Raw genomic sequence first — 72089 nt, forward strand, 5'->3', positions numbered from 1 at the left:
GATTACGCTGTCTCTGTCATCGACTCTGGACTACAAAAGAAAGTTACTTGATTTAGGTGCCAAAGTAAGACAGTTCACAAGCTGAAACCATCTTGGGACTAGGCACTTAAGTCATCCTTTTGAATACAAATAACTCGTTCACTCTTTCAGGCATGGTGGGAAGTGATTGTTAATCTGTTGCATATTAATAATGTAGACTAGTGGGTAAGCCCCTAGTGCAGGAGTCTAGAGACTTGGGTTTCAGTCCTGCATATGTCCCTTGACCTTGGATAAGTTGCTTTACCTTGCTTTTTAATTCTCCATCTTGAAAGAAGAAATTGTATCTCTCCATTTAACACAGTGGAACTGAAATTTCAATGAGGTCCGTAGGTGCTGGCATAAGTTTACTTTGCCCAGTGTAGCGTAGAATATGTATACTAATATTAATAAAACTAATTTAAGTCATTTTTAAAGTGGGTCATTGCATGTGGAGACTTGATTTAAGTCTGTAACTACTGATCTCTGTTATCTACGTTTGCATAGCATAAAAGAATCATAGAAATCAAGGGCTGGAAGGGACCTTGAAAGACCATTGAGTCCAACCGCCTGCTCAGGGCAGGAATACTGTTGAAATCAAATGATCCCAGCAAGGTGTTTGTCAAGTCTCCTCTTGAAGTCTTCCAAGGTTGGGGACTGCACCACCCCCCTGGGAAGTCTATTCTAGATTCTGGTCACCCTTGGAGCAAAGCTTGGAGCAAAATCTGTGAGATACACTCAAATCAAGCCTGGTTGTACCAATCCCTTGTTTCAGTTATTGAATACTCCCCAAAAAAGGAAAAATTGTGTCACCTGATGGATATGTGGAACTCCATTAGGAAGCTGTTTGTCTTCCTGTCTGCCTATATGGTCACCTCTGATTCATCCTCTAACCATGGCTGGTACTCCTGATGAGAGAACTGTTAAAAACAGCAAACTGTAGCTGTTAGTAATTCAAAAAAAAAAAAAGGGCCTTGGACCCCTGCTTTTAGAAGGCCATCAACAAAAAAACAAAAATTGGGCAAAGATATCCCCTTCCAATGCTGCAGGAGGGAATCTTGGTTATCCCTGTTACACACACACATATTTTGCCCGTTTACAGCTTAGGTCTGCCAACCCTTTCATTTAGAATAAGGATCCCATTTTTTAAAGCTAAGTGTTTCAAAGAGGCATTTCAAAATTTTGCTCATTCTTCTCTCCTCCCCTTGGAAATCTCACTGAAACCACTGAAACTGTCTTAGGCTATAGTGACCTGAAAAATGTTTTGCGTTCCTTTATGATGTCAGCCACAGAAGCAGTCCATCATGGTCGAGGATGATCACTCCTATGGGTCAATTAAAAGGTTGTAGATGAGTCCACTGAAGGCTAAGGCAGCCAATCCAAGAGCCACAGACTCTGGCAAATGCTACAGGTGCTGGTTAAAGGGAGGTTTCAACCATGTATTTATCAGTTTTCTTTTCTTTCCTTCCATTTCTGTCATTTTTCTGCCTCCAGGGCAAGACAGCTTTCCTCAAAGTAATATGTATCTTTTCTCACAAAACATTGCCATGTAGCCCTGTCCCAAGCTAGTTTTTTCCCAATCCATAGTGTCAATGCCACACTTCTTAATGTTCATCTTGAGGGTGTCTTTGAAGTGTTTCCTCTGGCCCCCACGTGTCTTTTGTCCTTGGCTGAGTTGGGAGTATAGCAGTTGTTTTGGTAAACATACATCAGGCATGTGCACATAGTGCCCTATGCACTACAGCTGATGTTGAATAATCAGTGCTTCTATACTGGTGGTGTTAACATCAGTGAGGTCACTGAAATTTATGCAATGATTCCCCCACTTTATACCAAGGATCTTCCATAGATAACACTGGTGATGATGTTCCAGGTTTTTTAGGTGGTCCCTGTAGGTCACCCAACCTTCAAAGCTGTAGAGAAGAGTTGGGATTACCACAGACTTATATAGCAGGAGTTTTGTTTGAGTCCTTATGTTGTGATCATTGAATACATGACAATTCAGTCTTCCAGAGGCAAAGCTGTCACTTCGGATCCTATACTGGACAGGAACCTTTTCAATCTCTCCTGCCTCCATGCAAAAACCCAAGTTTCTTCAGCCTTAATTGTGGAACTTCAGTATGCCGATGATTGTGCTGTCATTCTGTCAAGCATACCAGTGCCTAGGACTAACCCTTAACATCAGAAAAATAAAGGTGCTTCACAGCCTGCTCCAGGCCAATCAACCCCTCTGGCAAAAATCCTCATTGATGGCCTGGAGCTGGAGAATGTTGAACATTTTGCAAACCTTAGCTGCCATCTCTCAAAGAAGGCCAACATTGATGAGGAGATCCAGTATTCTATCCAATGTGCCACTTTATGGTGTAATATGCAGATGACAGCTTAGTGAGTGAGTGATTGAAAGCACATGACTGTATGTGACTCTACTTGATCCAGAAAGGAATATTTCAAAGTATTGATTTTATTACATTATTTAGTACTCTTAGGCTGGAAGCAGGCATTGCTTGATGTTTCATTCGTGCCACCATAAAAAAAAAACTTTTTGTTAAGTAGAGCTATAAACAGTCTGCAGGGTTGTGAAATAACAGGAGAAAGACCCATAGAAGCTACCAGATAGCAACATTGCAGAAGAAAGGATAGCTTAGTTGGTGGAACATCTAAATCATTAAAAATGAAAGGGGTGGCAGGGATTGGGGGGGTCATGAAGACCTTTGGGTTGAAAAGATTAGCAGGAATCAAGTAGATTATAATGAGACATGAAGTAAATTGCTCCTGGACAGTTATTTTAAACTTGGATAGAGTAGAAATCAAAGAGTGGAGTCTCAGGGGTGCTGATTAGGCAGACTACCCTGGACCAAGTGCTGTCAGGAACTCTGAGTAGGCAGGCCAGCCTGAACCAAGTGCCACAGCAGGCATACCTGCAGCAAGCCCTATCTAATGAACTCTGCCCCAATTTAAGAGCAGCAAGCATCCTGATTGGCTTTCGGAAGCACCACCTATCCATTTAGCATCAGCTGGGTCCCTGGATGAGCAGGCCAGTCACCAGTTCTGCTGTGGCAAGTGTCCTAGTTTCTGCACTCTGGTTCCCCTGGTTCCTGAACATGGTTTTCAGCTTACTTCTGGACTTTGGCTTGAATTTTCCTGCAGTTCTGTTACATGGCTTCTGACTAGTTTGGCTCTGGGTTTCTTTGGATTTTGCCCTGTGGATTTCTCCCTGGATTGGTATTCAGCATCTGATCTCCAGATCCTTACCCTGGACAGTGTCATGAACTACCCCATTCTACTTATCCATGTGGGCACCAGTGATACTGCCAGGGGAGACCCTGAACACATTAAAAGTGATTACAGGGCTTTAGATGGAAGGGTGAGGGGTCTGGGGATCAAGTTGTGTTCTTGTCAATCCTTCCAGTCAAGAGAAAGGGCCCGGGCTGGAGCAGGTGCATCCTGCAGATCAGCACCTGGCTATGCAGGTGATGTCACCAGCAGGGCTTTGGCTTCTTTGACCATGGGCTATTCTTCCAAGAAGAAGGTTTGCTGTCCAGAGATGGGATCCACCTGATGAAGAGGAGGAAGAGCATCTTCACGGACAGGCCCGCTAACTTAGTGAGGAGGGATTTAAACTAGGTTCACCATGGGATGGAGACCAAGCCCTGATGTAAATGGGGAAGCAAGAGACCTGGAAGAAGAGCAAGCATGAGGGGGCAACATGAGAACTGCTCTCATACTTCCTGAGAAATCAGGGCAATCAATTAGTTACCTCAGGTGCCTGTACACAAATGCACGGAGCCTGAGAAACAAGTAGAAAGAATTGGAAGTCCTTGTACAGTCATGGAACTATAACATGATTGGAATAACAGAGACTTGGTGGAAGCTCGCATGACTGGAGCACTGTCATGGAAGGGTACAAACTGTTCAGGAAGGACAGGTAGGGGAGAAGAGGAGGATGAGCTGCACTTTATGTAAAAGAGCCATATGATTGTTCAGAGCTCCAGTATGAAGTTGGAGATTGGTCTGTTGAGAATCTCTGGGTTAGGATCACAGGGTGATGTTGTGGTGGGGGTCTGCTATAGACCACCAGACCAGGAGGAAGTCGTGGATGAGGCTTTTTTCAAACAGCTAGTAGTTTTTTGATCACAGGCCCTGGTTCTCCTAGGCAGCTTCAGTCATCCGGACATATGCTGGGAGGGCAATATAGTAGTGCATAGACAATCTTGGAAGTTTTTGGAGAGTATTTGGGACAACTTTCTGGTGCAAGTGCTGAAGCACTTTTCTTGACCTGATGCTGAGTTAGTCGGTGAGTGCCACATGTGAGGGGAGCCGGAGCCATGTCTGCACAGGCCACCACATTTGCCATGGCCCACAAGCAGATCTACTACTCGTACAAGTACTTTGACAAGCACTATGTCATGTTATGTTGCCCAGAAAACTTTCAAAGCAAGTACCAAAAATGCATCTGATGACTGATGAGGAATGGAGAAGACTTGGTGTCCAGCAAAGTCTTGGGTGGGTTCACTACATGATCCATGAGCCAGAACCACACATTTTTCCCTTTAGAAGACCACTTCTGAAATAGCAAAAGTGAAATTTTATTTCTGGAAATCTTCTATCAAATCTTCTGGAACTTTATGTATATGAGTGTATATATGCTGGTAGTATTCAGTGAATACCTGAAAAGTGTATGAAGCCTATTACCAATGTGCCCCTTGGGGTTACTAGAAACAATGGCCAAAAACTGAAGGAGAGTAGGTTTAGATTGGACATCAGGAAAAAATTATTTATGGTGAGGGTTGCCACAATATGGAATGGACTTCCAAGTGAGGTGGTGCCTTCCCTTACCTTGGAGGTGTCCAAGAGGAGATTAGACAAACACCTGGGTGGGGTCACTTGATCTCAGCGCTCTTTGCTGTCCAGAGCAGGGGGTCGGATTCAATGATCTAATAGGTCCCTTCTAACCCTAGAAATCTATGAAATCCATACCTGTGCATGAGCTGTATTACTCACAGCAACATATTTCAATCAAATGCAATTCCAAGTAGGCTGCTATGGTGTTCAGATTAATGAAGTTACCTTCCTTTACTCTTAATATAAGCGCCTATTTGTCTTTTCAATGAACTGCTTTGTTTAATAAAGTTTAAATCTTGCATGTTGTTGATCTGATGCTCACAAATGGGGAAGAATTGGTGAGGAATGCAGTAGTGGATGGCAGCTTGGGCAGCGGTGACCATGAGATGACTGAGTTCAGAATCCAGAGGAAAGGAAGGATGGAGAGCAACAGACTAAGGACCCTGGACTTCAGAAACAGCAGGCTTTGACTCGCTTGGGGAACTCATGGGCAGGATTCCCTGTGAAGCCAGACTGAGGTTTCCAGGAGAGCTGGTTGTACTTTAAAGAAGCCTCACTGTGAGTGCAGGAACAAACCATCCTGATGCTCAGGAAGATAGCAAGTATGGCAGAGGATCAATGTGGCTGAGCAGGGAACTCTTCAGTAAACTAAATTACAAAAATGAAGCTTATAAGAAGTGAAAACTTGGACAAATAACTATGGAAGAATATAAGAGTATTGCTTGGGCATGAAGGAATGAAGTCTGGAACGTCAAAGCACAGATGAAGTTGCAGCTAGCAAGGACTGTGAAAAGGTAACAAGAAGGGTTTCTACAAGTATGTCGGTAGCAAGAGGAGGATCAGGGAAAGTATGGGTCTCTTACTGAATGGGGGAGGCAACCTTGTGACACAGGATGCAGAAAAGACCGAAATGCTCAATGCTTTTTTTTTTTTTTTTTGCCTCAGTTTTCACAGGCAAGGTCAGAACCCAGATTAGTGCACCGGGCAGCACAGTTTGGGGAGGAGGTGAGCAGCCTACTTAGAAGAGCTGGACATGTACAAGTTCATGGGGCCAGACGGGATGCACTTGAGGGTACAGAGGGTGTGGCTTATGTGACTACAGAGCCATTGGCCATCATTTTTGAAAACTCATGGCAATCAGGAGAGGTCCTGGATGATTGGAAAAGGGCAAACATACAGCCCATATTTAAGAAAGGGAAAAAGGAGGATCCAGGGAACTACAGAGCAGTCAGCCTCACCTCAGTGCCTGCAAAAATCTTGGAGCAGATCCTCAAGGAATCCATTTCTAAGCACTTGGAGGAGGAGAAGAAGGTGATTAGAAACAGTCAAATCGATTCACCAGGGGCAAATCATACCTGACCAACCTAATTGTCTTCTATGATGAGATGACTGGCTCTGTGGATGCAGGGAGATTGATGGATGTGGTGTACCTTGATTTTAGCAAGGCTTTTGATACAGTTTCCCACAGCATTCTCCCAGGCAAACTAAGGAAGTATGGGACAGATTAATGGACAGTAAGGTGGATAGAAAACCAGGTGGAGCATCGGGCTTAGAGAGTAGTAATCAATAGCTCGATGTCTAGTTGGCAGCTGGTATCAAGTGGAGTGCCCCAGGGGTTGGTCCTGGGGATGCTTTTGTTCAATGTCTTCATCATTGACCTGGAAGATGGCATAGAGTGTGCCCTCAGCAAGTTTGCAGATAACACCAAGCTGGGGGGGAACAGTAGATACGTTGGAGGGTAGGGCTAGGATTCAGAGTGACCTAGAAAAATTGGAGGCCAAAAGGAATCTCGGGAGGTTCATGAGATTCAACAAGGACATGTGAAAAGTCCTGCACTTAGGATGGAACAATCCCATGCTCCACTGCAGGCTGACTGGCTGAATAACAGCTCTGCAGAAAAAGACCTGGAGTTACAGTGGACAGTCAGCTGAATATGAGTCAGCAGTGTGCCCTTGTTGCCAAGAAGGCTAACGGCATGCTGGACTGCATTGGTAGGTGGGTTGTTAGTAGGTCAAGGGAAATGATTCTCTCCCCTCCCCCATTCAGCACTGGTGAGGGTACATCTGGAGTATTGTGCTCAGTTTTGGGCCCCTCACTACAGGATGTGGACAAATTGGAGACAGTCCAGCAGGGGTGGCAAAAATGATGAAGGGGCTGGAGGACATGACTTATGAGGAAAGACTGAGGGAATGGCTTATTTAGTCAAGAGAAGAGGAGACTGAGGGGAGACTTAATAGTAGCCTTCAACTACTGGAGCGGGGCGGGGGGGGGGGGACGGGGGGGAGTTGAAAGAGGATGGAGCTAGACCATTCTCAGTAGTGGCAGATGACCAAACAAGAGCAACTGTCTCAAGTTGCAGCAAGGGAAGTTTAGGTTAGATATTAGGAAGAATTTTCACACTAGGAGTGTAGTAAAACACTGGAACAGGTTATCCAGAGAGGTGGTGGAAGCTCCATCCTTGGAGATTTTTAAAACCTGGCTAGACAAAGCTTTGGTTGGGATGATTTAGTTGGTGATGGTCCTGCTTTGAGCAGGGGTTGGACTAGATGACCTCCTGAGTTCCCTTCCAACTCTAACTTTCTATGATTCTGTGAACTCTTCTTCTGGATCTCTGTCTGGCTTTGGTATATGGCTTCTGTCTTTTGACCCAGCCCCAAGCCCTGCTTTCCTTCAGTAGCTTAAGCATTAGACCAGATCACATACACCAAACCACTGTACTTGCCTATAATCTGCCACTGGATGTTGATGTTACTTTGTCAATCGCCAATTGTTATGTTGTTGTATTTGCCATAGGGCTTAATTTCAGTTGTAATCCATTTTTATTGCATAATTAAGGGCAGTCCAACTTCTATGTGGGCAGGTGCCTCAGTCATATGCCCTGAGTCATATGCCCTGAGTCATATGGCTGCATGCCATTCTGTATGCTACCCCCACACCTACTCCCCCCCGCCACTTCACTGTGCTGGTTGTCCTGCACTGCATGGGGTCATCAAATACCCCCAAGCCCCTAGACATGGGCTTCTTCATTCCTGCATGCCACCTATCCCCATCCTCATGGGCATGGGCAAGAAGTGCAAGCTGAAGGAGGGAGGGGGAGAGACTCCAGCAGTAGCCACAGAAGCTGGAGCAGGGGGGAAGTGGTGCACAGACCAGAAGCCTAGTCTCCTCAGGGGTCTCATATGGCCCATAGGCCACCCATTGGACAGCCTTGGTATAAATTATTAGAAATGTTTGGCCTGTGTTATATTATGCACCAACAAACTTCATGGTACTTTGACTAAGTTACCATTGGAAACATTTTATCTCATTGGATTGGTATCAAGAAGGTGTTTTACAAACCTTCACACAATGGATTTAAAGTCAGAAAACTTTGATAATAGGTCCATTTTAATTACTGGGGCAAACAAATAACAGAAAGGGTGGAGCTTGAAGTTCAAGCACCAATTAGTGTGACTCTTATGATAAAATATGGAGCTAATAATTCCTGAATTTCATATTCAAACTAAGGAAGAATGCTTCTATAAAAAAGATTTTCCCTGAGTTCGTCAGTCCTTCTGGCGGTGTTTCATATTGACTTATAATTGTGGTAATTTCAGTGACTTAAATGTAATTGGGATCATGGCTAAAATCACTGGAAGTTGTCTGGATTGAATTTTATGGAAAGCTATATACTTTTGTCTCCCAGCTGCGAGAATTGAGAATTCCTGCTTTACTAATTATTTTTTTTTTTTCCGTGACTACAAGAAGTCAGTAGAATCAGCTGAAATCTTTTTGTTTGACAAATTTACAGACAATATAAACAGTTCATTTGGGGTTTTTTATTATGATTTTAAGAATTGAAAAAAAATAGTTTTAGACTCGTCTGAGAGTCTTGTCCTGTTCCTTTTTCAATCACTTACCTGCAGGTGAAGAAGGGAGAAGGGAAATCAAACATACTAAACTTGGAAGTTTCCAGTTGTTTGAAAAATGGGAGAAGGAACTTGGAATAATTTTTCCATAGTTTTTCATTTATTACTTCTTTGCAAAAAAGGAAACTCAACTGCCATTTCTTACAGAATCTATTTTCCAGCACAGCTTGGTTTTATTTTGTGGATTGCTTTTAAAAACAAATAATTATAATTTAATAACACCAGAACAATAATAATAATAATAATAAATGAAGCCCTCAACCTGATAATAAAGCTATTGTTAATAAGGATGAGTGATACTGTAATAGAAGAAAAAAAAAATTGAACTCATAAATGCAGTTTTAGCAACTGTTGGGAAGCAGTTGCATAATGGCCTGTCTTATTTTTCTTTTCCTTTTTCTTTTCTTTTTTGGGAGGGTTTCCCATAAACAGGGTCACTTATGGCCTCAAAATAATTTTGGAATTCTGTAAAAACCAAATGAAGTAGTTTAATAAAAATTAAATGAGATGTTACATGTTTTTAGTAATAAAAGACCTGTAAGAATATAAAAGAATTAATTTAATCTGTTTCATAAAATCATTGTTTTAGGAATAAGGATGACAATCCTAATGCGACAGGACTAAGTTTTTCATGTGTTCCATTAAAAAGTGAATGACATATTTCTATATTTGTAAAAGCTAATGGCATCTTAGTTTTTTATCATGGTCTATTGCAAGGACAATACAAGGTTAAATTTGCTGTCAGCTTGACTGACATTTTATGCAAATGTCATGAGTAGTTCACTAGAGATGTGGTGACTCATTTAAAATTATAATTGCATGTGGGAAATATCAAACCAATTAATATTTTATTCTGGAAGCATTTTCCAGAGAAAATAAAGCAGGATGTGAGGGGGGAAATCTCTTGACATGGTTCCCATTTTAGGAGGTATATGTGCCTTTTCTGGGGATTCTTTCACACTGAACTAATTCAACTTCATTTAAAACTGCCCATTTTAATATGAATTTCCCCCAGAGGGCTTAAATGAGAAGTTTAACCTAGAGCTCCATCAAAAGATAATCTCTGTTCCATTTAAGAGTGTATTTTAAATTTTTTTAAAGAAGATAATCATTGAAGCTTGTGACACCAGGAAGAAAAACTCATTACATTAATTACCAGTTTCTAATTTGCTCCATCAGATTTTTATTGTTGAACAGATTACTTTTGGAGTCAAATGCAAACAATGTGCTTCCCCCCTCCCCCTTTTTTTTTTTAAATAAAAAAGAAGATGTTTGTGACTTTGGGTGTATTATTGGGCTAAATGAGAAGACAGCATTACTGGTGTTTACGTGGTGGCTCTGAACGTGTCTGTCTTGTGACTTCTTAACCTGTAAAGTTGGATAATAGCTTTCTCTCTCTCTTTCTCATCTCCCCTCTGTTCATTCAGACTGTAGACTTTTTGACAGGAGCTTTCTCTTGTTATATTTGCTAAATGCCCAGTACAATCAGAATGTCTAGTCAGATGAGGGCTCTAAATGGTACCACAATGCCAATGAGTAGCAAGGGTGTCTTCACAAAGGCTAATCACTTGTATCAGTTCAAATGACAACAAAGTGTACATAGCAGCTACAGGTTAATCAGGGTTAATACAGACTGAAATGAATAGACAGCTCTTACCATAGTAGCAGAGTCTCCTCTTTCTTCAAGCCCAGTTTCCCATACTTATTTTCTGTTCATAAATGCAGGTTTACATGTGCATGAGGATTTAGCACGGGATTCAATCAAAATTGTTCAGCAAAGGGTGGCTTTAAGCATTATGACCAGCAAACTGCATGAAACTCCACTGAGCGTCAGTAAATTACTTTGAGTGATAATCCAAGCAACATGGATTGACTAATCATAGAATCATAAAAAAATTAGGGTTGGAAAGGAAATCAGGAGGTCATCTTGTTCAATCCCCTGCTCAATGCCGGACAATCCCTAACTATATCATCCCAGCCAAGGTATGTCTAACCTGGTCTTAAAAAACCTTTAAGGGGGATAGAGATTCTACAACTTCTCTGGCTACATCTACATGAGATGCTTGCTGAGCTGTAGCTTGTTACTGCTCCACAGTACCATTGTGGGGTATGAACCATGACGTGATGCTACTGCGCGGTAGTAACTAGCTATGGCACAGGCAGTATCACCACGAAGCTGTGCCAGGAGGCTGTTGCGCACTAATGTCGGTTACTGCACAGTCATTTAGTACTTGAACATGCAAGTACTAAATGATTGCGCAGTAACAAGTGTACAGTCAGTGTCCCACATAGATGCAGGATCTGGGTAGCTAGTCACAGTGCTTTACTACCTTCCTAGTAAAAAAGTTCTTCCTAATATCTAACTTAAACTTCTCTTGCTGCAACTTGAGACCATTGTTCCTTGTTCTGTTATCTGCCGCCACTATGAATAATCTAGCTCCATTCTCTTTGTAATCACCTTCACCCCCTCAGTCTTCTCTTCTCCAGACTAAATAAGCCCACTTCCTTCAGGCTCTCCTCAGAAGTCATGTGCCCCAGGCCCCTAAACATTTTTGTTGCCCTTGTAGCATGAACTGAACTAATGTAACTGATGTTAACATAGAGTGTAATAATATTGAAATATAACCATGTTATTCCTGTCCTGTAAGCAACTTGAAAACTCCATTTTGTATCCTTCTGCTTGACATAAGTGAATAAACTCTGCATAGCCTTTATGTATGAGTGTGTGTAAAAGGGTGAATGGTCAGAGAATAGCATAGGGACGGGAGAAGAAGTTTTAACTGTTTATGTAAGCAACAAGGCGCCAAATGTAAGTTACCAGCCAGTAACTAACTAACAAACAGCTGAAAAATCCCTTTGAACCTTGAGGGCACAAGGAGATAACAGAAGGAGGAATTCTTCCAGGAATTCTTAAAGGCTAAGACAAGCTGAAGACAAAATAAAAACAACCGCAAAAACAGAAGCTGACTATAGAAAAACCCCAAAGCACTAAAACAAAGGATGCCAATCCCTATAAAAACCACTTTGAAAATGCTAAGTTGGGTGAGTCTCTTTCTCTACTGCTGTTTCATCGGAGCACAGATGTATCTGTTCACCCCGCTTCAGCTGTTATCTTCAAATCTGCTATCTTCAAATCATCATCATCTACTCAGTAAGCCCGGGTTGGCCACCCTGGCCTGATATCGAGCAACTATTGCTGGTAACTATATCTGGTGTATGCATGGATGAAATAGTTGTTTTGTGTATGTGTATGCCTGTGTGTAATGATGTGTATGATGACTTGTGTGTGTTTGTATGAATGGTGTGCCCGAACCTCTATGTCTAACTCACACAATCAATAAACACAGTACCTTGCCTTATCACCCTTTATAAAGTCTCGCTCATGATTTGAGCAATTGACAATTTGGGTAACACCCTCTGCTGGACTCTCTCCAATTTGTCCACATCCTTTCTGTAGTGTGTGTGTGTGTGCAGGGGGAGGAGGGGATGGGACTGGACACAGCACTCCAGATGTGGCCTCACCATTGCTGAATAGAGGGGAATAATCACTTCCCTTGTTTGTTGGCAACACTCCTAGTAACACAGCCCAGTGTGCTGGTAGCCTTCTTTACAACAAGGGCACACTGTTGGCTCATATTCAGCTTATTATCCACTGTAGCCTCCAGATCCTTTTCTGAAGATCTGGGGCTTAGCCAGTCAGTCCCTGCCTGTTCTAGAACAAACTGTACTTCCTTTCTGGTGACTACTGATACCAGAAAACATTGCCTGCCCCTTGTCTCCCCAAGAGAAAGAGATGTATATTTTATTACTATATATCAAAGGATGGTATCACTTTACTGCTACTGTTGCAGGGAGCTGTGCTTTTCTAAAAGTTCATGCTATATACCATAGAAAATGTTAGAATGGAGACCATCAAATAGGACCACCCAAAGTACCTTGTCTTACAATTTCTGAATATGCCCCTGTCTTCTGTCGTAGCAGTGTAGATATGTAGATAGATGTGGTGGAGTACAGGTTGTGCCTGCCATTTTAAAGGGTCTGAACAGATGGCAAGCAGGCAGCAGATGGGAGCAGATCCAATCAGGCAGTCACATGTTAAGCAGGAGGCCACCTGATTGGGAGAGAGGCTGGTAGCCTGGGTATAAGGCTAGGCCTCAAGATCAGAGCTGGAAGTTACTGCAAAGGGCTGAAGGAATAAAATTACACAGCCAGAGATCTGCTGCTTCAAAAACAGCCTGGAGGTTCAGGGTAGGAACTATGGGTATGGAGAAGGTTCCTGGTCTTGGGGAACACCTGAAACTACACCTGGCTGGGGAGGAAGGTGTGGTGGGGCTGCTTGTGGCAGGGCAATCTCCAGGAAATGCCACATCTGTGCCTCCCTAATGAAAGGCAAGGATGGGGCACTGGAAAGCCTCAGGACCCACTGCCTTGTGGGTGGCCCTGTGGAGGGGAAAGGCTAGTGAAGCATATGCCAACACAAAGACATAGGGCCAACGCCCACTGAGTGGGGCCTGGGGCCTGAGGCTGGGTCCAGGCCCAATGAGTGAGGCCTGAGCCCCATGGGACATCAGGCCCAGCAGCCCAATGAAGTGCAGGGTAGAAGCCCAGTAGGAGAGCTGGGTGTTGAGTCCCTAGTGAAGGGCAGGGTATTGAAGCCCCAGTGTGGGAGCATGGGAAGAAGCCCCACTGAAAGGGCATGAAGCCAAGGCAAGTCTGATGATGCCTGAGGCCAAGTTTGGGCTGGGTGAGGCTGAGTGCAGCCCAGCCAAGGGGCTGGGGAATTATTAGTGCACATGGATGCCATCTGTGAGGTATGGGACACAGTTTAAGGGGAGGTTCAGAGCTGTGTATTCACCCTTGGCATCAGGGCAACTAAATGGACAACCTCCCACCTGGGAACAACTCAAGTGACATCAAAGGCATAGCAGGAGAGGTAGGGGGGTAGACTGCCCTAAACAGGTGAGTGGGCCAACATTCGAATAGGCTTGGGACAGCCTACTTGTTACACTAGGCTATGTGGGCATTAAAAAGCACAGTTGAAAGCCACTTGTGTCTTTGTGGCTTCGTAAGTTAATGCTTCATTGAAGTTGTCACCCAGAAGTATTTATAGAGAATAGACAGCATGAAAGCAGCCAATCCTAATCTTGGCTAGAGCTGTGTTTATAGTAGCTCAACTAAAATATCCTGTTTGCAATTAATGCTGTTCTAGGTTGGTAGAAATACCATAAGAGCCAATTGGTTTAATGCAAGTAATATGAAATCTTTTCAATCACAGAGAATCTCTCTGTGGAAAGAATTTTAAAACAACAAATCTAAATCTACAGTATTATACCAGCTTTGAACAGCTACTTGTCCCAAGTTCCCAGCTTTAAAAATGATTGTGGGGATAAAAGAATGGTGAAACCTAAAAAGACTGCTTTTTATTTTTCTAAACCCTGAAATACCAGTAGTAAAATGTTCAGAGGATAACAGGCCTGTTTCTCTTCACATGTTTTATACTTTCATAATGAATCAGAGTCCCAGCTGATATGACCTCAATAAGTCTACATTGATTTATACCAGCTGAAAATGTGACCTATTAACTTCAATAGATTTGCTCAGGCCTGAAGAGAGCTGGCCCTATTCTGATTTTACACTGCATAGGACCAAAAGTCTAAATCTTATTACCGCCGGGCATCATTAGAAGCTCAGGCAATATGCTGTAGGGCAAATTGAAACAGTTATTGTAGTTAAATGACTCCCAGTATATTTGCTAGTAAAACGATTATGAATGAATCAGCTGGCATAAACATTCTATTCCCCTTATCCAAAAATCTATTAGCCAACAGTTGTATTAGAAGCACTTAGAAAAAAAAAAAAAGAAAAAAAAAAAGATCCTTGGAATTTGAGGGTCTTTGTAGATGTGCTGGAAGAGGCTGCTCCGATGCGCCATAAATACTTGATTAATTGAGTCTGATGGAATATACGAATTAGTGTGTTCCAGCCCAGGAGCAGATTAAGATTTTTTTGGGGCATGGGGGGAGGGGCCCCTTCTCCTCCTCGTGTTCTGCTGCCAAGGGTGGAGCGGGCCTCCGTGCCCCGTGTGGGAGGCTGGGTGGACCCGGCTGGGCTGGGGGTCAGATGGCACGTGCCCACCTGTCCTCCCTACCCCCACCAGGGCCAAGCGGGGCAAGGGCGGAGGTGGGCTGCCCGCTGCAGGCTCAGGGCTCTCCACTCTGCTGAACACAGAGTTGCACCCCTTGCATCTCAGTTCCAGCAGCCCCAAGCAGGATCTCTTGTAGGCTATAATGTTGCCTGACTACAAGAGGAAACCCACTGTTTCCCAAGGGAATTCAGGCATCTGAGGGGCCCTGATTGGCAGGACCTAGGCCCCAAGGGCCTGTGTGTTAATCTACCTATGCTCTAGCCAGCCTCCACGTCTCACATCAGCATCCTCACACTTCAAAATGGCAGCAGGGGTGCTTTAACTAAAGCTCGTTCAATAAGCTTTAGTTAAAGTGCCCCCACTGCCATTTTAAAGCACAAGGATGCTGATATACAAGACACTGCAGTGCTTTCATTAGAGTGGCTCTCAGAGCTGTTCTAATTAAATTGCCCTTCCAACCCTGTGAAGCACCTGTAAGAATGCCCTGAACATGTTTAGCATCTTCCTCTCCTGTGGAGCTGTTTGGGAATGTTACATTGAAAAATATCTCTCTCCCACATAGTGTTGCAGATTTGACAATTTACTACTTTCAATTAGAAAATATTTGAAATATCAATATTTAGTGAAATAGGAACTGTTTCCCACAAAAGTGCTACCATTGGTCTTAACATTTTTGATTATGTTCATAATTTCCATTTCCATTTTAACTTCATTTTCATAAAAAAATCTCTCCCCTTCATTCCTGATGGTGAGCTTGTGTTTCTACAAATCTTTTCCCATCATATTTTTTTTTCCAGTGCATCTCCATGACTGATCTACATCTGAGATCCAAATTTGCCTTCTAAGTGTTTTTGATAGCTTCCCTTTTAATCTGACTCATGGCAGGGGTAGTTAGAAATAAGTTCTTTTTTATTTCTTCATTGTGACCCTCATTACTTTTTTCTTTCCTACACACATTAAACTCATTCTTCTTCACAATCTCAGAATCATAATCTTTTAAATTTCACTAATGAAATGTGGAAGTTAGATAGGCAACTTTTGTAGTCCACCCCCCTACCAGAACAAGGTTTCCCTCTAGATTTCATCTCTTTATACTCTTTCCAGCTTAATTTTAAAACGCTCAAGAACCAGAGCTTTTATTCTTTACAACCCAAGAGATAAGCTTGCTGCATTAGCACTACAAGTCTCATTGCTCACCACTGCATTGTAGGAAGTGTCCAGACAGCAGATGGGATTTTGTTTAATGACTAAGCCCACTCTGGCTTGTTGCCAAGACCTGGCAATCATAACACATTCAACAATAACTAATAGCAGTGCCTGTCTAAATGGCTGTCAGCGAACATTGACAAATGTAAGCTTTAGCTGCTTTAAAAAGGGATAGAAACAGATGTTCAGGAGGGTGTAGCAGCTGCTATGTTGCAACTGTTATGTCTGTACCAGTCTAAGGTGATACAAGTGAGCTAAATCACCCTAACATTGACCCTGAAAGAAGCAGGGTTAAAGCCGGAGTGGTTTTGCTGTTTGTGTCACTACAGAATCAAATAGACTAACAACACATACAGGATTTTGGAAAAGGGATGAGGTCAGGTTTGGGCTCTTGCGGCTCTCCAGAAATTGGCTGAAGCTTTGCCCACTTCTCCCTGAGGCAGCTCTGTGGGACAGTGCAGCCTGACACCTCCTGCCACTCTGGCTTTCCCCGTGAGGAGCGCAATCCAAGCCCACCCTCCTCCCTCCTTCTCTCCCTCTGGGGCCATTGGCTCAGGTGCCAGGCTGCCGGGGTGAGGGCTGCAGCCGTGCTGCTTACCTCAGGGCGTGCTCCCTGCAGGAAAAGCTGGAGTGGCTTGGCGGTGCGGGGGAGAGGGGGCCACTTCCACTCCAGGTTTCTCAGCACCTTCCCCCCCGCTGCCGCTCCCCCTCCCCGGCTCTTGAACTTCAATGGAGGATCAGATGTGGCTCCCAGGGTGCGTAACTCTGGCTACCCCAATATATATCCTTGACAGAAGGGAAGTGTCTGGGTAACAAAGCTTAACCTTGTACCTTGGTTGCTATACCCTTGGCTTGTGATTCTCTTAATTGAAAGATTCCTTGGATACTTGGCTTGGATAGCCTCCTAATCCTGCTTTCTGCCTGACCCTCTAAATACCTGACCCAGCTAGCTTCCTGACCTCATGCTCTGCCTGAAGCTGTGGATCCCTGACTCCAATCCCTGGACAGATCTCCTAGATCCTGGCTTTCTGGCTTCTCCTGACTCCGAGATGACCCCTCAAACTGGCCACCCACCACCTGGCATGACAAGAGGCTGCTCTCCCTAGCAGCCAATTAGGTGGCCCTAACTGTCCAGCTGCTTCATTAGCTGAGGGAGGGCTGCCAGTCAGAGACCCAGGCTGGTATGGCCAACCAGGCAATTAGCTCAGGCTGGGTGCCTATTAGGGCTTCTGACAATTAGGACTCACAACTTATGGCAGAGGTTCCTAACCACTGGGGCCATGGCCCAGTATTGGGCCGCAAAGGGTTGGCTGCCAGGTTGTGGCACGAGTCCCTCACTCAGACCCTTATCTGCCTGACCAGGTGAGTGGCTTCCACCGCCAGCAGGCATGGCTAAAGCTGGGTGGCAGACAGCCCCGAGCCGGAGGCAGCCAGCGTTGTGTGCCTCGCCCCGCTACCATGCTGGTCCATAGTATAAAAAACACTGGGAAACACTGACTTATGTAACATAATTTAGTACATATCCAAATGTAATTACCTTTTTGAATCTGGCCTTTGGACCAGGCTTGCCTACCACAGCTGTAGATGTCTTGGCCTCTAGTGAACCAATGGAGGTTTTCTGTGTAGGGGGCTGGTTTTGGGTATACTCTTAATGGGAGTGGTGAGAAGCAACACCCCATGCAGCTCATGGTGAGCCTATTCTATCCAGGTCCTACAATTATCACTGAGGTCCATATACAGCCATTATATGTTATGCTGCATGGTTCTGCCAGTTATTTCTTCTGCCACCCTCCCCCGCCTCCCCAAAGGAATATGGAGGCAGAACGGGGCCATTCAGAGTGGAGGGAAGAGCTGACTGTTAGAAAATATGTAATAAAACATAGGCAAAGGAGCTAAAAAGGAATGGGATGCCATCTTGCTCTGCATTAAAAAGAGCTGTTCTAGGGAGCCATGCACTTTTAGTCATAGATGCTGTAAAAGGGGGTCAAAATGCAAAATGAACTTAGAGCGCATACAGACTTTTAATTCAAGTGGCAAGCAATAGGTTATCACTGCTTTGACCTTTCTGACTCCTGGATTGTCTCCTAAAACTTATTGGCTATGGAGTGTGCATCCTGACAAAATGCCTTTTCTATCCCTAGATGTGTTCTATAATTATTGTTCAGAGACCTTATTTTTTTGTCAGTGAGTTGTAAATGAGAAAAACGGGCAAGCTTTTAAGGCTGTAAGGAAGTGGCTGTACGATCTGTCCACTTTGCCTACATTTACAGGCACATTATATTTGAATGGTTTAATTTCTTCCAGAGTAGGCTAAGCCATATGGATATGCAATCATATAGCTGGCTGAGGAAAAAATGTAGTAATGTAGTATAGAAAAACCTGCACCCCCTTAAAATTCACTGATGTATAACTGCTATAAACAAAAAATCAGTTTCCAGGATGAAATCTTTTAATACTTCTTTGACATTTAATAACAGAGCAACTGATGGAATGCAGGATTCTTAGAAGCCAAAAAAGGTAGTTTGAAGTATATAGCCATTAGGATATTATGTGTGTATGTCTCTGCATTGAATCTTTCTTTAAGAATTGCCCTGTCTTTGGATATGGGAAGCCATTTTGTATTAAGTGCAGATTTATATGCTCAGCAAATGTATTCTGTCAAAGAAACACTTTTTTCCTGTCATCCAAAAGCTACACGTCCTAAGGGAGGAAGTTTAGACACACGCTGAGCCCACTACCTTGTCTCTCCCATTAGCACCAGGAATAACTAATACCAATTTTATACCAACTTTTTTTTTTTGGTTCATTTTTCTGCTGGACCCTTATTTGCTACCTTCTGAAATTGGTTCGCTAATTTCTACTAGAGCTGTTGCCAAAAGGGGAAATCCTCTCATGCACTAAATTACAGACTGAAAAATATTACCCTTATGAGAATATAGTTACATCTTTTTTTCCCCCCATCTTACAAGCAATACCCTTTTAAAAGAATCTAAACAACTTGCGTTTGCCTCTGATATCAAGCATGAAGCAGATGGTCTGTATGTACAACTCTGCAGTTTTTCAGCAAAGTTCAATAAAATCATAATTCCCTCAAAGCAATGATTTTCCCTTCATCTCATACAGTTTGGTAGTCACTGGCAATTTTGGAAGCAATCTTTGTTTCAGTCATATTGATTTTGAATGGAACCCTGTTGGTTTGTTTCAGAAAATGGGGTTGTTAGATTCAGAACTACAGGTGATCAGAGGATGTCTTATGGGAATTTTCCAGGTTTTGGAACCCATTGGTTCTGCATTGAAACAATAGTAGGCAAAACACTCTTCTGAATATTCCAAACCAATGTGGTATGGGTAACCTCTTGTTGACTATACTGTTATGTGATACATGCAGGTTCAAGTCCCTGGTCATCCAACTGGTGGGCTGCAGGCTGCATGCAACCCATGAGGGGCTAACTACCTAGTTCCTACCTAGCTGCTGCTGCCCGATTCTCTTTGGCTGCAACAGCAGCTGGAGTCTCAGGGCTCCTCTCTCTTCTGGCTTCTGCTGCCAACTCCAGAGGGTGGGACAAGGTAGGGGCAGCAAGGTACAGCCCACAGTACTCGGGGAACTGCACCTATGGATGGAACACCTGGGCAGCTGAAGGTGAGGCGGAGCATTGCACATGGTGCGAGGTAAAGGAGTACAGCACTGGTATGGCCTGTGGAGCATGCAGTTCCCAGCCTGGTAAAGGCTGAGCAGATTTGGTATAGAGTTTTCATTCTGGTTCATTCTTTTAATCCAGGTCAGTCCCTCACCACCTGTCTATAGAGTATGAGCATCCCACCCTTTTATGTTATCTTAGATGTCCCCAATACTATTTTGTCTTCAAAACAGTGTATTCTGGTGAAATTTTATTAAGTCACAACCTTGGACAAACTAAGGGAAGGGTGTTTTGGGGTTTTTTCCTGCTTAAAAAGATTTCTATAACTAGCATAATAGTTACATGCTAAGAGGCAGAGAAAATAGAAAATGAAGGAAACAATAAAATAAGATTTTCATATTTTCCTGGCTCTAATTCTGAAAGCTTCATTTGAGTTTGCTGGAATTAGAGCAATGGTCTGTAGAGATTTCATGGGGTGATCAGGAACCTGTGTTTCTAGTCAGTAATGCGTATCAAAAGCAAAAGAAATCAGAAGAAAAAATGAAAATCATTCAAGAAAAAATTGCCATAGTTGGCAAAGTTGTTATCTACTATAATTCTTTTTTTCCCTAAGTGGCTTAGCAGGCATGAAAGAGAAAACATCTTGTATAGTAGATGCTGCTTAACTCTTTTTTCTTAACGACCAGATTTTAGACCTTATTTTTCAGATAGCTCAGCTCCACTAGAAGCTAGGCTGAGGTTGGCTCAGAAGCTATGCTTGTCTTGAGAGTAATGCCTGTTACTATAGTTAAAGCCCCTGTAGTGCATGCACAACATATTTCAACCAAAACAATTATGCTACCTACCCAAATGATTTAATCTAAGCCAACTAAAGAAGGCATTTTCTGGCATAACTATTCTGGCAAAACTCCTGGTGTGGATGCAGTTTAGTCAGCTGTAGGTATGACTGTTTTTTTTTTACCCTGCTAGTGAACACAGCTATGCTGGGAAAATTTTCTAGGTCAGTGGGGTCCAACTTTTTTTGGTAGACCTGCTACAAGGTAAAACCCTCCTCCTCCCTGAGTGCCACTTCAGTCCCCTTCCTCTGCCTGATCTGTTGCTTTGCTCCCTTCTCCCTGCCCAGTCCATTGTTCTTCTCTCTTCCCTGTCTTATCTGCCACAAAGGAGCTGCGTGTGCCACTTGTGGCTTGCATACCATGGGCTGACCATCTCTGCTACAGGGTAAACTAAACCTGAGATGCTGAAATAGTTTACCGAAGCATTGTTTCTTTGGGTTTAGTGGTGACCAGAATGAAAATAATTTGCTTGCCAATGTTAAAAAAAAAAAAAAAAAAAAAAAAATCTATTTGTGGTAATTTGGTCTTAAAGGATGCCTTTACATGTGCTTTGGGGGTGAGAGGGGTGGTGCTTTAATTAGAGGGCTCCGAGAGCCACTCTATTTAAAGCGCCTGCAGTGTCTCATGTATTCAGTGTCCCATGCTTCAAAATGGCAGTGGGGGTGCTTTAACTAAAGCTTGTTCAATAAGTTTTAGTCAAAGCACCCCTGCCACCATTTTGAAGCACTTGGATGCTGAATACATGAGACACAGAGGCTGCTGGAGCATGCTAATTAGCACGCTCCAGCAGACTCGATTAATCCTCGTAATTACTGTGCATTGCTGAACATCCCTGCATGTCTACAGGCACCCAAAATTCATAAATATTACTTGTCAAACCATGAACTTTTATAACTGCTTTATCACATTGGTTCTTCAATTAAACAGATCAAAGCTAAGTTCCAACTTTATTATCCATGTCTTTGTCATATAAATTTGTTAGCAAGATGTGTCGTTTTTATGGTCCTCCTCTGCTAGTTGCTTTCTAAATCCTAAAAATAAGAAACTTTATTCAGTGAAACAAATGGTTTTAAGACCTAGTTTTGGCACCTTTACTTGAATGGAGCAGATGCTTTCTCCTCATGCATACACAGATACCAGAAATAGGGGCTATAACAGAAACCTCCACTACTGGATTTCATGCATTACTGGATCTGTGAGGATTCTTGATCAGAACAGGTTTGTGCAGGTTTATACAGATTTAGCAACTGGTATTTTTTCTCCCTGATTTAAATAAGAAGAGCCAATTTTTTATAGTTTGCTTATTGCTTTGCAAACATGTCTTAGAAATGGAAGGCTGTCTAATAGATTTGCATCTTTTTAATCAATCAAACCAAACCTTTTTGGTGTAAAGTTGTCTCTGGGCCAGTGGCAGACGGGGGGGAGGGGGGCATGGCCCCTGGGTGCTGGCCTGGGGAGGGGCGCCAGCCAGGTCCTTTAGAGTTCTTATTTGGCGAAGTGACTTTAAGTATTTCTACGAGAAGGATGGGGGGGGGGGGGGGCGCGGGGAGGAGGGAGACACAAATTCAAGCATTAGCCCCCAGGTGCTGGAGACCCACACTGCATTACTGCTCTGGGCTGGTGGGTTCATGCATCATCCATGCTTCTAGTGACAGAGGTGATCTGCCATAAATGCCAGGTAGTGCTGTAGGTATTTAGGATGTATCGATCCTTGCTGTAGAACTTGAGTCCAGCTTGTTGTAGAATATGTTGGCTCTTTCTTCTACTGGAGCATCAGGCTTCTATTCTATTTAAATCGCACTGAGGTTAAGTGAGTATTAAATTTAAAGATACGTTTTGGGTCCTCCCTGAATTTGGATTGTAAAAACTATTATCAGTGATATAAACTAAAGTCAAAAGAGTCCATACACGTAAAAGGTGTCCATTACATCTGACCTGCCTGGCAAGAGTTCATCTGTGAACAACTACCTGTCACAGATGTTCAAAGCAAAATAAACTTTTTTTTTTAAAACAAGGAAATTTAAATACTACCTTTTGCCTATTTCAAATTGCCTCCCACAGGCCACCCAACCAAACAAATGCTGTATTAATGGAACATATGGTTGAAAATGTACATGCATGAAAGTTAAGATATTTTAAGTTATTGTTCCCAATGCCACTATATCATAGCCATGTTGCAAATATTATTAAAGCATAAAAGTTACCAGAGAGTAAAAGAAAATCTTGCATGGTAAAGGGGATTGTAGTGTGGTTATCATAGCGGTGGTAACTGCCTGACTTTCTGGTGTGTGTGAATCCTTTACAATTAACTCTGTCCTTCCTGATTTTCTTCAGTTCAAAATTCTACAAGATGGAATGAGCTGAGCCCCAGGAGCTATGGAAAGGAAGAATGTATGAGTTGTGTGGCAGCTCAGAGTAGCAGATTCTTGTAGGCTGCACAAGTGAGAGCCAGAGCAGAACAAAAACATGAAGAGGCCTGGGTAAAGTAAGGCAAGATTGGATTGAAGAAGGTTCCATGAAGTTGGATTCCAAGTTGGAGCTTTTGGACCCAAAGAGCTTTAATCCAGAAATGACAAGCAACAGCAGATGTTTACAACGAGACCAGAGAAATGAGAGGAAATATCGGCAGAAGAGACATGGAGGATCCTAAGAAATGGTTGTTTTGTCCCTGCCCCTCTCTCAAATGCCCCTCTATTGCTTCCTTTCCAAACTTTGGATTTGTTGCTTGTTTAACCAGCCAGTTGTGGCTGTACTGGAAATGTTAGTGGAAATGATAGAAAAGGAAGTCAATATGATTTTTTTTCTTCCCAGCCTAATTGAAGCCCATAGTATTTTCTGTTCCGGTTAAGGTAAAGGAAGGAGGACCCAACCTGAAGTAATACCTCTGACCTTCAGTTGAATTATGAAACAGGAGTGGAAAGTAGCATAAAATACATATCAGCACTTATATACCATTTGTACTGTTTCTTTTGATTACTGCTGAATGTTTCAAGGTAGGCCCAGCACACAGGTATTTTTGCTGTTCATACCAGTTCACTGTGTAACACATCTATCCTAGACTGTTTCCTCCTATTACAAGGAATTTGGCCTCTAAATGAGAACAGATTCATAGTTGGTCAGTCCCAGGTACATAAAATATATATGACAACTACTAGAAGGCAATGAATGCCTGTTTGGTGTTTGTGAATCTAGTGTGACGGAAGTGGGGAACAAATGATAGGGCAATATTGTCAGCAGTAGCATATTTAATTATTGACATAAGGTTGCTATATCTGGTATATAGTACCCAGATATAGTCCAGATCCCAACAAAATTGGCAGGCAATAACCAGCTTTATAACCAATGTTCTTATTCCCACTTCTGCTATGGAATATCCCATTCATCTTTCTTATACAACTGCTAATTACAAAAATACATCACTGTATGCGAAGCTCAAAAAGAAGACAATTCCTATCATTTTTTTTCTTTACGTTTAACCACCCCTTAGCTTTTACGTTGCAACGTACACTTTGTTCCAGGAGTGTTTTTGGATTAGAATATATACTTTCACTTCCTTTATCATCTGAAAGGTCTCTGATAACCTTTTCTTTTTTGTTTTTAGTATAACATTTAGGAAAAGCCAAGTTACATAAAATTATTTCCTTGAAATTGTCCCCATTTATTAGGAACTTGAAAAGCAAGGATCTCAGTTTCCTTTTAAATAATGAGGGCATTGTAAGTGTTGTGTATACATGTATCCAATCATGTACCGATAGGAAAAAGTCAATTAAAAATAAGTTTTCCAAAGCAAACTTGATTTTGTTCCATTGAATTCCCCTTTTTTCAGCAATATTTTTTCACATGAAAAATGTCAACTATTGCTAATTACTCCACTGGGAAATCATGAATACAGTAGCAATCATATACCTACTGGTTGTGAAATACCTTGGAGATGATATACTATAGGCTTACATGATAACTATTAATAGAAGACCTCCACCTGTCATCTTGTTATCAGGGTGCATACAATATTAATGATTACCTAGTTTAAATTTAGCAATCTCACAAACCTGGGCTCTCAGGACAGCACAGCTTTCCCAGGTTTTGATATTTGTTTGGTTTTGCTCTAGTTTATGATTTGAGGGTAGCTAAAAGAAAGCAGGCATACGAAATGCTGCTTCTTAAAAAAAAAAAAAAAAAAAAAAAAAAAAAAAAGTGATTAAAATTCCTAGATCACTGAGCATTAATTATTTTGCTAGGAGATTATTTGCTAGAATATGGGTCCTCAACACAAGGACCCATTGATATGAGACTTGCCAAAGGCTTTCCAAAATTTGAAGGTCTGAAGTAGTTCACACAACCAAATTTCACTCTACATACAGCAGTGGGAGCAAGGTCATCCACTCCAGTGAAGGCTATGTGAAAAACAATCATCCTTAAGCCCCATGTACAGGAGAGATGACTTCATAGAATCATAGAAAATTAGGGTTGGAAGGAACCTCAGGAGGTCATCTAGTCCAAACCCTGCTCAAAGCAGGACCTTCCCCAGCTTTACCATACCAGCCAAGGCTTTGTCTAGCCAGGTCTTAAAAACTGCCAAGGATGGAGATTCTACAACCTCTCTGGGTAACCTGTTCCAGTGATTTACCACCCTCCTCATGAGAGAGTTTTTCCTAACATCTAACCTAAACTTCCCTTGCTGCAACTTGAGACAGTTGTTCCTTGTTCTGTCATCTGCCACCACTGAGAACAGTTTAGCTTCATCCTCTTTCAAACCCCGCTTCAGGTAGTTGAAAGTTGCTTTTAAATCCCCCCTCAGGCTTCTCTTGTCCAGACTAAATAAGCCCATTTCCCTCAGCCTCTCCTCAGAACTCATGTGCCCCAGCCACCTAACCATTTTCACTCCCCTCTGCTGGACTCTATACAATTTCTCCACACTCTTTCTGTATTGCAGGGCCCAAAACAGAACACAGTACTCCAGATGTGGCCTCACCAGTGCTGAACACAGGGGAATAATCACTTCCCTTGATCTGCTGACCGTGCTCCTACTAACGCAGCCCAGTGTGTCATTAGCCTTCTTAGTAGCAAGGGCACACCATTGGCTCATTCAGTTTACTGTCCACAATAATGCCCAGCTAGTTTTTTGCAGAGCTGCTTCTTAGCCAGTTGGTCCCCAGCCTGTACTGATGCATAGGATGTATTTCATCCTAAGTGCAGGACTTTGCACTTATCTTCATTGAATCTCATGAGGTTTATTTTGTCCCAATCCTCCAATTTGTCGAGGTCTCTCTAAGTCCTAGCCCTACCCTCCAGTGTATCCGTTACTTTCTCCAGCTTGGTGTGATCTGCAAACAGCCATCCAATCTGTACTTTCTTAGCTTGTTTGCGAGAATGTTGTGGGAGACTCTATCAAAAGCCTTGGTAAAGTCAAGGTATACTGTATCCAGTGTTCTCCCCCCAACCACAGGGCCAGTTATGTCATCATAGAAGCATTCAGGTTGGTCAGGCATGGCATGCTGACTGTTCCTGATCACCTTCCTCTCCTCCAAGTGCTTAGAAATAGATTTCTTGAGAACCTGCTCCATGATTTTTCCAGGGACTGAGGTGAGGCTGACTCATCTGTAGCTCCCTGTATCCTTCTTCTTCCCTTTCTTAAAGATAAACACTATATTTGCCCTTTCCAGTAATGTGGGATCTCTCCCAATCAACATGAATTTTCAAAGATAATGGCCAGCAGTTCTGCAGTCACATCGTCCAACTCCCTCAGCACCCTCAAGTGCATTGCATCTGGCCCCATAGACATATACAGGTCAGCTTTTCTAAACAGTCTGTAACTTGTTCTTTTGCCACTGTTGGCTGCTCACCTCCTCCCCAAACTGTGCTTCCAGGTGCAGTAGTCTTGGAGCTGACCTTGCCTATGAAGATTGAGGTGAAAAAGGCATTGAGTACTTCAGCCTTTTCCGCATCATCTGTCACTAGGTTGCCTCCCCCTCGATCTCTCAAAGGTTCAGATCAAGTGTAGTAAGGGATCCACACTTTCCCTGATCTTTCTTTTGTTGCTGATTTTCTCTGGTTCTTGCTATAATATTAGTTGTACAGAAAATCTGAAAAGGGTATACTGGTAGTGGCATCACTTAGTGCTTTACACAGGCAGCTGAACAGACAATTGTGGCCAGTAGCAATTCTGGACAGAATCTGAGAAAACAGTCTCAGCTGGATGAATGAGGTTGAAAGCTGGTAACACCTGGCATTCAGTGAATGATTAGACGCTATTGGCTCTGAAATGTTCCTGAGGGTATGTACTAAGAATGGAATAAACCTGTAGATTTCGGAGGCTTTGCAAACCATCTAAACTGCCTTGCATGCCCATAAAATCAGTTTGAGCTCAAACAATCCTCCCAGCGGCCTGTATCTTGTTTTCTACCTGCCCCATTAGGTGGCTTGTTTTTAAACTAAAAGCCATGCTAGACAAAAGGTATTGATATCTGTTCCCAGAAACTATATATTCTGGCATGTCAGTGTCCTTGGGTTGAAGTAAAGGAGAGGAAGGAGATGTTATCATGAGAATCAGGCATTTACACCTTCCCTTTTCCTTTTTAATATTTGAGTTATTTTTTTCTTTGCTAAATTTCACAAGGTTTTGGTTTTTTTTTTCCCTTTTTGTTGAATTATTTTGTCTCAAGTAGAATCTGAATGCATACATTATGGAATCAAAATTCTAGTGGGTTTGTTATTCAGCAACATGGATCACACCTGAAACACGGGAGTTGACTTATCTGATCAGGCCGTTGGTTAACAGGATGTCTCTTTAAAATTGGACTGCTGATGCGTAGAATAGCCAAGCAAGCAAGCTTTTCCTAATCAATAAAGACAGTCTTTGGCCAATGCTGAAGAATAAAGCCCCAAAAGAACTGTGGTGTTTTATGAGCTATTCTCCTAAGGTGTAATTTTAAGAAACATATGGCAACAATTATATGGGCTTAGTTATTACCACCATTATGCAAATTGTATACATGTGCATCATTTGCTGGTAGAGATGCACTCCCATAACTTACAAAATGCTTTCAATGATTTGAGCATGCCAACTAGGCATGTGTATGTGGGCACATGCGATATAGAAAACCTGGCCTTTTGGGAACCACAGAACTAATTTTCAGGGTCAAGGGTACTTTCTGCCCCAGGCAGAATAAAAATGCTAACCTTTTCCAGTCCCTAGTCATTTATGTACTACAGCCCTAGTATTCTGCTCTTCTAGGCTAATGTAGAATCTACCTACATTGAAGAAGAAATTTGGAGTGTTACTTACATGTTTAGCCATTGGCCATCTGTGCTTCTTGTCACCAGAACTGCAGCTACTTTCTATTGTATATTTTATTCTGAATGCAACCTGAAAATGTTTTTGGCTTTCATCTCTCCCCTAGCCCCAAAGCTTCTCTCAGTGACTTAAATGAGAGAGAAAATTGGACTCAGCAATGCTAAAAATATAACTGTCTATTCCTTGTGCTTTTATTCAGGGCTAGAGTTTATTAGATCCCAGAGCAAAAACAGCAAGGCTTCTTGTTATAGTTCTGCACAAAATTGTGGCAGCATGGGACAGGGCAACCTTTACAGTGCTGAGTTGGGATTATGCAGATGTATTATTTGTTTTGATGTTCACTTTTGCAAGGGGACTTTTGGGTAGATTTTGTTCTGGTGGGGAAGGAGTTAACAGCTGGCTTGTAAAGGGGCTGGGTGTCCCCAGGCTCAACCTACTCTCTGATCTGGGTGGTGCTGGAAGGGCCCCTTTCCTGAGAATTTGGGTCTTTGTAGAAATGGGGGGGAGAAGATATAAGCAGGGTATCAGGAAAGAGCATCTGCATGTGTGCGACTGCCTGCCAGGCTGCAGCCCACTGAAGTCCACTGAAGCCTGCTGGTGTGAAGTCCCAGAAAGCAGATATGAAGGCAGTCTGCTTTGTGGGGACTGCAGATAGAAAGGCTGGAGCAGTGGGAGAGAGACAGTGTGCTAAGGTCCAACAGAGAAACAGACCTGCAGGGATGAAGGGGAGTTTCACTGCAGAGACAACAACACTTCTTGTCTTCCACTGGAACCATGTGGACTGAGAAGTAAGCTTTGGTCAGGGGTGAGTGTGAAGCATTAGGATGTTTTGAACCATTTGGAGAGTCCTGCTGTTCAGTATCAGGTCTGTATACTTGCTGCCCGGACAAGCACCAGCTGGCCCTGATAATCTGGATGGGCCTGGCTACAGGCTGCTTGAGTTCCTTCAGCTTTAGCTGCCTCCTGTTAAAGTGCCTGGGTGTGGCTGCTGCATCTACGCAGCAGCTTTCCCAGTGTTGTGGGTTTGCAGCAAGATGGGCTTCCTTTTGTCTAGCCCTAGTATGCTGGGTTTCTTCTGTGATCCTTGGCTCCCCAGATGAGAGTGGTTTTTGCGTTTAACCTTGTTGTCAGAGTATTCAACCCTCTGGATTCTTGTGATAAATGGTTGTTTATTATTATCTAAGGAACTTTACTGCATGGCCTGAGAGGCCTTTTTTGGTCCTACCTTCTATAGTTTCTACTCTCCAAGGAATCATGGGTGGGTATAGCACAAGGATGGCCAGAGGTTACTCAACCTGGGAACCACATGTGATCTTCCACAGAAGTTCAAGAGCCAGAGAGCAGGGGGTGCTGAGCTCCACGGAGTGGAGGTGACCACCTCCCCCCTGCCACTGCCATGGCAGTGTCAAGCCGCTCCGACTTTCCCCATGAGAAGCGTGCCCCTGTGGTAAACGGTGCATCTGCAGCCCCTGCTCTGGCATCTTGGCACCAGGAGAAGTGGGAGGTTCCCAAGTACCATGCTGGAAAGCCACAGTTTGGCTACATCTGGTATAGTATGTCAACAGTTCAAATACATGTAGGACTACAGTAGATCCCTTCCAAGAATCTTGCAGTTTACACCTATATTGGTTATTCCAAAATGCAGGTAAGCTGTTGAGATTCTGTTATTTGGGGATTCTTCTTATATAAAAAGTAACATGATCCTTGCACATATTAATATTGTATAAAATTAGCAATAGCATTTTGTGGAAAAAACTGGATATTATTGAACTTGGTAATCATTCATCCCAGTTGGCTTACTCAGGATCAGCTCCTTTCAGTCATGCGATCACTTCCTATAGAAACAATCCAAAGTGAAGCAATTATTTTAATAGTAATATATAGTAAGAGCTAATGGTGTCTAAATGTCATTAATGATGGATAATCAACAAGTTGGTGATGAGTATGCACTAAATGCTTAATTCCAAGTTTAACCTTTCTGAAAAGTTCATGGGTGTTCTCAAGTTAGCTTATGAGGAACAAAGAATATATTGTGATTTGAACGCATAGGCTGCATCCACACAAGAGTGGATATTTTTTTCCCTGGAGACAAGAAGAAGTGGTACACCTTGTGCTGCTGTTACTTATCCCTGGGGAATGCATGTGCCATGCACCCTCTGGTGCATAACATGTTACCCCTGGTGGGGTAGGGGAGGCTGGGGACAGCACTGTGGAGTCCTGGGAGCCTCCTGGAGCTGCAGCATCAGCAATCTTGCTGCTTGAAGCCTGGCAGTTGGAGCATGGCTTCTGCCGATCAGGCTCTGATTTTAAGCAGTGTGTGCTTCCCCTGCATGTGCCACTCCGCTCTTTTTTTTCTTTCTTTTTACATGCTTTTTTGACCCCTGGATTTCCCAGGGCAACCCCACCCCCCAACCCATGCTACTACCTTGCAGTGCAGAGAACAGTTGAATGTGTTGTATGTAGCGCCACAGACATGTCTGCTGAGTCACATAACACACATCTACCCGTGGATCAGTTCCCTCTCATTCTGGAAAACCCTCTAAAACTGTTTTTTTTTTTTCACTTGACTATGGAAACTAAAGCTAGATGCAAGTGTCTAGATATTCCCTGTCCAAAGGAACACACCCCAGATGTAACAAATGACCAGAAATATCCTGAGATAGATAGTTCCTTTCATACATAGCTCTTCATTGACAGCCTTTCAACCCTGCTCAGCATTTTGTCAGAAAAATGCAACTGAATGTCCATTTTCGCAATGCTTCCTTTAAAAAGCAGAAAGGAATTCCCAGCACAGAAATGGATTGACACAGCCCAGGCTAAGATTTTTTTTTTTTCTGACTTGGTCTTTAAAAGAGTTGTTTTGTTACACACTGGTTTCACATGCAGGTAAGGGGAAAAGGATATCTGACTCCTATAGTTTGGTCTCTCCTTTGGGTAAGCATAGGGAGTTAAACTTGAGGACACCATTGACGCAAGTGATACTGGTCTAGTATGTTTTTTTTTCTGCTAGCTGTTGCTCACAATGGAGCTGAATTAAATGACAGACACCAGGTTTATTTTGCAATGGGGTTTATTTCCTGAAGACTGGTCCATCACCAAAGGGTGTCTGCAATTATCTGCTTGATAAGGCTAAATTTGCTGGGCTGCTGATTGCCTGCGCTGCTTCCAGCCTTCCAAATATGAGGGTATTAAATTTATCAACAGGAGACGAGCAAGGAATGAGAAAATTACACCAGGCCTTGTTTATGAAAAAACAATTTTAGGGGTTTTTTTCCTCTAATAAAATTGGATTGCTTTTACCTTACACTATGAGTTTAATTAAATTCTTAATAGTGGAAGAAGAATAGAAATGAACTCTGTCCCTATATGAATGCTTTAATCACCTGGCAAGTAGCTATGGGCACATCCCAGAGAGTGCTTCTAGATCTGTTTGTCTTTTATATAGATGTACATATACAAGGTGAAGCGGAACATGCTAAAGTATATATGAAGCCTGTACAGCTCACTTTTAATGAAAGCATCCAACTTGATTTGGTACAGCTGTCTTCCATTACATTGGCTTTAGATTAGAATGTTTTACTTTGCATTGTCATCATCATTATTACTTATGACTTTTCTCATCTTCCAGAGAGAGATCTCTGTGTACTGAGACTGTGAGATCCACCCCGTAAGAAACAATCATAGTGCTTCTTTAAGGGTGCAGACAGAAGTGAAGCTCCCTGCTGTAAGTCAGAACATTTTGCAGGAAGTGCGCTGAGTTACAATGATCCCCTGAACTAAACAGAAGTTCAATGTTGGTTCTAGGGAGGAAAGGAATCTAGCTGCTGGCTGTGAACTGCAGGCAGTTTCTCCTAAAGGTCCCTCCTCCCTCCTAGCCTATGATGTTTTCAGAATGGGAGGAGAGAAACAAAGCAGAGGGAACTGTTCTAGGGGTTCCCTGGCCTATGCTGGAAGGTGGGGTGGGTGAATTACAGTCCTCCCAAATCAGGGTGAGGGGGTCTACAATACACCTGCCCCACTCTCCAGCAGGGGCTAAAAAATCTCCAGACTGAACTCCCTCTGTTCCCTTTACCCCTTCCCATTTTCAAAACAATGACAGGCTGGGAGGCAGGCAGACAGAAGTTACAGAAAGCATTATGTTTTGAAACATCTTCATCTGAACCTTTATGCAATGCACTTCTGTTTGTCACAGCTGTAGAGCAGTTTCAGGGCCCAGATCAAGCAAACATCATCACTTCTGCCTGCGCTCCAATCACTGACCAAAAGAAAAAAAAATGCATAGGGTGAATTCTTGCATCTTCCACTGAACTCAGTTAGATCAATCTGCTACTGCTTATGGCTACAGAATAAGTTGTGTGTGTGGATAGATGAGATAAATACAAGGAGGTTTCTTCCATTACCATACACGGGTGTAATCCCTCTTGAAGCTGGTTAGGAACAGATTTGACAAATCAACAGTTTCAACCAGAAAACAAGTTTTTGTTGAAACATCTTAGGCTTCTTCCAATGCAGAAGGGGAAGCTCTTGAACATTCAGATTTTCATGAAAGAAAACCCCCCTCTCATCTTGTCTTGAAGTTGCTGCTCCTTCCTGTGTTCTAGGTGGTCTTAAGGGTATAGACAAGTGATAGAGATTTGGGGCTATTAGCTTTGATAGCCCTATGACTTTTGCAAATGTGTATCCAGTTAGTCGGCTATCATCATTCCTATTGGCTGATCTCTTTTGTGATTACCACTTTATAAGGGCCTGCCTCATTTGGGAAGTTTGCTTCATTTTCAGCATTTAAAAGGGGAAAAGTAACAAGCCTTTCTCTTGTTCAAAAACAGACATTTTCCATTTAGTCCATTTTTAAAGAGAAAAATACTATTTGCTTTTTACAGTGAACAAGATAAATTTGTCTGCTGCTAAACTCTTGAGGCAGTGCTAATTTCTGTCATGTATACTAAAGCTAGACATATGTTTCTCATTCAGCAGTTTTGTATCAGTTGCAGTTCGCTACAAATCATCTTTACAGTGCTCTCCTGGGAATACTTTATCTAGTTTGCACGTAATTTCAGTAAACTTCCTTGAAATGGTAAAATCCCGCCATTGCTGTTACTAAGGAAATGCGGTTTACTGCTGTATAAAATGGTTCCCCTAGGTTTAATAATGGCTGGAGCACAAGCTTTTACAAATCTGTACAGGATGAGTCTTATTTCAGGAATATAGATGCTAATATAATGCTATGAGGCATCACATTCCCATTGGGCCTAGTCGCTGTAATCCATACTAGTAAAGATAGTCTTTGCCTTCAAGAACATTTTTCAGTCTCCCATTAGCTTCTATTTTTATGAGATCATTATACCAAGTAGGGGTCTATCCTGCAAAGTGCTGAGTGCCTCCCTTATATCTGTAGGAGTATACACAAAAGCACTACACAAAAGCATTGTTCTCAGCTAGTTCCTTGAAGTTACCAAAAGGAAGAATAAAGGAGGAATTTTACCAGACTAAAAGGGAGCCAACTTTCCTTTGTCTTTCACTTAGATCCGAAGGGTATTTCAAGGGATATAAGTGCTTACAGATGCAGACTAGCACCTGCTGAAATTTTTCAAAAGATTTTAATTTAGGCAACCATTGATTTCAAACTCAAGAACTTCTGAAAGTTCCACTAATATTTGTTCATGGCCATTGTAACAATCTGAACCTGGATATCTATCTTCATTTAGTCTATCCTGTCAAAAGGGTACACAAGTGATTACCACAATGATGCACACTTCATGCACTACATCCCAAAATAAAGAAAACAGCTTACTGGTGCATTCCCAGCGCAGCACTTAAGTGATTATGTTCAGTGCCGTAGCGAGGGGGTGAGCAGAGTGACTGCCAAGAAGTGCTGCCCAGCTGGGGCAGGGTGCAGGATGGAGCCATGAGCCGCTCGTCTTGGGGGGCAAGGGGGAAGGGTGGCTCCCACCACTACATGCACTCCTGAACAAGTATGGGGGGGTCATGTGCCCCCCCCATGTCTGTTTGTGGGGTGAGGGCAGGCTGCCACTGTGGGCTTTGCCCCAGGCACCAAACTTAGTTGCTACAACACTGACTACATTATATCCATCTGCATCTACAATTCCTTCTTTTCCTTACATTTCATTTTAGTTATGCACGTATCTCAACGAAATAAGAATTTCCTACCCCGGGAGTATCCATTGCTCTCTTTTGTAAGGCTTAGTGAGCCCTAACTTCTAAAGATAAGAGGACAAGTTGTTCAACAGCAGGAACCAAATGATTGTAATTGAGGAAAGTATCCTAACTTGCTTCTTGCCTCAGTCAAGTCCAGTATCATCTTCTTCTTTTTTTGGGGGGGGGGGGGTGGGGGGGAGGTGCTATCTTTTGCTTCCACATTTTTGGAATGCTCCTAGAAAAAACAAACCTTCCCCAACCACAGACTTCAAAAGCACCTGTGGGTGCATCTCCACTTTCATTAATGCACCATAATTATGGCACATTTAGTACCTGTAATGACAGGTACTAACTTAATGTACCATAATCGGTGCTATTCTGCATTGGTGCAGATGAGCACTTTTTTTTAGTGACATGAATGCACATTAGACTAAATCTACTGCGTATTAGTATAGGTTTTGCCCACCAAGCTAAAGCACACTAGAATTAGTCTTCTGAACATTAAACGTCTCATATAGACATGCCTACTACTGACTATACTTTCAGAGAAGTAACCAGTAAAACTGATTTAAGAAAAAACCATTAGGCCAAAACTGATTATATCTTTCCTGGGTTGTGCCATATTTTGAGGGTTTGTGCCAAGGAATCCCCTAAGCCACGGGATGAAAAATGTGCACATTGTTACTAACTCCTAGAAGAAACAGAGCTACAGACTGTCTGAAGAGGCTGTTATATATAAGGAGAGCACCTTTCTATAGGACAGATTCCTTGCAGGGTGAGGAAGCTGCTGCCATCAAAGGAATAAAGGGAGAGTCTCAGGTAAATGCAGGAGGGAACAAAAATGGTGTATTTGAGAGCTGGATGATCTGGAGCACAGGGCACATGAGGAATGTTCGCTGGGAGCTGCTAATACTCTTCAATTTTAAAATACAAAACAGAAAAAAATAAAATTTAAATGAATTGAACAATTAATAAATTGTCATTTCCAGGAAATTTGCTTTTTGCAAAAATAAATAAATAATAATAATAACAACACCCCTCCTCCCCCAAAAAACACACAGCTTCTGAAAGAACATATATTGCAGATTTGGACCAAAATACAAACTAAAAGCTTCAGCTTATTTTTTAAATGTCTTTTTTCCCTTTTATAAAACTGTTCTATAGCAAAGCTTTATATACCCTAAACCCAAACATTTCGTGGTAAGCCTCTGAAATCCCCATTTAGTTTCCTCATTTCCAGGTCAGTTAACCGACTGCTTTACTGCCTGAAGCCATTTCCCTGGCAGGAAAAAAAGAGTAAATTGGATAAAATATTAAATTGTAACCCACACATTGAGCTCTTATAGTCACACAACTTAAAATATTCTTCCTTTAACTTTTAATGAACTTTTTTTTGAGTACTGCCATAACATCCTGCTCTGAAGCAAAACAAGTGATCATTTGATCAACTGCTGATCATGCTTATCCACAGAACCTGTGGAGGTCTACCAATGACATGTGTAACAATGACACGTGTAACATCATGACTGTGATTTATGGTTCAGTATGGTTTACATTATGTCTGATGAAGTTATAGTATAAATCTCAACACTGAAGTCTATTACGAGCCAAACTCCTATTGAAAGCCCCTGGATTTGGGCATTTAACTCTTTTTGTGACTTTTGAAAATCTAACTTTGCTGTACTAATTAAACACAGTACAAACTCTAAGTACTGTAATGTGTATAGTTGCACAGAATGCCAATGTTCACTTAGCCACAATAGCAGCAACCTTTCCAAAACAGAATTAGTAGTCTTACTTAAAAATAATGGATGGGAGAGAGGGAGGAATAGAGCTGAACTTTTGACTTGCTTCTTCTTCATCGTTCTGTTTCCAGAGTTGTTCCTGGAAACAATGCAAGACCATTTGCTAACAGGATACCAGGAGGCATGCTTTTCTTCTTGTTGTATGAATTCCTAAATAAAGCATCCCTCCACAGGCTGTGTGGTGTGTGTTTGTGTATTCAAGCCTCAGTTTCTGTAATCCTTAGTTCCAGGTACTGCAGAGTCTAATCTTTAAAGCACCCTGATGTTATCAATCTCGCTTGTAACTGCAAAATTGCTTCTGTCTAGCTATCGTTGTTGCTTGCACATTGTGGGAACTAAAGGTTATCTCTTAAACAGCAAAATTTTACCACTTGTGAGTACTCTGCTCTACTTTCCAGTCAACAAAATGAAAAAATCTGGAATGCTGATAAGTCTGTGTGTGTGTGTTCCTCAGTCAGAAGATGCATCCAAGCCAAATGATTCCATCCACTTGCACTGCACTAATCTTTATTTGTTAAATAGTACTTGCTAGCTTTAAATTTCAGCCCTTGCATCTTGTTATGCCTTCATCTGCTGAGCTGAAGAGCCCTCTGGCATCAGGTAATTTTTCTTTATGTATTGGTATTTACATCAAATCATCATGTGACCTTCTTCTAAAATAAGCCAGATACACTGCACACTACATCTCTCGGTGTCAGCTTTTTTTCCTGATGTCAAACCATTTTTTCAGATCGTCTTCTCATTACCTTTTCCAGTTTTAGAACATCCCGTATTATATTGTTAATTTTGTTGAACTTGAAACAACTAGGTACAAATACAGGCAAAATTCCAGACTTTGCATTTTAATTCTGTTTTCATTATGTAGTCTAAGTTCTTGCCAGTCTCTGGTAACATCTTTCACTTACTTAATTCTATTTCTGTGGTAGTTAATGATAAAATTTGCCTTCAGTGAGAAGGCAGTTAGTCTGACACTCTTAAGAAGTACTGAGAAGGGAATGTCATACAGCACTAATATATATCAGGAGCTACAACCTTGTACAAGCTACTGTCCAGAACAACCTGGCTATAGTCCAACAGGGGTGAGTGTTTTTGGTGGTGCAGCAGTAGCAAGGTGCTTTTGCCTGTGCCAGGGACAAGCAGTTGAGAACTGTGCCTATGCTGTTGCTGCTTCTCTTCCCTGACCCACAGTTGCAGCACAGGTGCAGCTTCCAGTCATTGTGAATCTGTGCTGGGACTAGGTATCTACAAATTGTGCACTGGCTTGAGAAAAGACAAAAACCACTCCCCTGCCCTGCTGCTCACACACTGTCAAAACCATCTGGCTACTGTTGGACTAGAGTTTGCAGGGTAGAGAGAATCAGCAACAGTGCAGGCACAGCTGAAAACTGCCCAGCCCCAACACAGATCCTTGCTACCCAGCTCTGGCAAAGGCTCAAGCACAGTCAAAGCACTCCAGGTCCAGGGGCCAGATGCAGACTGTGGCCCGCATGTTGCCAACCTCTGATATATATCAGACTCTCACATTTTATATTTTATATATATAGTATGAGAACTCTGATATATACAAGCAAGAAATACATAAGGATGACTCAATTAATAATCCTTTCCCCCTTTATATAGTCTGATCACTTAAAAGTTAGATCAAATAGACTTTTAAATGTTCTTGCATCTAGTAGCTTCATCCATACTAAAGGGAAGGGTGTTTGGGACAATGCTTTCTGTTGCTGCTTTTATTATTTATCATGGCAAAAGCTTCAGAGATTTGAGCCTGTATTATGTACTTCCAAAAAAGTCATGCCTAATTTGACATGATTTCTTTGGTGGTTAATAAAAAGCACATTATATGCTTAAATGCATCTACCAACTAAATAATGACTCGATTGAGTTTGAAAATAGGGATATTTAAATGCATAGGCAAATTTAGCATCTATGCCATTGGCACATGTAAATGGTCTGCTGATTTCTGAACAAAATTACAAGTTCTTATTTTTTGTGTATGCAAACCAAAATGTGCAAACAATCATCTGTATGGATAGGTCATTAAAGTGCTTTAGAATGCTCACTCTAGGTTCTTTACCTCATTAGTGGGCCTATTAAAACATTTACTTTGTTTTATTAGTAACAAAACTAGGGGAGAGGAGAGGCCTCATTTATCAGCATGTTCCCCTTGAAATGAAAGACAGCTAGATTAAGATGATGTACCTGAATTTACTTCTTCCATTAAGAGAAAGGATTTTTTAGAGTAACGCATGTGAGGCATAAAGATCCTATTTTAGAGATTATCACCAACATAAATCCTGAAAGAAAAGCACATCTGAGAAATGAGTGCATGTGAGAGGAGCACACACAAGGATAAATTGATCATCATGGGCATTCGGGGACCAGAAGGACTTGAAGCAGTTTAAGAAATGCTTTTTCTTTTATTTAAGTTTTCCTTACTTGTGACGAGTAAGATCCGCTTTGTTTTTATTTGCCCTCTTATTTAGTGAACACCTTTTGGGAAGGAACACCAGGAAACTAGCTTGAAATATATACAACATTGATATATTCTTTCTCCATGCTTATAAGTGACCTTATCCCCTATGGCTTTAAACCTGCAACACAAGGTTTTGTTTTGTTTTGTTTTTTATGGGGCTGTTTGCATTTGACCTGGTAGGATACCCAATAGGAACGAAGCTGGCCATTAATGGGATCGGATCCCAGGTAAACTGGCTCCATATACATTACTATAAATCCCTCCTTTAACTCACAAGCTAGTTTTTGACTATTGGCTCTTCTGACCACATTTCTAGGGTTATTTTTGTAATGTGTCCTAAGACCTAACACTTGTTTCATTAAAATATCAACTATGTAATGAGAAGTATAGACTGTCTCCGCTACATGAACATATCATTGAATGCAGGTCACATCTTGAATACTTCTGAACAACCTGACCCCTTTCTCTAAAAAGATTCCTGACAGCCCAGGTGACATGTATCTGATGCCTTAACTTTAAACATGCTGTGTTAAGGAGCATACAATTTTGAGAAGCATTGCACATGTTTCTGTACAGCCTAAGCATCTCATCAGTGACAGATGGCAGGTAGGGAGGGGATAACCTTAGAGAGATTGCCTTTTAAACCTGAAAACCTCGTAGAAGAGGTTTCTACATCAGACCCATGCTCACAGTCACAGAAGCTGCAAGATGAGCCATACTATCTACGTTTGCTGTTGTTTCCAAATGCATATATGCTCTAGGAAAGGGATAGAAGGCTTCGAATACTGTTAAGGTGGTGGACTGATAGAGTAGCAGTAGGAGGAAGGGACCAATACCAGAACCCTGGTAATAGAGTCCATTTCACTTAGTTTTATGTGGCTGACTAGAATTTATCTTGCTTTGAGTTTTAATCAACTCCATGTTTCACAGTGTATCCAGCTCTGTATCTATAGTACTGTTTTTAAATACTTTAATACAAAGCTGTAGAAATAATTTTTCTTTATGTACAGCCAAACTGACAAATATGCATTTTTCCCTTAAGATCTCATTACTCGGTAAAGAGAAATTTCCACTGTGCTTGTCCCTACAGAGTTGCTGTCAGTTCTGTGCACTCTCTCTTAGATTCCTATGTAAGCCTGTTAGGGCTGTTAGCTAACTTTTTTCAATGAACTTGAATACTGTTAAAGAACATATGGATAGCCCTAGTAGAGAGAGAGACTTGGGAAGTTTGCAATCTTACTACAGGGAATCATAGCATCATAAGGTTGGAGGGGACTTTAAGGCTAGGGACAGACATTACACAGAAACTGGTTTAAGTGATCAGAAACTGGTTTAAACCTGTAACAGAACAGATGTTCAATGCACATAAACCAGTTTGAAAATGGCTGGAACTGAGTTGAGATAAACCTGGTTGAATGTAGTATCTGGCTTAACTGATTTGGGTCAAACTCGTTTATGCAATGTCTGTCCCAGATCCCTTCCTGGTTTAACTTAAACCAGAGTTCCCCAGGATCCCAGACGCTTTGCAGGGCTGTCTGCTGGAGCAGAGCAGGGTTGGTCCCACCCCTCTCCTTCCTACCCAAAACACTATTGCTGCTTCGGCTGTCTGAGGGACTACAGTGGCTGCCAGGCTTTCCCTGCTCCTCCCCACACCCTGTTCCCTGCTGGCTGCTCAAGCAGGGATCTCCCCTCCCGCCCCTCTCCCATGGCAGGGACCCCAGCGCAAGGACCTGGCATCTGGCCATGCTCCTCCCATTCTAGCTAATGCTGAGAGGTGTCTGTGTGGGTCTCCAATTTAACTGGAACAAAGGGCAGACAGCTAGTGGCTTGCAAATGCACCCTGCAGATAAGAAGAACTTGAAACTAGTGAGAGAGATGTTTTATTTGTAGGACTTGATGGGCTGATAAACTTTGTTCTGACAAGCAACCTGCTGGGCTGCAGTCTGTCAGTCTTCAAGAGGGGACAGAGAAAGGTGTTAGAAATGACCTGGTTTGCAGATAGTCTGAAGAAGCAGGGAGATAGAGATTGAAAAGCTCAGTGTATTAGGGCTGTGTGAAGCTTTGGTCCCTGATTTGTTTGGCAGAGATTCAGCCCAATTCGGTAGCCGAATCTCTGAATCTGAATCGAATCAGAGGACCCTTTAATCTCTCCAAATTGAATTGGAACCCTCTGAATTGATTGAGAAAGATTCGGAGATTTGGACATAGACACAACTTTAAATGTTTTTTCTACATACCTCTAGTCAGCAGGGGCTCATGAGTTCTGTGATGCTGGGGTTCATGGAGTGTCCCAGAGAAGCATGGGGGGCTCTGCAGTCTGCTCGGCAGCAGACCCAGAAATGAACCAGAAGCACTTCTGGTCCACTTCCAGGTTCACCGGGGAGCATGCAAGGGTGGCCCCCCCATGCTCCTCAGTTCAGTGACTGGTGCCTCCTGGGTTTGGAGGGGGGGATCCGGGGTCCCCCTGGGCCAATCTCCAAGTCAGGGAGGTGTGGGGAGGATCCCAGCGTGCTCCCCAGCAGACCCTGAAGTGGACCAGAAGTACACTGGAGGCCCCCCTGCACTCCTGTGGGACGCTTCTTATGCCCCAGCATCTCGGTGATCATGAGCCACACCTGCTACCTCAAGGTATGTAGAAAAAAAAAAACTTTTAAAGCTGTGTCTATGTTTGAATTGCTGGTTCTCTGAATCAGCATTGAATCTTCAGATTTGGATTTGGCCGAATCGAATCGGGGACAGTGATCCAAATCAATGAATTGAACAACTGTCCCTGATTCGGGCCAAATCCAAATCAAATAGGGCCCACTTCACATACCCCTACTCAGTATCAACAGATGCAGAGTCCAGCAATACTCTCACCCCTTGGGCAGCCAGTAGAGAAAAGCTGGGAACTGCAGCCCAGGGTGGGGCTAATCAGAGCATCCTGCTGGCCTGGCCATGCCCCACCCTCCCACTCAGCTCAGCTCTGTGGAAGGGAGCTCTAGCACCCCCTGGCATCTAGTGTGAGCTACTGCTGGTAGGGGCCTGCATTTCTGGAATGAAAAGGGAATGTCTATTCACCTCCAAATTGGTTCAAGCTTTGCAGGTTAGACTAACTTGCAAAGATTGAATCAATTCAGGCTCAGGCTAAGGGTTTTTGAATGTCTGTCCCTAGCCCAAGGGTTATCTAGTTCAACCCCTTTTACAAATGCATAATGCACTATTCCTACATGCTTCCTAACCAACCTCTTTTTGAGAATCTCCAGGGAAAAGATTCTACAACCTCCCTAGACATCTTGTTCCATTGTCCTACTGTTCTGATAATAAAGATGTTTTTCTTTCAGATTTGATCTAACTGTCATTCACTGCAGTTTAATCCCACTGCTTTGTGCACTGGCATTTACAATGAGAACAGTTGCTCTATAACTTCTTCCTGGCAGTCTTTCAAATATTTGAAAACTGCTGTCCCATACCTGCCCCCCCCCATCACCTTTTCTATGAACTAAACATAATTAATTCTCTCAACTTTTTTTCACTTTCTAACCCCATTATCATTTTTATTGCTCACTTCTGGATCCCCTCCAGTTTTTCTACACCTTTCTTAAAATTTGGAGGCCAGAATTGCACACAGTATTCTAACTGAGGCTTAACCTATGCTGAGTAAAGTGGTATGATCATCTCCCATATCTTATATATGGTGCCTCTGCTGATGCAGTCCCAAACTTCATATTTTTGTGACGGTATCTCATTGCTGAGTCTAGTTGAGTCTGGAATCGACCAAATATCCTAGATCTTTCTCAGCTATGCTATTGCCTAGCCAGTTCTCTCTCACTCTGTTTGTAAATTGGATTTGTCTCCTAGGTGCACTACCTAACGCTCATCTTTGTAAAATGTCATTGTGTTATTTATAGTCCAGTTCTCCAATTAATCAAGATCCTTTTGAATTCTACTGCTGTCCTCCAGAATGCCTGCAGGCTTTCTAGCTTTGTGTCATCTGCAGACTTGGCCAGGAGGATCTCTATTCCAGGATCCAGATAGTTAATTAAAAAAAAATAAACAGCACCAAACTCAGAACAGTCTCCCTTGGAATTTCATTTGAAATCTCCTGCCATTCTGACCCTGCTGCATTTATAGTTATTACCTCCTTGTGGTTTCTCATCCAAATGTTCATCCAGCTAACAGTAATCTGCCTGTCCTACATTTCTCCAGTTTGTGGAACTGCATCAGGGCATTCCCTTAATTCGCCTAACTAGTTACCTTGTCAAAGAATTATATTAAGTTGGTTTGGCATGATTTTTTCTTAACAAATCCATGTTGGCTGCTAGTGACAACCTCTCACTCCTCCAAGTTTTGACAAATTATTGTCAACACATGGAGGTCAACACCTTTTCAAGTATTGAAACCAGACTGACTAGTTTACCTTTTACTGAGTCTTGTTTCCCTCCCTCTTTCTGTCTTGATAGACATTTTGCTGGTCCTTCTCCAACCTTCTTGGACTTTGCCATGACTTGTAAATATGATTCCCAGTTGCTCTGGTATTTGTACAGGCAGTTTCTTTGCCACTCTGAGATGAATTTCATCAAGCCCTGACAACTCAAATTCAAATTTATCAAAAGCTCTCTGTTATGCTCTTAAGCTAGAGAAATACATTTAAAATAGATAGCAGCGTTTAGAATGCAATATTCTAACACAGTATAGTTTTAATATGACAAAATCCACATAATCTTGCATAGACTTTCATAATCCTAACACATTTATAATGACTTTGACTTGTAGAATATATTGCATGTAGCTACTTTTTGGAAAGAATATTCATTTTTGAAAAAAAAAATGTGAAAAAAATGATTTGAAGAAAAAACATTTTCAGACTTTATAAATCAATAGGGATTGAGACCAAAAGCAATCAGTGTTTTGACAAATATGAATAACCTGATTTATTTAAACACATTTGTTTATGTACTGTGTTTCCCATGTAGCTTAAATCCATGATTTTTACCTTACTCAAATAGTGCTGGAGTATTATTTTAGCTGTGATGGTCTAGAAAACGTCTGAGGCAAGAATTTTTTTTTTTTTTTTGTGGTATCTTTTACTGGACCAAATGTATAGTCGGGAGAGCTTTTAGACAAACATTTGGGTATCAAGTGTCATTCCTCAGGTCTGAGCTCAGCTTTTCAACTTGAACTGTCTATAATTAAGCAAAATAAATGTGTCCATCCATAGAAATGAAAATGCCTCATGTTTGTCATCTGATCAGCCAATGACTTGCAGAACAGCCGTAAGTTGGCTGCAGATGAATTTTTCACATACTTGCTATATAAAGCAATTGCAGCATGCACACATGTGCATATGGACACACACATGCACATAGGCGGACACACACACACCCACACACATGTTTGTCATCCACTCTCCATTGCATAAATTGCTACACTGAGGACCAGTGATACCTGCTTTGTGATGTAGAAACCATTCCATGTACAGTCTCTGAAGCATAGATAGTTATGTGCTTGTGAACCTGCACAGAACTATTTTATTACTGAAGAACTGATGGATATATATTTCAATCACCTCTATCAGTGAAGCTGACTTTTAACCAAGGGTATATTTATTTTCTTACTCTAGATGCTGGCATGCACCTATTTAACCTTCACCTCCTTGACAGGTACTTATTTCATCACTTAAGCAGTGACACTCACAATTAATCACAGATAACCCTTGCATTCTTCTAGGCAAGGCTTATCTCATGTTCATCTCACCATTGGGCCAAAGTTGCATGAACCATACTTAACAAAGTTGTAACATACAGTTAACCTGCATGATGTAATTTTGATTAAACACCAGCGCTGTGCCATCCTGTAATACAGGGGTGGGCAATTATTTGGGCCCAAGGTTCTTCACAGGGAGTTTTGGAGAGCTGCTGTGGGCTGGGTCAGCACCACTCACCCCATGCAACAACTCACCAAAACTCTCTATGGACAGAGAAGCTGCATGCTGGCCAGGGCTGAGGCCAGTGGGAGTGTGGAGCAGGCTGTCCCAGTTGGAGCTCAGCCCAGTGTGCAGAGTCATGGGGGCAGCTGTTGACCAGGCAAGTTCTGCTGCACATGCTCCCACCTCCTCCTCCCTCCCTCCCCTCACCCCTGCAGAGCTCCCTGGACCTAGCACCCAGGAAGCTCCCAGCCCCTCCCCCCCTACCAACATGCACATATGCCCCGTACACGCCTGTACACCCACCCCTCCACAGTGCAGGGTGTGCAGGGAGCAGATCATGCCCATCCCACTCCCAAACACTACTCCCCATCAGTTGGAGCTGCCTAGCTAAAGCTCCCCCCCAAATCAGAGTGGCACAGCAGGAGCAGGAGCCACAGCTGGAAGCGAGGGGAGCAGAACAGTTCCACCAGCCTGGGCCCCAGCCAGCATGCGTAATTTCTGCTATGGTGTGTCTGTAGTTTGCTGGGTACTGCTCTGCTCCCCTCACCTCCAACAGGAGCTGCTCAGCTGAAGCTTCCCACCTATTTGGAGTGGAACAGGAGTGGGAGGAGGAGCTGCTGCTGGAGGTGAGGGGAGCAGAGCAGCACCCAGCTGGCTGCAGCCAAATCGGGAACAGCTCTGTAAGAAACTGTGTGCACTGGCTGGGGCCTGGGCCAGTAGAGCTGTTCTGCTCCCTTCACCTCCAGCGGGGACCCCTGCCCTGTTCCCAGTGTGGTTGCAGCTGGCTACGTACTGCTCTGCTCCCCTTGCCTCCAATGGCAGCTGCTCCTCCCACTCCTGCCTCTGCTGTGCTGCTCTGGCCAAGGGGGGTAGGGGCGGGAAAGCTTTAGCTGGGCAGCTCCCACTGGAAGCAAGGGAAGCAGAGCAGCACTAGGAAGAGCCACGCCAGAAGCTGTGCACACTGGCTGGGGTCTGGGCCAGTGGGTGAGGGCTGCCTTGGTAGGAGTGGGTGGGGCTCTGCCCCATGCAGAGTTCTGTGGGGCAGCCTTGGGCCAAATCCAGTCAGTTGGTGGGCCAGATCTGGCCTGCAAGCCATATTTTGTCTCTAAGCTCCAGGTCAGAATTGCCTGTCTTATGCTAGCTGCCAGCAGATAGTGTAAGAGCTTTTTCCAAGCTGTCTTCTAAGGGCACTTGTCCACAGTACCGGCTTTTTCTAGCTTAAGATATTCCTAGGTTTTTTTCCACTGATGTAATGTACCACGATGAATCATGTAACATGTACCTTATTTAATGGGTTTAAGTCTCATTATGGGTTAATATGCTGTTACTAGTAAAAGACGCTAGGGGGCACCTCATAACAATTTTACCCTCTTTACCTCCCAGTACTAAATTACAGCAGAGGACAGTTTAGGAATATATTTAGTGATTGCTTTATTTTTTCAGGTTGGGTGGCTTTCTTTGGGCCAGGCACAGGAAAAGTGTGGGGTCCTTTTTTTGGGAAGCACTCCCCCTGCACTGCAGGAGGAGGGGGGTGGCATGGGAACTGCACCCCCTAATTCCAGCACCCAAAGGGAAAACCCTCTTTGTATGTTTTTAAAAAAAAACAACTTCAAGCATGCTTGCAATTTTGCCTCAGGCAACACATATGTAACCATGCAAATACAATGTATCGCTTCTTTATTGGCTATTAATCACTACCCTGTCCATACCCTGCATGGCCCCTCCTCCACCAAACCCCCACCCCCTTCCTTTCCCATTACTGGTGTCACTCTTGTGGTTTCCAGTACAGCACTGAATTCTCACACTGAAAGGACCTGTTCCCTGTCCTGCTATTCAAAGCCTCTTTGGATGCTTGGCCAGAGAAACCAGGGGTACATGCTTGGGGTTCCTCAGGGCACAAAGGTGGTATACTATATTTGGCAAACGCCTTTCAATAACACAATTTTTTTGCAGGTCTGGTAGAATTTTTTTGCTCAGTGAGAGGCATTGTCTAATCAGTTACCCTATTTGCATATCAACTCTGGTTTCCTGCATCTCCAGTTACTACAATTCAGGTGTGCCTAGGGTTATTTAGGTGCCCCTCATATTACAGCATTAACTTTCTTTCTTTGTATTGTGCATGTTTTACCTAACAACAACCTCTGCCTTCACACAACTTCCTTTTTTCAGGTTCCAGAGTCATGTACCACCCCCCCCCCAACCAGGTATTCTGTTAAAACTCCTTTCTGCTGAAGTTGCTTCCCTGACTGAACACCCCAACCCACATGCATCAGTAATTATTGGGGTGGGGGAGGGGGTGAAACACCCCAAATGACAACCTCCTCCAGTCCTGGGGCATATTGGCCCTTTTCCATCATCCCAGGCAGAGGTGAATTTCGAAATACATGTGCATTGTGGGCACTTCCTGCCCATCCCGTATAAATGTTGGTAAATCTTCCTCAGTGATCTACTACATCTTGGAGAATGACTGAAGGAGAACCCTTCCTCTTGATGAATGATTGGTTATTTAGGACAGGAATGTGTGTGTTGTCCAGTGCTCCCATGCAGTTCAGGAAGTCCATCACATGGAATCCTTCCACTGTCTCCCTGTGGTTACTCAGGCAGATGAATTTGTTTGCTGCCAGCTCCTGTAGCAGCTGGCATACCTCTCTGATCATCCTCCCAGCAGTGCAAGGAGCCACACTGAACAGATTCGCAATGTGGCACAGGCTTGTTTGGGTGGCCAGTTTCATCACGACCATGGCAACATGCTTCTCTGGGCTGATGGACTTCTGTATGACAGTTGTCTGGTGCTCAATGTGAGGTGACAGCATACTAACAATGTAGAAGTGTTGGCTACAAAGGACCAACTCACAGTATCATAATAAATTCTAATTTATTGTATGGGATGTAAAATAAAATAAAATATAAATGACAAATAAGATCATAAATGCAAACTTTGAGTTATGAGGGGTATTGGTCACCTTAGCATGTGTGCACGCACATGCACACACAGACATACAATCACTCATTCAAACCCATGTCATTTAAACCCATGTAGTAAAGTGTATAGTAGCTGCTGTAGTGATGGTGATCAGTGGTGTAAGTATATCTACCTATCTGAGGCCATGGAGTCTGCTGTCGATGGTCAGCTTCCTTCAAGGCAATGTCTTCAGATGGGGATCAGCTGCTTGTCCTTCTGTCTTAGTAGGTGCTGGATGAGAGGGAGCCACTGAGGGTTACACTTCACTGCCTTTTGTCCCTTTCTGGCAGAGTTGTGTGATCCCCCAGCATCATCTTGGCTGCCCAATCCAGAGGTTGCTGTCCCATGCAGGTCTTGAGTAGTGCATGAAAGCTGTCAGTCACAGGGGTCTCTGCCTGCTGGTACCTGAAATTTCAGGAGTCTACTCTTGACTTGATTGATTCAATGACTGGGTCCTTGAAGGTTTCAGGAATCAGTTCTTTGGCTTGACTAGCTTAAAATGGCTTGTAGAATGGAGTTTTGTAATGGTAAGTTGTTCTAGTTAAGCTATTGTCAGTTAACAGCCAGAGGCTCTTGCTCTGTCCTACTGACTCATACATACTCACATTCATTCAAGGGACCAGCCCAATATAGCAGATTTTATCACTTTACAATTACAATTTCAATGCAGTTTTTAACAATGGTCAAAGGTGTATCTTCATTCTCTAGGGAGTCCATTCCTTAAGGGTTTAAAAGTATAAAATATAAAATGAAAAATGCCATGGTAAAAATGAGACAGATAAAATATAAAAATGCACTATGAGAAATATATAAAAATGCAGTGTGAGGTCGTGAGGATCAAAGCTACTGGGGACAATAAGTGAGTTAGGTTAGCACCAGGATGTTTAGTTTTTGAAGTTAATTTTAGTTCTTTTGTTTTCTTTAGTGACACTGAGCTTAATGGATATGTAGATGGAGTTTCTAGGTTTCTCCTACAGAAAGTCACTTTAGGTTTCTGGTTTGCTTGAAGCCTTGCCACACCCATGCAATGAGTGTGCTAGGTCTCTGCCAATACTTGGAAAAATAAATGCACAAAATGGGGGGGGAGGGGGTGCAGGCAAGAATGGGCTTCTTCTTACAGAAGAAATTGTTCCTGCTCATTCTTAACATCTCCAGGCACTGATCATCATTCCCGGTTGACATAACAATTCATTCCCACCAGTCTGAGCTGCTTTCATGTGTCCCTATTTGGTGATCCTTGCCTTTAATGTATGGCCAGCAAGACACTATAGTCTTCTGAACCCATGATTTATTTGTTTCCAAACACAACAGCACCTTGCACAGTTCAGTCAGGAATCTCTTCTTGGAGGCAAACATCCAAAACTGTCTTGCAGGAGTTTTACCACACACATGCCCAGTTCCACAAACTTTATAATTTCCTCTTCTATAACCAGACTTCTGCATGTGATTCTTTTATGGCCATCAAGATTAATCTCTTCTTTCTGCTTAGTCCGTTAGGACTCAAGGAAACCATGGTCTTTCAGCAAGCAATCCACACACACAATTTGCCCTCTGTGCCCTGGTCCCCAAAGCCTGCAACAGTTATATATTAAGCATGAAAGCACTATCAGCATTTACATGTCAATAGCTATTCCTAAAAACATTTCCAATCCTTCATTACCTTCCAGTATTTCACACTTGATGTGTGCCACACACAACAACCCCCCCCCCCCCCAATATAGGCAAAGCTTGTCTGTCTTTTCTGTACACTTGTGCCCAAACCAAACCTCCCCCAATTTGCTTTGCTGAGCAGTCAATATTTTTTTTATGGTGTTCAAATTAGGGGACCCCCAGAACATCCCATATGTTCCCCAAGTCATGGATAGCACATTTAAGGCACCTAAAGGGGTGCAGACTCCCAAGGCTTGCTAGTAATACATCCCATGACTCACTGCCTGCTGGTAGCCTGTCAGACACACAGTCCCAGGGCGAAGGTGGGGGTTCGCTTCCACAATTTACACTGAAGGGCATGGAATATTCAACTTCTTCTATTCTGTGCACCCAAACCCTACATTACCCACCCTCTCCCACATTGTAAAAACCGTGATCACCTTGTGGAAACTGCTCATGCAGGAGTTGGATTGCTTGCGTATCTAATGGAATTTTTTTTTTTCCCCATCAAGGTCAATTTTAAAACGGTATATTCTTGCCTGCAGTGATTAACCACCATTTTCACCAATCACCGGCACAATAGTTTTTTGAGTATTTTTGTCAATGGCAATGCCTAGACTCACAAAGCAAAAAAAGTCCAACAAATCTCTGTAGTGCACAAATCACACAGGTATTACTATGCATCTCTTCATAAAAGGCTCACAGGTCTTAGGTCATTGGACATACATGAGAGCAGTTCCTAGCAGTCTGTTCTGCAAACTCCAACTCTCTCTTCTGCTCTCACCTAGCACACTTGTTGGTTATGGATGGGGGCAAAGAAAAAGCAACATTTGGAATACGTCCCAAATACTTCCAAAGACCAAGGACCAGACTGGGCTGATGCAGAAGTTGAGGCACTGATTGATATTTGGGGTGAAAGGAAGGTGCTCACACAACTCAAAAACTGAAGAAATTAGCTGGTATACGTAACTATTGAAACCTATTAAAGAAACATGGCTACAATCAGGACTGAGAACAGTGCAGGAGTAAGATCAAGTCCTTAAAGTGTGCCTTCCATCATGTTAAGGACAATAATTCTCATTCTGGCACCTCCTGCAGAATTATTTTGTTCTATGACAAGCTGGTTACTATCCTTAAAAGAGATGCTACAAAAGTTTGCATGAATGAGTTGGGGACAACAGGTTTGCTGCCTGAGGAGCCTGAAAACATACCCACACTTCCCTGGCACCAGAGTATGTTGGCAGCCACCTCCAAAACTGCACACAATCAGCCTCAGTCACAATCACAGACAAATGACCTCAATTGAGACTGCTCAAAGGACGTGTTTGGCACAGAGCCAGAAATGAACTTGCCCTCTACTATTGTCACCCCATATGTTTTGGCACCAGATTCACAGAAACCATTCAGAAACCACTCTTCTGCTCAGGACGATGATGGTAACTCTGATTCCACCAATATTCTCTTGCAGGAGTCCAGCTTCCCAAGAGAGATTGTCCAGTTCTGTGCCAGAGACCCGACAAACCTCGTAACCAGTCACCTGTAAGTTGTAGCAGTGTGTAAGTTCCTGTGGCATTCGCTTGTATGCCTAGCTCTTAGGGATCTCTTAGATTTCGCCATTTCGTTGGGGTCCAGACAGTTCAATGTTAAACTATTTGCCTTTGAAGGCCTTCGGGGGGGGTCTTTTCTGCCACGTCTTTGATGGAAAAATAAATTATTACGGGGGGGTGGATGTTACGTCCCACCTTCCCTGGAGTCTTCCATAACCAGACTTGTCCAGTTTCCCAATTCGGGCCTCCGCCTCACCTATACCCGCCTTACGCCAACCTTAAGGTATTATCTTCTGCTCACCTCTAAGGTGATCTATGGTCGTAATTTTCTTTTGTCTTGGTCCTTTTGGCCTTAAAGGAAAAACAGGGTACAGACCTCACTTGGCCTGGGGTCCCTGCTGTAGCAAAGTCTTGCTTGTGGTCCTTGCTATCCCCGGGTTACCTTGTTACAAGTGATGTCCTTGTTTCTTTGTTATGTAGCTATTTTGGCCTGTACTTCCCAGCTCTCTTTTCCTTTTGCAGGGTCCTTGGCCATCCAATCCCATCCGGAGGCATCTGGGATCCACACCTCCTTCTCAGGTATGTACCTTAGCCCCTGTGGGCTTTTCCTTTCTTCCTATGCCCCCTCCTGGGACAGCCACCACTGCTCTTCTGTGGAGCTCTCTCTTCCTTGGGGCTGTTCTGGCCCCACCAGAAGCTTCACTTCTGGTCCTCCCAAATCTGCTCCCGGTGGAGCTTTTATCTCTCCTCTAAGGGGCTGGGTGGCGAATCAGTGACAGCACGCCTCCACAAAATGGGTCCGTGCCAGGGATGGAGCTGACCCTGGCTCTTTCTGGACCTGTTGTTCCTTTTCTTTTTTTTTTCCTTTCTCTTTCATTGCTGTGACATTTTTCTCCACCGCAGTTTTGCTCCTGCCGGACTTCCAGTTTGCCGCTGCGTCTCACCAGCTCAGGATCTCTTCCCTCTGTGGTGAGTTTTCCTTCAGGGTATTATCCCTATCACACAATGGTATCATAAATTGGGCTATAATATTTGGGCCGTGCAGGTTTTTAGTCTGTTGGGCTTGAGAGAAAGTGCTGGCATTAACCAAATCTTATGTGCTCCCTGCTGGGTGGTTGCTGGTAGGTGTTTTTCCTGGCAGAGGGGTACCAAGTACAACCCGTTGAGGGGGAAGATACATTGTGACTATTTAGAATAGTTTGGTGGTGGCCTTGATAACATAGGTGGGTGGTAGTGGGGGTCCGCTTGGTAATTTTTGCGGAGGGTGTCCTGTTAAAATATTTTAAAATAGAGGCTTCTAAAAATGTTTTAAAATAGCATAACACCTCATGACAGCTTTCTTTTTCTCTTTGCTATAGCTACCCCTAGGACTGAAGCTTTGGTTCCTAGCTCATCAACAGCAATTGATAATGCTCAGCGTCAATGTAATTATTGAACTGGGCAACGAACAACTAAGGAAAACATTCTTCAGCTACTGGCAGAAGTGTCCCAAAACATATCTATGAGCAGTGATTGAATGGCAGGCGACATTAATGATATCTTTAATTGGCTATTGAGGCAGGAGGAAACCAATTGCAACGGTATGGAGAGCAGGACTAATGGAATCTTACACATTGTTAAGATTGGTGGCCATTTTCAAACTAGTAAGTGACTCTTGGTGAAATATGTGATGGTTCATTCCTCCTCCCACCTTCCCCCCTGAGGTGGATGGCTGGGATGGGGCAGGACTGAGGTGATTTCTGCCCAGCTTTGAGCTTCAGGTGGGGCATAAAGCTCCCCTGGTGGGGACTTTCCCCCACACCAGGCAGACCCTGGCTGGGGGAGTCAATGCAAGGTTGGGGGATGTTTCCACCCCCCTCCCCTTGCGCGCGCACACTAACACACACACACACACACACACACACACACACACACACACACACACACACACACACACATGCACCTCTGCCACAGGTGGATGGCTGATGAGGGGGCAGGCCTGAGGTTATCCTAGCTTGGGTCAGCTCATGGGCTACAAGTCGGGTGTAAAAGGTCCCCAACAATGAGGATTCCCCCCCTTTGCCCTGTACAAACTGCAGCTATGGGGACTGGGTGTCAGTTCACCTGCCCCCCCCCCCCATTCCACTGGGCTGACAAGTGCAGGCAGGAAGCAGGCTAGGGGGCAGAGGCTTTAGAGCCTCAGCTCTGTGACATCTGGGGGCAGGGCAAGCCATGCTCTGCTGAAGCAGACAGCAAAGCCCAGGGCTGCAAAGCATTCTGGGATGCTGGGGGACTGTGATTTAACTCGAGATGGGAAGGGATCTGGGACAGAAATTCTATAAACCAGTTTAACCTAAATCAGTTAAGTCTGATACTACCTCCACCAAGGTTTATCTTAAACCGGGTTCAACCATTTTGAAAGCAGTTTATGTGAACTGAACTTGTGTTCTGCTACAGGTTTAAACCAGTTTCCAATCACTTATACTGGTTTATGTGTAACTTTTGTCCCTCACCCAAATGAGTGATAGCCTTGTATTAGCTCCATTTTGGGGGGAAGTTTGGGTCTGAATTGTAATTGTAGACCTTGGACAATAGCACAAAGTTTCAGATTTCTCTCTTATACCCTCAGATCAGACAGTTTTCTGGTGAGCCCAGGGCTTTGTGGTTGAATAGTCTCATTACACTGTGAAAGGCATACATTTAGCTGCTTATTCCCCAGGCTTAAAGTTTTGTCAAGGCACTACAGTCAATTTTTATTAAGGATGATGCACTTCAATTGTTATTGGGGGACTCCATTGAACAAGGGACCAGTCTTCCAAATGATAATTGTGTAAATAGTTCAGTTGAAATAAATGAAAAGGTTACTTACAAGAAAAAGGTGGGGGGCAGCTTTGGGGCTCATCATGCAAAATAACTGTGGATTAGCCTGAGACACAATTTTGTTCAGCCTTCTAGCACTGGACAATGGATAAAAGCCAGATGCATTCATAAGCATTATAAATTAAGCAGAAAAGTAGGTGCTTTTCACTGATTTGGTATGTCATGAGGGTGAGAGAAAACTTGAGACAAAACCAAGAAATAGAAAAAGCAAGCCCCAGAACTAAAAAGAAAATCACTGAGTGGGGAAAATAATCTTTATCTGCATAGATATTGGCAGTTAAGTCTTGTTGCTCATCTTGGTAAATAGATACCATTTGCAACTGCATGTAAAACAATTGAGCTTTGGCCAAATAGTTAATAAAACCCAGCAGGACAGACTCCTCTAATTTTCATATTTCAAGAGGAAGTTGTGTGTGAAAATAGTTAAGACACTTTAAAATGAGTAGTGGTGCTGTCTAGTTCCCTCAGTGGAGTTAGCTCTTGGCTGAACACTACCCAGGGCATTGAAAAATGAGGCTGTTCAAAGCACTCCCACTGTTTGATCAGTGTTAATAAATGGCATTTTTTGATAGAAGTTATACCTTCTTAAAAGAAAAATTCTCCCTTGATAATGCATGGAAATGGGTTAGAGGTCATGAGCACTTTATTAAAATACCACCAGTAAAGTGTGTTGAATGGATTTATCTTTCTCTGATACACTTCCTGCTATCTGGTACTTGCTAAAGGCGCCATACCCTGGGAATCATAAAAACTGATCTGCATTAGATGACTCTAAGCATTGGGCATTTAAAATTTAAAGAGTTCTGGAGGAAAGGATATTCCTAGGCATGTGCTCATGCATGAAACACATGTGTTTGAGCACTGTGCTATGTTATCAAAGCATGTGGCATATTTCTTTAGTCAAATTTCTCACCAAAATAAAGATTAATATTACTGTGATTGCCCAGTTGTATTCCCTTCTTGGCTATAGCTATGGGAAAGTGCTTTGAGTTCAATGGAAACACAAATTAACAAAAATTCACTGGCATCTTCCAATGGTGTACAGGTTTGCTGCAGGCTAGAAAAGTACTGTATCATTGGAACAATGACTTTCTTTCAAAAGTAACATTTGATCAAATTCATTCTATTGGTTAGGGAAATGCTGCCTGAGGTTTTACATTTTATTTATTTTTTTAAAACCACTTTCCACTATCTTAATATATATGGTCTCTAATAGCTACTGCTTATTTGTTCAAGGCATATAATATTAAAGGTCAAACTCTGCCATTTTGAAAAATGAATCCTTCTGAAAATTTCCATAGATCAGTTTATGAACTGCCAATATTTTAGCAAAAGAATCCAGCAAGCAGGGATTCTGGGAAATTCTATCTGATAACATTCTTTGTCAGTCCAGCCATTATTAGCATTTTTAAGAGTGTTTTTCCTTCTTGAAAGAGAGACTATAAATAGTAGTTTGAAGCATGCTGAATCATCTGCTATTCAAAACATATTGAAACTATTCAATAAAATGTGTCAAAGGAGAGTGCTAAGTTTTGAAAGAGTTGCTTTGGGTTTCTTGGTTTGAAATGCCATGAGAGGCTGAATCCAGAAGCAATCCTTAAACAGAATTTAAAATTCTGCTGATGCTTGAAGAGAACTCTACGTTTCTAAGAAGTTTTATTTATTTTTAATCATAACTGTGCATTGTTGCCATACTTTAGTCAGATTCTCCAAGATCTTAGCAGACAACTTATTTTTGCTAAAGATGAGGGTAAATTAAGTTCCCATGGGAAACATGCTCATATTTAATGCAATTAATCTTTGCTTGTATACACAGCAGAATTGTTGCATACCTTTACTCATTCTGAGTGCAGTTAGGCTGCTATATCTCTACATGTGGCTTCAAAAAATCAGTTTCCTGAAGCAAACTCTTTTCATATTTGAATATCTAATTTGACCACATTCCATACCTCTTCAGAAAGAGGTCATCTGCAGTTAGTGCAAATCTACTTCCTATCAAGAAAATAAGTGACAACCTAACTTTATACAGCTAATGCACATTTACTGTAAGAACTGTGTGAGGTATAAAACATGTTGCATATTCCTTTGACTGAAGAAGAAGCAGGTATTAATTAACACTGCCCATGATAATGTTTTGCTCCTTTCAGTGCTAAACTGGAGGCAAAAGTCTAAAAATTGCAATTCTGGTTAATAGCTAATTCTGCAAGGTTTTATCCAGCTTAGTAATAACCACTCATACCATTATGCCCTTGGCCAGCTTAATAAATGTTTTATTTGACTCTTGTCAATGGTGTCCTACCCTTACTTCCAGAACAGAGTGCTTGTCAGCAGCTTGAAAGAGCAGATGGGGAGGTCCAATGTGGAATTTCAGTGGTGATAATACCAGAGAATATAACTATTTTGTTTCATTACTACTATAATATCCCACTAGTGGAGAATGTGAAAAGTAATTTGGATATTCTATGACTAAGCCTATTAAGTCTATGGTTTGTGTTTCTCTTTTGAGGCTTTTTTATGGTCTGCCTCCTCAGAAATGAGACAAAATGGGCAACTTGATATTTTGCAAAAGGTTTAAGAGCATGAAGTCTATCACAATCTACATAACAATTCAAAAGTAATTGTACGGGAAGGCTTGAAGTGTAGAGCCATCTATGGAAGCACTCAGTTCTAACTTTAGGAGCTTAATCATATCCTTTGAGTTAAATGCCTGGAGAATATACTTTGTTACAGCTGGTGCAAGGTTATGGCAAACAGCAGCATTTTCTCTTACAAAGTTTTACTCTGAAAGCAAAATACACTTTTTCTGGAATACTCAGATACCTGCTCTATAGCATCTTTACCCTTAAGAAGCTTCTAGAAAGAACATAAACTTTTACCTTTACTCATGTGGATGTATCTTTTTAACACTAGAATAGGTTCCAATCAAAATGTTACTTACTCTTTAAGGACCAGACTTTCAATGGTACAATTTAGGCATCCAGTAGGATTTTTCAAAAGCACCTAAGTTGGTTAGACACCTAACTCCAGTGCTTTCACTTTAATGTTTTTCACTATTAAAAGGACCACTAACTCTTTCATATTGATCTCTCCTTCTCTCTTTGGGACAAGGAAATGACACTTCAACTTATTTTTTAGTTGGAAAGCAGTCAGAAAGGTTTAGGTGAGTAGTAGAGAAACACTCAGCTCCTGTTTTTTTCCAGCTGATAAAAGCTGGAAAGCAGTAAGATCAGACAGGGGGGAAGGAAAAACACCTTGCTTCTTCACACTTTGCTTACCTGTTTTTCTAATCTTTTAGCTAGTTGGAATTAGCTAGTTGGAAAGGAAACCAAAAAAGGGAGGAATCTGGGGGAAAACTTGAACACTAGTTTTTCCTCAAAATGTATTAACTGCTCAATCTCTTTGAAAATGAGATCAATAATATTTTGCATGTACCTATGCCTATGGTATGCTTATAACATGTGCTTATGCTCTCCTTGATTTTATAGAATCATAGAAATCAAGAGCTGGAAGGGACCTTGAAAAATCATCAAGTCCAAACCCCCTGCTCTGGGCAGGAATATTGCTGAGATCAAATGATCCCAGCAAGGTGTCTGCCTAGTCTTCTCTTGAAGACTTGCAGGGTTGGGGGCTGCACCACCTCCCTGGAAAGTCTCTTCCAGACTCTAGTCACCCTTACCATAAAGAAATTCTTCCTTACACCCAACCGGAAACCATCCTCTAACAATTTATGGCCATTGCTCTTTTTCCAGGGCACCCTAGTGAACAGTTTTTCTCCCAGCTCCTAATAATCACCCTTCACATACTTATATTTAGTTTAATAGAGGACTTAAATCTTAATGGCTGTTGATCAGCATACAGGCAGTCCTCCAACTTACAACACAATTGATTCGTGAAAACCATGTCTTAAGTCAAAATGTTGTAACTGGGAACCAATTTTCTCATAAGAAACAATGTTATAAATGGGGGATTGGTTCATGAACCAAGGCCTGATACCCTATTTTCACTAAAAATACCCCAGAATTTTGTACTCAATCAATTATAGTTGAGTAATATAGCTACATTAATGTATTTATATTGTAAATAGCAATCGTATTGATGTGGAAGGACTTCTTTGAGGTGACTTTGCTGGACTTTTCGAAAGGCTCTTGCTTGGACTTTTTGAAAGGTTCTTGGCTGCAATCCTCTCAGGAGTCTTGGTTGCAGGTTTTTCTGGAGTCTTGTCTGCGTTCTTAAAGAAAGTGTCCAAGGAAGTTTGGACAGATATTCTCCAGGGAGATGACGCAGCGAACTTTTTCTCTAACGTGGTGTGGTGTTGGCTCAAGCGTAGTAAAGTTGAAACTGATGTCATGAAGTTAAAACAGGTGTCAATTTTTAAACATTGTCAGTGCGAAATGTTGTAACTTGAAACATTGTAAGTCGAGGACTGCCTGTACTTCATAAATTTTCTATAAAACTGGAGTTAGTCTGATCTCTGCATAGCCTCCACCCACAGAGGACACAAACCGTTAGTCTTCACTTTTGAAGGCAAGTCTTTCAGTACCATTTATGAGCAATATGCCCATGCAAACAAATGTAAAAAGAACATTTTTTAAAATGGCAAATTTTAGTTGAGAGAAAGTGTATCAGTGCAGTCTCAGGAAGGAGGTATATTAGAATAATGGATTCAAAGGGGTTTTACTGGCAACAAAAGACAGACCCACAACTCTAGATTTAGAAAGCTCTTTTTCTGAGTCTTGAAAGCATTAGAACACACTGAGTTGAAAAGGATAAATTAACAACAAAAGTAACCCAAAAGTTTATTCTTCTAGCTGGGAGAATAAAATGCCACAATCTGTTTTCTGTCTTGCCTTTTACTCCTAATTCTCCACTTCCTTCTCACCAGGAACTTCACCCACATCAACAAAATGCCCAGACTTGGCTTCACAACTGAGGCACAGTGCCAAATTCTGTACTGGCACCTGAAGGAATTGTTTATGCCAGCAGAGAATTTGACTCATCTAGAATTAGGTGGATGGGAAGTGGAGGCATAGATGGTATGTATACACACTGGTGAAAGAGCAATTGGTCATGCTGTCAAGACTATAAACACCACCCACCCACTCTGCATATGTCAACCATGAAAATGTAATGGGGAGGATATATTGGGGGAGCCCCAATCTGTCATTCTTCAGCACATGAAAAAAACCAGGCCTTGAATGCAGGGCTAGGATCATCCTTACAATCCTCACTGCTTCATTTCTGAGGTTGACAGGACATGGTGGCAACTTCCAAAGACACTTTTTACAGTCTAACTGCTACAGGTTCAGAAGCATGTCAAAATCAAATAGCCTTTACCCATTGCCTGTTGGGTGCTCAGTCCAACTGACAGAGGAGATAAATGCCAGGGTAAATGAATCTCAAGCTCTCCTAAAAACATGCATTTTTATATGCATTCATTACTCCTTGATCCATTCAATCACGCACTAAGGATGAACACATTCAGGGCGCATAAAATGTGAATGCCTGCATATTAAAGCTTATTAACTTGTGCTAAATGACCTCTGAGCAACTTAAAGTTACGCCATTTGAGACAAGAGTTAATTCTGGGTTCTAGTTCAAGCTAGGGTAACTTCAATCTGTTTCATGGAGATAAAACAAGAAATTTGCAGTCCATCAGCATCCCAGGACACACAGCTTCCAGCCTCCCCGCTTTCTCCCCACCAGTGCAGGAACTGAGCTCAGCATCCTAGCTCCTACCCATGCTCCTGCTTATCACCACTCTAGTAGTAAGTCAGAGCTGTATAGGCAAGAATCAGTATTAACCCTTCACTACAAGTGCTCACAGCACATTCTAACTTTGCAACTGCTTAACACTGCATAGATTTAGTGTGGTCTAAGGCTAATGTGTAACTTCACCTTAAGGCATGCACATACAGCTAGATATTATACTTTTCTCTTGCATATTAGTACATTACTATTTTAATCTACTTTCTACATTTCTTGGCTGTTTTGTCAACTTCCAGCTCACCCAGAAAGCTACACCCTGATTGATAAAATACTGAAGAGTATGCAATAATTGATTCTTAACCACTTAAGACTTTTGACACCTCCCAGACTTTCGAGGTTATAGTCCAGGGTGAGCATGACACTCCAGAATCCTTATTTTGGGAGCTTTCCAGCCATTCTAGTACAATCTCTGGTTCAGGCAACATGCATGGCTAATCAGTCCATAGCCATGTTGTGGAGATACATTTTGTGGGAGTGAAAATATTTTGGGTTTTCATCAGAGGGTTTTAAAAGACAAAAACCACATCTCCCACATACTCCATAGCCTGTTGGTTAGAACACTGGTTTGAAGACCCAGGTTCAAGTCCCATTAAGAGTAATTTTATTTTAACTGGGTATAGCATGGATGTAAACCTAAGTCCCTCACATCTCAGGACACTTGGATGAACATGGATCCCACATATACCTGTGCTGTCTTTGGCAAGTCAATCCCTCCTCTTGAACTGAAAATGGAAGTTTCAGCATTTTTTTTTAAGATTTTCTCTTCCTTTGCAGAATAACAACCATTCTCAAAGCCTTGAAAGCTGCTGTGAAACTGACTCATCCCTTGGTCTGTTCTACTCTTTAGTGACGTCAGTGAGGTTCCAATGAATTGAACAAACTTCCATCAACTTCATTGGTCTTTGTATATGACTCCTAAAAGCCTTTTGGTGATTTATTTCTTTATCTTAATATGTGGCATGAACTGAAGAAAAGAGCAAGCTAATTGAAGGGGTTAAAATTCTATGAAGGATTTAATGGTATTGTGTTTTGTTTAAAGCCATGAATGATTTAATGACTGAATTGGATGGATTTTTTTAAGTTCCAAGGCAATTTTTTTTTATTTATTTTTTTGCTAGATTGCTTAAGACCTGTTCTGCCCCTTTCCCTCAAGCACTAAGGCAGAATATGGTAGGTTGGAAAACAAGTATATGGCAACAAATGCTATGGAATTCTTAGATCTGTTCTTAGCTAAAATGTTACTTTTACCACAGTCAACATTAGATGCTATTTTGTCTTTCTTCTATTTTTTTTCAACATACAATAAAATCTGATACATGCATGTAAAATAAGGAATACATGCATAACCAGAAAAGCAGATTTAATTTCACTTAATGGCTGGTTGTTACAAGAGGTGATTCTAATAATGATTCCGTTGCTGATTCATTGGTGTGTTTCCAATTTGAAAATGAGCCAGGTCTTGCTTCTTAAACTCAGTTCACTGATTGAATCATCCTCTCATTGCATTAATTCACAATATTAGTTTCTCTGACAAACATTCTGGATCAAAGACCATTGCCCTTTTAGGGGTGTCCAGAATCAAAGGCTTAATCTGGGTCCAAGTTTCACAAATAGAGCTACATGCTCAGGAAGTTTAAGTGATCATAATGTTTCAGTGAAGCTATGCTAAATTTTACCAAATTGAGTTCTAGTTTGTGAACTTTTATTTTAGAAATAAGTCAAAATAACACTCACTCTTATTTAGGTTGCTAGCACTTTGGCTCTGAATTCTACCTGGAGTGGTCTCCAACTCTGCTTTTCATAAAGTTTCATCATTTGCTTTTTGTTCTTCTTTGAATTAATTAAGATACACTATGGATACAGACAAACATAACAATTGTATTACTATCAAATGATAATCATACCAATTGTTAGAATGCATCTGTTATAGCTACTTGATTTGGTAGAGATAAAAGTGTAAGAAAACTACCCCAACTTTAATAGAGCTTCATTCAAGGTCAAAGATAGGGTGATGTAGGATATGTATCAGTTAAATCATAAGCAGTTCCCCATCCCTTTTTACATCCACTAAAATGTTGATTTGCCAATGCTTTATTTCCTTGTAGCAAATAATATATATATATCTTAGGGCTGCATGAAGCTTCAGGTGCTGATTCAATTCGGAGGAGATTTGGCCCGATTCAGTGCCCAAATCTCCAAATCTGAATCAAATCAGGGGACCAATAAAAAGGTCCAAATAGATTCAAAGTTCTCCAAATGAATTTGAAAAAGATTCAAAGAGCTTCAATGATTCAGGCAGTCCCCACCCACTGCAGCAGGGAGCTGGAGCCAGACACAGAGCTGGTAAGTATGAGTGGGGCGGGGGGGGGGGCTGAAGAAGGGGGGAGGGGACCATAGGAGGACCCCTGCCAGGCCCCATCCCCTGCATGCTCCCCCAGCCCCACCCCCATGGCTGCCCTGCCTGCCCCAGCTCCTGGTTTTTTAAAAAAACAGCCCCCACTCACCAGGTGCTGCTGGGTGGGGGGGGAGGATCCCCACTGCCCCCCAATGCACCAGAACACATGGGGGGTCTTCCATGAGCCCCCCAACTCCTCCCTCCCCAGTCCCCACCATGCCCCACCTTTTCCAGCTCCAACCCTTTAAGGAAAAAAAAACCTGAAAAAAACCCAAACTCACCAGCTCCTGCAGTGTCCTCGGGGCTTTGGGGGGGCTTGTGGAAGAGCCCGCCCCATGGGGCAGTGGGGGTCAGCAGGGATCACCCCCCCACACACACACCAGGCAGGAACCGGTGAGTTCAGGTTTTTTTTTTTCCTTTAAGGGCTAGAGCTGGGGTGGGCAGGGCAGCCATGGGGGCAGGCTGGGACAGCAAGGGGGTCAGGGGGCTTGTGGTAGAGCCCCCCATGCAGCATGGGCCAGTGGAAGGCAGTAGGGATTGCCCCCCTCCCCTCCCCGGGCAGGAACTGGTGAGTTGGGGCCTTTTTTTCCAAAGTGCTGAGAGCTGGGGTGGGCAGGGCAGGCATTGCCAGGCTGGGAGAGAGGGGGGGGGGGGAGGGGATGGGCCTGTGTGATTCAGAGATTCAGCAGCAGTCGAATCTCCAAATCAGATTTGGCTGAATTGATTCGGGACAGTGATTCGAATCACCCAGTTGAATCACTGTCCCCCGAATTGACCAAATCTGAATCCAAAGTGAATACTAGCCTCTTCGCACATGCCTAATGTATATGTATATATTTAATTTCTCAAAATGATGTGAGAGAAAGATATTTTAGGCAATATCTTTTACTGAATCAACTGCAACTGGGATTGTTTTAGACAATCTTTCAAATGCAGGGCATTCTTCTGCAGGTCTGAGGAAAAAAGCAGGCACAGCTTGAGCTAAAACAGTTTGCACAGTTGTGAAAACTGGTGAGGGAGACATTACCTGGAGGAACTAACAGACAATAAAGTTGCATAAGAAAGGATGGCTTTATTAGTAGAAGATCAAGATCATTAAAAAGTGAAAAGGATTGTTAGCACCCATTGAGGGAAGAGAGCTTATCAAGAATCATAGATTATAATGAGCCAGGAAGTTAATGTCTGTGTTCAGTTTTTGACTCTTAATATCCACTGAATTTATGAATATTTTTCCCCAGGCCTACCTTTTGAAGATATTTTGTAAATTTCCTGAGATCATAAAGATTGTGAAGTCAGAAAGCTGAGTGACTGTCTTGTGAAGTGTTTCCCTACTCGTTTTTGTCTCCATCTTTAATCTCTTTTCTGTGATTGCTTATTCTTGTTTGTAATTTTAGTTGTGTTTTACTCAAATAGTTTCCATGGTGCGTTGAATGAGATCATACTAGATTCTGGCACAGATATAGAGGAGCTGTAGATTCTGATAGCATCTGTATAGAGGAGTGCTGATTGTTGTAGCAGTAGAAATGCATTACTTGATAGGTTTTTTGTCCATTGTTAAGACAAGGTTGTACCCCATTTGATGTTTGCTGATCATCAGGGAGTTTGCTTCTGATCAATGGGTTGGGCAAGGTTAGGAGGTTGTTTAAGAGCCAGGAGTGGGGGAAGGGAGAGGGATGATGGATATATTTCTCTCGATATTTCTCTGATCTTTTTTTGTATATTGACTGTAATTGTTGAATGATTGTTTTTCTCAGTGTAACTGGGAGATGTTAGGTAATGACTGGGTGTGTGGTCAGGATTGAGGGGGTCAAGTTCTTTTTGTGTTGTAGTAGGTTACTGTAGGATATTTGAGTGGCTCTTTCAAAGCTACAGTCTATTTTTCTGTCGTACTGCCCTTACTGTACAAAGGCAGATTTCATATTGATAAGGTAGGTGCTGCAAGTATTCTCAAAGCAGATACAGTGGTATGTGAGGACCTGACTGTAGATTACAGCCTTTTTGGTGTGTTTGGGATAATTGACAGTTTTGTGGATATAAGTGTGGTGGTTCACAGGCTTTTTGTAATAAGTGGGTTGTTGGGTGACATCTCAGATATGGATCACAGTATCTAAAAAGTTCTTGCTGGGATTATTTTAAGGGATGCCCAAAGCCAACTGACTGATTTACTTCATTCTAAGAAACAATCACGGGTCAGGTGTTATAAAGCAGGTCCAGAGTTTAGCCCTGATCCAGCAATTTCTGCTCCTTGTGGAATTGGTCTTAAGAGTTTTGTTTGGGAACAAATGTTAGGTAGCACAATAATGTGCTCATCTGTAGGTCTGAGGCAATATTTTTTTTTTTGGGGGGGGGGGAGGGAGGAGAGCTCTCCCCATTTTTGTTTTTCTTTGCAAGTCAGCAATCCTAAGAGCAATAGCCCACACCTTCTTATGGTCTATATGATGCTCTAGCCCAGGGGTTCTCAATCCCTGGGTCGTGGCCTGTGAGTTGACTGCCAGCCTGCAGCATGGTCAGCTGCTGGACCAGAAGTGGCTGCAGACTGGCAAACTGCAGCCCCCCAGAGCCAGGAGGAGAGGCTGTGTCTCCTTCCACAGGGCCTGTGGCAGTGCAGGGTTTGGCCCACTCTCCTGCCTGAGGGGTGAGGGTATTCTTACCTGTCTTCCAGCCAGAAATTCTGGCCATGGTTGGCTGTGACTGCTGGGCTGTGGTTTGCTAGGCTGTAGCCACTTCCAGGCCATGGTTTGCTGGGCCACCACATAAACATTTTGGGAACCCCTGCTCTAGCCCACTTTCACAGTGAAAGGGACACACAAACTTTAATGATATTGTTTAACTTGGGACTAATAAAGGTAAATCATAACTTTTGCTGAGATTTATTCTTTCAGAGGTAGAGGTTCCAGATTTGATTTCACCACTGCTGCTAATACATCCTGGAGCATGGCTTGACATGCAAAAGTCATAAATTATGAAGCAGGAAAACCAACCATGGGTGGGAAAACCAAACTACAATGATAATTTTTGTGTAGTAGACACATGTGGGACATGAGAGGACATCAAGGAGGACACTGTCTACTGCCCCATAAGGTGGAGCTAAATTCTGTGATGATTGTTCCTGCATTGGTATAAAGTTGGGGTAAGGTTTGACCCAGTATTCGCAAGTGCCAGGTACTGGCCAGCCGGCTGAAGACAGTACTTGAGGCCATAAGTGGCTGAAGCTATGTGACTTCCCTGTCCTGTATTTGAAGAGATATGTTATTTATTTGTTTCCTAATGTTACTAGAAGTAGTGTAATTCATAGGGGTTAAGAAGAAATAAGAAAAGTGATTTTGTTTTGTCTATAAGGTATCATATATGACCGTGCATAGACAAACCAAGGGGTATGTATGCACAACACTTTAAAGCGGGCTAAATACTTTTGCACCACTTTAGTGGTGTTGGTGTTTGCATGCCTTGGTGGCATATTGTGCATTAATTCCAGCCACTGTAGGAAATTCAGTGGTGTAATGGGCCTTAAATGTTGTGGGGTGCAGCAAACTAAAACTCCTCGAAGGAGTTTTAGTTTGCTGCTCCTACAGCCACAGAGCGAAGCACCAGGCTCCATGCAGCTCTGCAGGAAGCCCTGCAGGAAGCCTGGCAGCAGCCTGGGAAAGCAGGCTGTGCCCAAGAAAAGTGGTGAACCTGATCTTTTTTTTTTCCCCCCTGGAGCCTGCCTGCCTGGCTGCCTGAGCTCCATGGGGGCCCGATGCTTCCCTTCATGGCTGTGGTGTCCCCCAGGACCACCTGAGCTAGGTGCCTGTGGGCGGGTTCCACCGGGGGGGCCACCATTGCTGCAGAGAGAAGCACCAGCCTCCCCCCATTCCTCCCCTCCCCCACAGCCCAGGGACTGCTCTGCCCCCTGGCAGCTCACCCTCCCCTTCCCACCAGAGAGTCAGGTAAGTCAGCGAGGCGTGTGCATGACACAGGGGTTTAATCAGCCCTAAATTGAAGCATTGCTTTTTAAAACCCACCACTTTAATTTAGGACCTCCGTTACATCTACACATGCTCTATGTGCTGTAATTGTTTAATGATTGCTTTTATCACTTGAGGTGTTGTGTCACTAAGTGTGAGGTCAGGGTGAGGGAGTGAATTTCTTCTTATGTTGCATTTTGAATGAGATAGAAGGTGCTGCCCACTTCACCCTATTATCTAAACCTGTAGTTTCAAGCATTAATGATATAAACTGTGAAATAGGTGCCTAGTTTCTATACAATAAACAAAACAGAGTGGACTCTTCCCTGATATTTTTCAACAGGTCCCATCTGCAAGTCTGATCTAAAGCCTACTCTAGTCAAGGGGAGTTCTTTAGAAATCAATTATGTTTAGATCAAATTGATATAGTTGAAATAGTCATACACCACCTTCCTTGTGATCTGAAAAAGAAGAGGATTTCCACTCCACCAGGCACCACCACCTTCTTCCTTCACTTTTTCCCTTCTTCACCCACTCCCCCTTCTCAGGGTGTACCATCACAATACAGGACCCATAGTCTGAAAGATGTAGACAATGACAACATTAAAAGTGCTTTATTCCATTACCAACTCATTTGAATAGGACACTTATGAGCCTATAAAAATATGCAAATGAAACAAAAGTAATTGCAGTGAAACAATGATGATTGCTATTAATAAATATGACACTGCAAATAGCTGTGTTTTTGTTAGTGGCAACTTAATGCAACATTAATGGTTTAGGAGTAGAAATTGATTAGGTCTGTTTCCCTCTCCTAGGAATAGTTGTTTACTAACAGGGTTATTGAGCAATAACTAGAGTTAAACTTGTAAGATTTGTAGTTAAGACTCTTAAGGATGAGAGATTTTTTTTTTGGGGGGGGGGTTATATTATTGTCTTAAAGAAACAAACCTGGAGGTTTTTTGTGTGCCAGATGGGCATTTAGATTAAAAATGAGCTTTTTTTCCTTTCTGCCAATGGATATTTGCTTTAAGAATGACAACGACATATATTATTAATAAAATTGCCCAGTATCTTCTGAAGGACTTTTCTATCCCTTTAAATGGTTTGGTACACCAAAGTACTTCTGTGTATTTCAGAAGTATAAAAGATCTTTATTTTAAGAAAGATCCTGATGTATGCTGTTTTTCATATTCTATGCATCTTCCTTGCATAAAGGTTTCCTTTTTTTTCTGAGCTTCCTAATGGTCATATTATACTAAATTATTATCCTTTACTGTCAAGAGTATGAACACTATTCTGGATCTTAAGAATACATGAGCCCTCATGAATCATATGGTCTGTTAAGATCTCCTTTGATGGAAAAAGGAGGCCTTTTTCCATAGACTTCTGTGATGATTAGGTTACATTCTCTGTTACAAAAACTGTCGTATCTATGATGCTTTAAAGTTGAGAGATAGTTATTTGGCTTCACTTACTAATATAATTGCAACATCTAGAGTCCCCAATGAGGTTAGGTGCTGATTAGGGCTGTGTGAAGCTTCAGGTGCTCATTGAATTCGGAGGAGATTTGGCCCAATTTGGTGGCCAAATCTCTGAATCCGTATTGAATCAGGAGACCAATAAAAAGGTCTGAATCAATTCAAAGTGTGCTTCAAGCTGCAGGTGAATTTGTCCACTTGGGTGACGCTGTCTCATGCAAAGTCCCCATGGGGCATAGCCTCCAACAGAATTACTGAAACCACAGCAACCTGAATATCAATGTCAGCCTGTACCAGGAGCAGGCTGGTACATAAACTCTGTCTAAGACTAATATTTCAAGATATAAGCATGTGGCTGCAAAATGATGACAGGATGACTTGAATATTTTCCTGAGAATGAAGAACCATGGTATTGTCATCAGCAAAAATGTTTGGGAGAAGTTTTCTTAGGCACCTTTTTTTTTTTATTGTAGCTGTCTGGGATTCAACAGCTTTCCATCACACCTGAATCAAATCCAGATACCTGTCTCAAGACCATAGGAAGCACATGGTAGTAAACAGCATAGTAAATAGTCTCCATGCAGGGGCAAGGACTTGCTTTACACTGTTAATAGAAATGCACTAGGGTATTCCCATCTTCTGTCATTCTTGCCATCACCCCAACATGAAGTTGTCTAACTATTACAGTATGGTTGTCAGGGCAACAAGTCTTAGCTAGAAACCCCCAAAAGCCTTCTATGCTTTGAGCATGTAAAATGGCTTTGTCTTTTGTCATTACTCTGTTTTCTGCATTTCTCTTTTGTTAGTCATGTAGCGAAGATCATGTATGTTGTTCCTACTCATTTTTTAAAATCATATTGGCTGATAGGCAGATTTTCAGATAACCAGCAAGTAAAGAAGTTGAATATAATTCTTACAGGAATCTTACCTGGAACCAGTACTAGGGAGATTCTCTGCTGATTTTCACATACTAAGTAATTATCTCCTCTTGCTATGTATGGACAATAAAAACTTTTTTTTTTCCTTGGGAGAATTAGTGTATTACACAATGCTGACTAGAAGTGCTCTGTAACATACTAGACCAAATAGCTCTTACTAGCTAAGCAGACCTCAGCTGAAATAGTATCAGAACCAAATGGGATAACATTTGAGAACATCATCACAATAACTTTTTCAGTCTCTGAGGTGGTAGCTTGATGGCAAGGAGTTCATTGGCTGCATGCTGAGGTAGTTCATAGATAATTTTATCACTGAGGCTAGATTGCTTGTTGTGGGGTATTTTTAAAGCAGTCAGAACAGCTACCTAGGATTTCATAGATTCATAGATGTTAGGGTCGGAAGGGACCTCAATAGATCATCGAGTCTGACCCCCTGCATAGGCAGGAAAGAGTGCTGGGTCTAGATGACCCCAGCTAGATGCTCATCTAACCTCCTCTTGAAGACCCCCAGGGTAGGGGAGAGCACCACCTCCCTTGGGAGCCCGTTCCAGACCTTGGCCACTCAAACTGTGAAGAAGTTCTTCCTAATGTCCAATCTAAATCTGCTCTCTGCTAGCTTGTGGCCATTATTTCTTGTAACCCCCGGGGGCGCCTTGGTGAATAAATACTCACCAATTCCCTTCTGTGCCCCCGTGATGAACTTATAGGCAGCCACAAGGTCGCCTCTCAACCTTCTTTTGCGGAGGCTGAAAAGATCCAGTTTCTCTAGTCTCTCCTCGTAGGGCTTGGTCTGCAGGCCCTTGACCATACGAGTGGCCCTTCTCTGGACCCTCTCCAGGTTATCCGCATCCCTCTTGAATTGCGGTGCCCAGAATTGCATGCAGTACACCAACTGCGGTCTGACCAGCACCCGATAGAGGGGAAGTATCACCTCCTTGGACCTATTCGTCATACATCTGCTGATGCACGATAAAGTGCCATTGGCTTTTTTGATGGCTTCGTCACGCTGCCGACTCATGTTCATCTTGGAGTCCACTAGGACTCCAAGATCCCTTTCTACCTCTGTGCCACCCAGCAGGTCATTCCCAAGGCTGTAGGTGTGCTGGACATTTTTCCTCCCTAGGTGCAGCACTTTGCATTTCTCCTTGAACTGCATTCTGTTGTTTTTTGCCCACTTGTCCAACCTGTCCAGATCTGCTTGGAGCTGTTCCCTGCCCTCCGGCGTGTCTACATCCCCCCATAGCTTTGTGTCATCTGCAAACTTGGACAGAGTACATTTGACTCCCTCGTCCAAGTCGCTGATGAAGACATTAAAGAGTATCGGTCCAAGGACTGAACCCTGTGGGACCCCACTGCCCACACCCTTCCAGGTTGAGACCGACCCATCCACCACGACTCTCTGGGTGTGACCCTCCAGCCAATTCGCCACCCACGGGACTGTGTAGTCATCCAAGTCACAACCTCTTAACTTGTTCACCAGTATGGGGTGGGATACCGTATCGAAGGCCTTCCTGAAGTCTAAGTATACGACATCCACCCCTCCTCCTGTGTCCAGGCGTTTCGTAACCTGGTCATAAAAAGAAACTAGATTGGTCAGGCACGATCTGCCTGCCACGAACCCATGCTGATTTCCCCTCAGCATAATTTGTCCTGCCGGGCTCTCACACATGTGAGCCTTGATAATTTTTTCAAAGATTTTGCCAAGGATGGAGGTGAGACTGACTGGCCTATAGTTGCCCGGGTCCTCCTTCCTCCCCTTTTTGAAAATGGGGACCGCGTTGGACCTTTTCCAGTCCTCCAGAACTTGGCTCGTGCGCCACGAGCGTTCAAATATTCCCGCCAGTGGCTCTGCAATGATGTTGGCCAGTGCCTTCAGCACCCTCGGATGGAGCCCATCCGGGCCTGCCGACTTAGGCATCAAGTTCTTCCAAGTGACTCTGCACCATCTCAGGGTCTACGCATGGAAGTCTGGCACCTTGCTGCTGCCTCTCTACAACCCCAGTGAGAGACTTGTCGTGCCCCTCACTTAGGAACACTGAGGCAAAGAACTCGTTGAGGAGTTCAGCCTTGTCCCCCCTGTCTGTCACCAATTGTTTCTGCCCATTTAGCAGGGGTCCTATTCCTCCCTGGGCCTTCCTTTTACTCCCTATATATCTAAAAAACAATTTCTTGTTGTCTTTTACTTGGGTTGCCATCCTCAGCTCCATGGTAGCTTTGTCCCGTCTAACCGCCTCCCTGCAAGCACGAGCAGAGGAGGTATATTCATCTTTGGTGATCTCTCCCTGTTTCCACTTTTTATGTGGTCTCCTTTTGTCCCTTAGGCTGCCTTGGATTTCTGTGGTCAGCCAGGGAAGCCTCCTGGCCCCTTTCCCTCTTTTGCCTCGCTCTGGGATCGTCTTGCTTTGTGCCCGAAGGATTGTTTCCTGAAGGCACAGCCACCCTTCTTGGGCTTCCATTTCTTCAAATCTCCTACTCTGCAGTGCATCCTTGACTAATCGCCTGAGTTCATTGAAAGCAGCTTTCCTAAAGTCTAGCACTTTCACCCTACTAGTTACCTTACCCACTCGACGTCTTATGGTGTATTCTATTATTAGGTGTTCACTGTCCCCCAGATGGTTACCGATCTGGAGGTCCGCTACCATGTCATCTCCCGTTGCCAATACCAGATCCAGTATGGCATTCTCCCTAGTGGGACCGTGTACCTCCTGTGTCAGGTGCAGGTCCTGTACACAGGTTAGAAACCTGCATGAGCGGTGGGACTTTGCTGTCTGCATCTCCCAGCAGATGTCCAGGTAGTTTAGGTCCCCCATGACTACCGCCTCTTTAGCTTTTATGGTCTCCGAGAGTTGCCTCAGGAGCCCCGCATCTATTTCTTCCCCTTGATGTGGGGGTCTGTAGCAGACCCCTACCACCAAATCCCTCTCTCCTTGCCCCCCATGTAGCCTAACCCACAATCCTTCTACTTCCTCATCCTTGGATTCCGTCTTGATGAGGGTTGACATATATTGCTCACTAACATAGAGCGCAACCCCTCCCCCTTTCTTCCCCACCCTGTCCTTTCTGTACAATCTATAGCCCTCAATATGTACCTCCCAGTCATGGTATGAATCCCACCAGGTTTCCGTTAGCCCCACTAAGTCATAGGTGTTTAGTGCAAGCATGAGCGCTAGTTCATCCTGCTTGTTTCCCATGCTCCTAGCATTAGTATATAGGCACTTGAGCCCTGCGACTGGTGCCTTTGCTGCCCCCCCCCCCCGCTCCGAGTCCCAAGGGGTCCTTTGATTCTTACCTTCTCATTTCTTACCTGTGCTGTAGTACTGGCCTCCCCATGGCTTTCAGGTTCCCAATGCTCTCTTTCTTCAGGCTGGGCTGTCCTTGTGGGTGCCACATGGTTTGGTGGTCCACAGCTTCCCCTGCCCTTATCTTCCCCTCCCCCCGACGAGCCTAGTTTAAAGCCCGCCGGAGGAGATCCGCCAAACTAGAAGAAAACACACGCTTACCTTTGGGGGACAGGTGAAGCCCATCCCAGCTGAGCATGTTCCTCGTCATGATGTGCGGGTTGTTGTCCAGGAAGCCAAAGCCTGCCTCGAGACACCACTGCCGAAGCCACCAGTTGGTCTCTCGGATACAGTTCTCCTGCCGTCTTCCGCGTCTGTTCACTGGTAGGATGGAAGAGAATACCGCCTGTGCACCGAACTCCTTCAGCACGCCGCCCAGAGCACTGTAGTCTGCCATCAGGTGATCGGGGGTTCTCCTGGCCGCATCATTAGTACCCACATGGACTAGAACCATGGGGTAGTAATCGGTGGGCTTGATCCTGGCCTGGATTACCTCCGTCACATCCCGAATCTTTGCTCCAGGGAGGCAGCATACCTCTCGTGCTGAGGGGTCCTGGCGGCAGATGGGCCCATCCATGCCTCTCAGGATGGAGTCGCCTATGACGAGCACTTGTCGCCTCCTCCTCTGCGTCCTCTTGGATCTCTTGATCTGTTTGGAGTGTGAAGAATGTGGTGTTTCTTCCTGCCCAAGGGTTTCCTCCTCTCCTTCCATCTCCTGCAGGGTCGCCAGGGCCTCGTACCTGTTCTCCAGTCGAACTGGAGAAGCTGGTACCGATTCAAAAAGATTTAGTTCTTTTTAGTTGGAAGGGTGTTTAGTTGGAAGGGTGTAACAGATGAGGACCTCCTTGGAGGAGGCCCGTATGTCATTTTAAGAACATCATAGAATTTCCTTATTTCACTGTGGTCAGAGTATAACTGTAGCACATAGGCTTTCTTGATCCACCAAGTACCACACCTAGCTTTCAATTTAGTTTAAA

General features: G+C 43.0%; 1 long non-coding RNA gene and 1 pseudogene across 1 annotated transcript; both read left to right on the plus strand.

Annotated features, from left to right (window-relative positions):
* Positions 1-4367: 4367 nt before the first annotated feature.
* On the plus strand, positions 4368-4682 carry LOC102562764 (cyclin-dependent kinases regulatory subunit 2-like; annotated as a pseudogene).
* A 23758-nt stretch (positions 4683-28440) lies between these two features.
* LOC109283928 (uncharacterized) lies at positions 28441-55513 on the plus strand. Its single transcript, XR_002091244.2, has 5 exons — positions 28441-28672; positions 50310-50380; positions 50911-50967; positions 51292-51357; positions 51747-55513. It is a non-coding gene; the product is annotated as an uncharacterized LOC109283928 (long non-coding RNA).
* The last annotated feature ends 16576 nt before the right edge of the window (positions 55514-72089 follow it).

This window comes from Alligator mississippiensis, chromosome 3 (assembly GCF_030867095.1).
Source record: "Alligator mississippiensis isolate rAllMis1 chromosome 3, rAllMis1, whole genome shotgun sequence".
Classification (NCBI taxonomy): Eukaryota; Metazoa; Chordata; order Crocodylia; family Alligatoridae; genus Alligator; species Alligator mississippiensis.